Below are 59,387 nucleotides of genomic sequence, written 5' to 3'. Positions count from 1 at the left end.
TTTGGTTACCACACTTTTATTTATTAAAGCCAATTATTTATTAGAATTTCTGTATTTAGTAAGAATGATCTTCCTCACTTTTATTCTTTTTTCATAACTTTATTGTTCCAGAAGAATTCATCATTCTTTACTGATAATTTAAAAAACTTAAAGTGAAATGTGGATACATTTTCTAAATTTTTATGACTATAGACCTGATCTAAGCTTTTTCTTGGTTTATTATGTGTACTTAATATTTTAAATTAGGTTATGCTAACTTTTTTTAATAATGTTTTTTATTTACTTCAATATTTCTAAATACTATTATTTCAACAAGTAACAAATATAAAACATTGAGATATTTACATCTTCATTACTAAATCTTTGACATCTGGGGCATATTTTACACTTGGAGAGCATCCTAATTTAGACCAGTCACCTCTCAAATGCTCAGTAACCACATGTGACTATTATGTTGGACAGTCTAGCTTCAGCAGTTTCTTTAGAGGGTCTGTGACTAACAAGCCTCGTGTGTGTGTGTGTGTGTCTAACACTATAAGCTGGTGTAGCCCGCAGAATCACTTGGCTGCTATGTGGAGCCCTGGACAGACAATTAAAGAGAGCTCAGTGACTACTGTATTAATCCAGATTTGAAAGGAGACTAAATGAAAGGAGATGAAATGATGGAAAGGAAGGGACAAAACCAGAATGGTCTAGTTATCAGCTGGTGAACTTGATCTTCTGTTGCTCTTTCTCCTTAAGCTTTCTAAGATCTGTTATTCACACTCATATTCTTACCATCTGCCTGTCCATGCACTAAGGCAAGCCTCAGAAATGGGGGGAGGGGACTGGTGGGTGGATGACTGTGGGCAATCAAGCCTTCACGAATGGCAGTGGTGGTCTAGTTCTGGTAAGGGCACCACCTCAGTCTCCCAGCCCACTCAAGGGAAACTTAGTTGCCATTTTCATCTATAGAAGTAGTGTTAGTACTAGTGAGACCAGGAGCTACTACTTGTGAGGTGAACATTCTCTACATACAAATCAAACACATTTGGAGACATACTGATTTAGGCAATGGAAATAATAATAGATTTTTACTCTGGTACAATAAGTAGACCTGAAGTTATTTAACTTAATTAATTAACTGGCCTAGGATATTATTATCTTTAAAACTTGTTTCTTATATTCTAGATAATAAATTCACACTGTGTACTAATGCATTAAAAAAGTAATCCAATAGAAGGCAGAAAAATGGAAAAAGAACAGATGGGGAAAACTGAAAACCAATAGCAAAATTATTAATTTAAACCTAAGTATAAAATAGTCCAAATTCCCCATTTAAAAAAGATTTGTCAGATTTGATAAAATTGAAAACCAACTATATACTCCCTATAAAACATATGCTACAAATAGAAATATAATTTAAAAGTAGATGATTGGGGGAATTATATGCTAACACTAATCAATAGTGTTAATACCAGACAAGAGAGATTTCAGAGCAAAGAATAATACCAGGGATAGAAAACGGATGAAATGTGAGGTTATTTGGAGAATTAAGTGAAATAAAACATGTGCCCCCCTAGCACAGATGCTGGTTCAAGAAATGTTAATGAGGCTCAGTGGTTAGAGTGTCAGCCCAGGGACTGAAGGGTCTCGAGTTTGATTCCGGCCAAAGGCACATATCTCAGTTGCAGCCTCCATCCCTGGCACCAGTTTGGGTGCATGCAGGAGGCAACCAATCCATGTGTCTCTTTCACATTGAAGCTTCTCTCTCTCTCTCTCTCTCTCTCTCTCTCTCTCTCTCTCCCTTCCACTCTCTCTGAAAAGCAATGGAAAATATATCCTCGGGTAGGGATTAAAAAAAAAAAGTGAGGATTAAAAAAAAACAGAAGAGACATTTGAGCTCTCTCTTTCCATGAGCTTACAACAAGGAAAGGCCATGTAAGCACACAGGGGGGGGGAAAAAAGTTGTCTACAATCCGGTCAAAGAGCCCTCACCAAGAACTGAATTTGCTGACCCCCTAATCTTGGACTCTAGCTTCTAAAACTGAGAAATAAATGTCTTCTGTTTAAGCCAAAAAAAAAAAAAAAAAAGAAAGAAATGTTAATGATAATTTTTTGTAGTTTAATAAAATGAAAAATGCTAAGCAAAGTATAAAAAGTTTTCAACTTTAATGTAGCCTCATTTCTGGAAATCTTAAGTGCATATTAATAATAGTTGCCATTTATTGACTACCTAGTCAGGTGTGTTTTCTTTCATCCTCACTACAATTCTTGTATTATCTTTATTTTATAGGTGGATAAAACTAAGTTTGAGGGAAGATGGCCTTAGTCTGTTAGACTTGTAGTGACATGTTTTATTTACATGCACACATACACATACAAATGCTGTTCATATAAATCAAGTTTTTCTATATTTTTATTTTTGACATATTTCTGAAAGCTATTGCTATTTCTACATTGACCAGAACACTTATATTAGTTTTAATAGTTGTTTAGTTGGTTTGATTTGAGTGTTCCAGGCATAAATTTTTATCATCTGCAGAAAGCAATGTGTGCTTCGTCATCTTTAGTTTTTATGCTCAACAATGTACTTTAAGATTTTATCAGTTTCTACTACGTTAGTGATGTTAAATGACTATGGTAAAAATATATTTAGCAGGTTTTTTCCTGAATCTAAAAGGATCGCTTCTACACAAATTCTATCCCTTTCTCTGCCCCCAAACACTTTAGGGGTTGACTGCAACCCTGTTGGTAGCAGTGGTTCCCTGAGGCCCAGAGCCTTACTGAGTCTGAGGAGAAGGAGACTGTATTATGCTTGCAAAGAGGAGCGGTCGCTACTATTCTCCTTATAATAAGGGCAAATTCTAGACATTCATAAATACGATGACATAAATAAAGCTCTGAGTTTGAAGTACATACCAATTTTTACACATTAATGAAGTGCATCTTCTTACATGAATGATTTCTGATCAAAAATACACATTGGATTTTATACATGATGTTCAACATTTAAAATGATGATACAGATTTTTTTGGACTTAATAAATTGATCAGTTATTTAATAGATATCTTCCAATACAAATCTTCATTTTTGAGCCACTTGGTTTCAAGTTTTAATTTGTTAATTTTTTATTTAGGATTTAAAAATCTATATTCAAACATGAAACTGGTTTATAACCTGGTTAGTGATATGTTTGAGACATATCACTGCCCAGAGCTGGGGTCTTATTGCTCAGAGATGCCTAGTACTAGAAGAGATGGCCTAGGTTTTAGTTTGCTGTAAAGGTGAAATGTACAAGTGGTGGAAACAGAGACGGGTAATTCAAAACCATCTATGTACTACATAGAATGCAGATGTAAATGACAGAAAGAAGCTTTGAGAAGACTGTAAAGCTTTGATTATTTTAGTGGTTATTTGAGTGGGAGAACAGACACATTTAAATAAACAAAAAAATTTATCTAAATCATTTTGTGGTTTTTAAAAAAATTTATCTTTATTGTTGAAAGTACTACAGATGTCCCCTTTTTTCCCCCATTGATCCCCTCCACACCTTATCTGCACCCCCCACCAGGCCTTCACCACACTACTGTCTGTGTCCATGAGTGATGCATATATGCATGTAAGCTCTTTGATTAATCTCTCCCCACCCACTCCCCCACCTCCACTTTCCCACTGAGATTCATCAGTCCATTCCAGGCTTCAATGTCTCTGGATCTATTTTGCTCCTCAGTCTATTTTGTTTATTAGATTCCACATATGAGTGAGGCCATGTAAAACTGAATCAGGAAGAATCGGAAAACCTGAATAGACTAATAACAACTGATGGAATCCAAGCAGTAATGAAAAAACTCCCAGCAAACAAAAGCCTTGGTCCAGATGGCTTCACAAGGGAGCTTCCTAATTCTTTAAGTTGTAGGGTTAGATAGTTTACTAAAAATTTTTCTTGCTTTTTGAGGTACACTTGTAGCGCTATCAACTTCCTTCTTAGGACTGCTTTCACTGGGTCCCATAGATTTTAAGGTGTCTGTTCATTTTCATTTGTTTCCAAGAAGTTGTGTGTTTTTTTAATATATCTTTATTGATTTCAGAAAGAGGAAAAGAGAGGGAGAGAGAAAGATAGAAACATCAATGATGAGAGGGTCATTGATCAGCTGCCTCCTGCATGCCCCTGACTGGGGATCAAGCCTGCAACCTGGGCATGTGCCCTGACAGGGAATCGAACCCCGATTGCCTGGATCCTAGGTCCACGCTCAAGTGCTGAGCCATGCCTGGCCGGGCTTATTTTCCTTCTTGATCTTATTGGTAACCCATTCATTGTTTAAGAACATGCTATTTAGCCTCCATGTGTTTGAATGTTTTTGAGTGTTTTCACTGTAGTTGATTTCTAATTTCATGCTGTTATGATATGAGATGCTTGATATGATTTCCAACTTCTTGAATTTAGAGACTTGTTTTGTGTCCTAACATGTAGTCTGACTTTGAGAATAACCCATGTGCACTTGAGAAGAATGTATATTCTGCAGCTTTGGGGTGGAATGTTCTGTAAATGTCAGTTAAATCCATCTGATCTAGTGTGACGGTTAGAGTCACTGTTTCTGTGTTGACTTTTTTAGGTCTATCCAGTGGAGTCAGGGGGTTGTTAAAGTCCCTGACTATGACTGTATTGCTGTTGATCTCTCCCTTAAAGTCCTTAAGGTTATTATTAATAGGTTGTTATTTATTGTCACTTTAATTCTTTATGCCTATGTTTCTCATTCTCTCTATTTCTTATTATTACAGCAGTCCCTTTAACATTTCTTGCAGTGCTGGTTTGGTGATGATAAACTCCTTTAGTCTTTTTTTTTTTTTTTTTTTGTCTGGGAAGCTCTTTATTTCACCATCTATTTTGAATGATATCTTTGCTGGATAGAGTAGCCTTGGTTTCAGATCCTTGTTTTGCATTACCTTGAATACTTCATGCCATTCCCTTCTGGCCTTTAGAGTTTCTGATGAGAAGTCAGCTGACACTCTTATGGGAGCTCCGATGTAGGTAACAGATTGCTTTTCTCTTGCTGCCTTTAAGATTCTCTTTGTCTTGAATTTTTGACATTTTAATTATGATGTGTCTGGGTGTGGGCCTGTTTAGGTTCTTCTTGTTTGGGACTCTTGGTGCCTCCTGAACTTGTGTGATTTATTCCTTCACCAGGTTAAGGAAGTTTTCTGCCATTAGTTCCTCAAACAAATTCTGCATCCTTTGTTTGTTCTCTTCCCCTTCTGGCACTCTTATAATGCAAATAATGTTGCATTTCATGTTGTCTCACAGCTCCCTTAAACTGTTCTCCTGTTTTTTAATTATTTTTTCTTTTTGGATCTCTGATTGAGTGATTTTTTTTTTTTACCTTGTCTTCTAATTCACTAATCCAATCCTCAGCTTCCTCTAATCTGCTATTTATTCCTTCAAAAGTAATCTTTATTTCTGCTATGTCATTCCTCATTTCTGACTGGTCATTTTTCATAGTTTGCATATCTTTTCTCATGCTGTTGAACATCCTTACCATCAGTATTCTAAACTTCATATCTGATAGATCACCTATCTCCTCTTCATCTAGCTGTTTTTCTGGAGACTTCTCTTGTTCTTTCATTTAGAGCTTATTTTTTTGTCTCCCCATTTTGGCTGCCTATTTGGGTTGTTTCTATGTATTAGGTGGATCTGCTAGGACACTCAGTCTTTTTGGAGAGTCTCTGGTGCAGGCCAATATTAGACATTCTTTGTGACTGGCCTTGAGTACCCTGTTTGGAGCTATCAACATCCCGCAGCTTGTGGTTCCCTCTGCTGGGATGGCATGTTATTCCTTCTGCTGGGGCTGGGTGCATTTGGACAGGACCAAGATGCATTCCAAAGTCTGCTTTTCCAAGGCCCTGGTCCAGAAGCAGATCAGGCAAAGACTCAAAGCTCCCAGAGGTCTGCCTTTGCCTGCAGGCTGATTGATCTTAGTCTCTTAATGAGCCTCAAGAAATGGGTAAACTCCACAGGGTGAGACAAGAGGTTTTCCAGTGGGTAGGGCAATTGCTTCCCTCCATCCAAAACCTGCCTGACTGGCAAAAGTCTGCCTGATATAGATGTCCTCTGCAGTCTGAGGGAATGACTCAGCACAGAAGTTACCTCTGAGCTCTGTCTCCAGAGCCCCAAAGCCCAGATTCTTCTCACACCTCTCTGGTCCACTCTGCCCTCCCTCTGCTGCAGCTCAATGTGAGTGTCTGCACACAAAACTTTGTACATCGGCCCTTTAAGAGTGTGCCTGCATTTTCAGCCATCTCTCCCTGGCAGACAGAAACCTGGTTCTTTTCTACAGCCAGATGTTATGTGAGCATCTTTCTCAGTTCTGGTGCTCTGGGCTGGGAAGCCCAGCCTGGGATTTAGACCCCAGAGTTCTCAGTGGGAACCCCCTAGAGCTGAGATATCCTTATGGATCTTCAGCTGCTGCTTGTGGGAGCCCAGCCAGCCCTCTCGCACCTCCTCACTTCCTACCAGTCTCTGTGCAGTCTCCACTTTACGTCCTTGGTTATGAGGGTGCTCTCCAGCTCATCTTCAGTTGCAGTTGATTTTTCAGGATGGTTTTTCTATATTTTAGTTGTAATTCCAGTGTGGTCCTGGGAGAGTGTCAGTGGAGTTTCCACTCAATCTGCCGCCATCTTGGAATCTCTTATTTTGTGCTCTAAATGTTTTTGTCTTACTTTGTTAATCTTTGTATTAGTTGTGGTTCTCCAGAGAAACAGAACCAATAATATACATAGAGATATGCAGAAAGAGACTTATTATGAGGGATTGGCTCTAGCAATTATGGAGGTTGAGAAGTCCCAAGAGCATTGGTGTGCAAGCCGGATGCCCAGGTAAGTTGGTGTAGTTCCAGTTCAAATCAAAAGTTGGGAGGAAGTCAATGAATTAAGTCCTAGTCTTAGTCTGAGGGCCCTGGAACCCGGAGCACAGATGTTCAAAGTCAGGAAATTGATGTTCCAGCTCAAGCAAGAGAACACATTATTCTTATCTTTGCTTTATTGTTCTACACAGGCCCTCAGTGGACTGGATGATGCCCACCAGCATTGGTGAGAGCGGTCTTCTTTACTCAGTCCACTGATTCAAATGCTAATCTCTTCTGGAAACACCCTCACAGAAATCACATTTTACTAACTATCTGGTTATCCATTGGCACGATCAAGTTGACACATAATATTTGCTATAACAATCTCCTTGATTAGTGTTCTGGGCTGTTTTCTGCTTTTAACTCTCAGCATTATATTATACTTTTACCCTCATTCTTACATTTTGGGTTGTGGTACATTTATATATTTACTTTTCTCTTTTGAATTTTATTATTTTACACCTTTTGTCTTCATAGATTTTTTCTCTCTAACTTGTTTCTTTTTATTTTCTCTCTTGTGAAATGGTCAGCACTGCTCAAAAAAGTTATTCCAGCAGACAGGAAATGTGTGTATGAAGGTGACTGCTGTGAGGATTCACTGTAGCTGAAAAGGGAGAGTGGCATACTTTATTTTCTCCAGGTAATCCTACTTCAAGAAGTCTTTAAAGAGGTTCTTAGTTTTTATTGTTATTATTGATGAAAGATCAGCCAAATCTATAGAAAAATGTTATAAGAGTTCATTTGAGCCAAAGTTATGAGAACATGCCCACAGAAGCAAGATCTCAATGGATTGAGAAATTGTTTCAGAGAATGGTAATTTTGCAGTTTGTTTTATACATTAGAATAAAAGGAGAAATCATAAAAAAGATTACATGAAATCCATTGGTAGTAGATTAAGAAGGTGAAAGAAAGCAAAGTGGGGAAATCTCTAGGATTAGATAAAAAGCAAAATAGAAAGATACATACTTTTTTTACACTGGTGGGTACACTGTAGTTAATGTTTAACTTCAAGAGTATATGGAGATGATATGCGGGCAACCAAACAATACTGAGGAACTTTGTGGTCTTGTCTTCTGGTGCCGGTGGTTGTGCCTTTAAGGGCCTGAAAATGAAGATTACTCTGAAATTTCTAAGGTATATTATCTTAGATGCATAAGGACAATGAACAGAGCTCAGATAAGGTAAGACTGATCTTTGCTAGGGAAGCTCTTAGCCTGGGAAATGACTACCTGTCATGATCCATTCATCCAGGAATTTATAATCAGACCATCCTGTGGCTACTTATGGTCACTGAGCTTGTCAGGCCTCCAAAGTAGCCCTTGAGTTGGTCATGTTTATTACATAACCCCTTTGTCATTCACACTATTAACTTTGTTTTTTCCTAATTTATCAAACATATGTGTTTATGATCCAGATCATAGGCCTGGTGCCAGGCCTAGAGCAATGAGGAAAACCATTTATACCTACCTTCAAATAATTATTGAAAGTCATCAATAAAACAACTTCTCAAAGAAAGGTGAGATTAGAGCACAGATACATGACAAGATTGAAAATATAGGTGTCCTTTTATACTTTTTTTTTCTCTCCAAAAATGGATGTATAACTGTGACATTAAATACTAATTTTCTTGTTAGGAGGGAAGTTGACTCTCATTTCGCATGTGTCATACTCATTTGTATTTCCTCTCTGTGAACTCTCTGGTCTAATTCTTTCTTAATTTTTGGATGGATTGTCGGTCATTACCTTTGTTGAATTGTAAAGCCCTTTAATAGGAGTTACAAATATTTTCCCCATTTTTTCAATTGTCCTTTGACTTTATTTAGAGACTACTTTGCCTTATAGAGCATCAAAATGTCCATATATTTTCTCTCTTGCTTCCAGATTTTGTATCATACTTTAAAATACACTTCATATCCTGAGATTATTTTTTAGAATTTCTCACACATTCTTCTAGCACTTTTATGAGTTTATTTTCCACATTAAAATGTTTAATTCATCTGGAACTTCTCTGGTATAAAGACAGATATAGGAATATAATTTTTTTTAAATATTACCCAAGTATTCCCCACCATTTATTGAAAAATAATATTTGGGTTAATTTCTGGAGTTTCTCATTAGTTCCATTGATATTATGTCTATTCATTTATAGTATTTTTTTAAAAATATTTTCATTGATTTTTAGAGAGAGAGGAAAGGAGACAGACAGAGAAACATCGATGTGAGAGCACATCAATCAGCTGCCTGCCTCCTGCACACCCCCGACAGGGGATCTAGCACAAAACCCTGGCATGTGCCCTGACTGGAAATTGAACTAGCAACCTTTTGGTGCATGGGATAACGCCCAAAAACTGAGCCACACCAGCCAGGGCAGTACCACTGTATTTTAATGATTGCAGCTTTGTATTTTTAATATCACTACAGCTGGATTGCCAAATATTTTTCTTACTTTTTTTAAAATTTATATTTATTGTGGAAAGTATTACAAATGTCTCCTTTCCTCCACCCCCCATTGACCCCCTTCACTCTACACCCCTCCCCCCAGGCCTTCACCACACTATTGTCTGGGTTATGCATATATGCATATAAATTCTTAGGTTAATCTCTCCCCACCCCCACCCCTACCCCCACCCCCTGCCTTCCCTCTGAGATTTTTCAGTCTGTTCCATGCTTCTATGCCTCTGATTCTATTTTGCTCATTGCTTTATTTTGTTCATTAGATTCCACATATGTTCTTTCATACTTTATAATTATCAGAGAGACTTCCCTAAGGAGATGGTAATAAGACCTCATAATTTGATGATGTAAACATCATGTTTCATGTAAGAGCACACACTTTTTGAATACACTGAAGAAAAGTCTATGTTTGTAGAAATCAGAGACCAAAGAGAAGTTAATCAAGAAAGATGACTAGTGGTTACCCATGAGGGGAACTGTAAAAAGGTTTAAATATGTTCACATCTACTTAAGAGCAATGGTATGCCACAAGATATGTTCATCTAGAAAGTAAGAGGGATTTACAGTCACGTGTCTGATTTCAAAAGATTGTTCTGTTTATGAAAGGAAATTTGAGAGGTTAATGATGAGTGACAGAAACAAGTAAGGCAGTCATTTCGTGAAGCCTAATGGGAGTTGATGGTGACTAAGTGGTGACAGTGGAGGTGGGGAAAGTGGAGAATTTGAAATATTTCAAGGAGACACAGTTTGGATGGATTAGGTATGGGAGGGAGATGAGGGAGAAAGTACGATTGAGAATCTCATCTCCATATCTGGCTTATTTAACTGTGTAGATGCATTTTGGGAACATGGGGAAAGTACAGATTTGTGGAAAATGAGTAAAAATCATAAAATTGCTATTTTGAATCTAATGCCAAGTAAGCAGTTGGGTGTATCAGTCAGGCTTTCATGAGAAAGGCTTATTCTAGAGTAAATATATGTGAATTGTTTGCAAACAGATATTGATTAATGTTCATTTTAGAGCAACAAATATTTATTCATAGCCAGAGCAAAAGTTACTTTATTGCACTGATGGTAGATTAAACTGAGTAAAAAACTGATTAGAGGTGAAGAGATAAAAAAAAGTGAAAGTAGAAAGTGTGTGGGTAAAGTGTGGCTAAAAAAGAGTGAAATAGAAAGAAATGAGGTTGAGGTGGGTAGCTATGTAAATGACTTGAGCATTGAAATTTTTATTTTCTTTAACATTATTTTTAAATAATTTCAGACTTAAAGAAGTTATGCATTAAAACAAAACCCTTGTATTTTTTTATGTAATAAGAGCACTAAGAACTTTTTTGTTCTAACATCTGGACTTTGATGCTGGTTTCTGACGCAGAGTTCCTAAATCCTTTGGGATTTCCTAGGTAATAGGATATTTTGTTTTTATGAGGCCATGCATGGTGGGCACCAGGGTTGGGGCTGGTCACCAGAAAGCCCAAGCCATAATTAAAACTTTGGAACTTTCAACCTTATTTCCTATTTTCCAGGAAGGGAGAGGGCTAGAAACTGAGTTAATGATGGAACATACTCATGTGGTAAAGCCTCCATGAAAATCACAAAGGTATGGGGTTCAGATAGCTTCAGGGTTGGGGAACTTAGGTGTGCTGGGAGAGTGGTTCACCGAGAGAGAGCATGGAAGCTCCATGGCCTTTCCAACGGGCCTTGCCTTATGAATCTCTTCCATCCGGGTGTTCATTTGTATTCTTTACCATGTCTGTTTATGATAAACTGGTGAACAATAAGTAAACTGTTCTCCTATGTCCTGTGAGCCACTGTAGCAAATGAATAAAAACCAAGGAGGGTTTTGTGGGAATCTCAGGTTTATAGCAAATGGGTCTGAAGTAAAGGTAACAACCTGGACTTGTGATTGGCACCTGAAGGGGAGGTGGGGGGAATCTTGTGGGACTGAGACTGTGGGATTTGATACTACCTCTTGGTAGATATTCAGAATTGAGTTAAATTCTAAAATACAGGGTTTGTGTCACAAATTGCTTGGTATGGGGAAAATCCCTACACACCTGGTGTCAGATGTTTTATGAGTATGGTAGTAGTGAGAGAGTAGAGGAGAAACACAAGAGTACTGTAGTTTTTACAATGCAATTAACAACTTGTTCTTCTCTCTAATACATATATATCTATGTGTGATTTAATGTACCTTTACTCCTAAATAATTTGGGGTTTATTTTCTTAAAATAAGAACCTTTTACGTAATCATAATGCCATTGGTCAAATCATAAAATTACTAATAATACAGTACATACTAATGACTAATATCTATCTAATATAATCATTATATTCAAATTTTCCAGTTTCCCACTAGTGTTCATAAATTAAATTTAAATAACAATAATTCTTTGTCCAGGATCTAGTCTGCTTACCAAAAATAATTTTAGAATTTAATAAACAATAAAAAAGAAACAAACATTTATTTGAGCAAAATGAGCTTTACCCCCGCAAACACTGATTTAGGTAGCAGCCCAAATTGTTCCCCACCAAGACAAAGGAGAGACCGACTTTCAAAGCAAAAGCTCCTGCCCAAATTCCCAATTAAGTCATTTTATGTAAATGAGGTATCTAAACTGTGCAGTTGTGAATGAACAAGGCAGGTCTCAGTCCATTGGTAGGAAGACCAAATCTGGTTTTCCCTGCAGACATTGACTCAGCATAAAAACATGAGCATCATGTAGGATGCTAGGAGTTCAGTCTGAGATTCTTTCTACTATACAGAGAACATGAGGAGCCCCTGTCAGCAAACGGCAAATAGACTTTTATTATTTCTCTTTTTTAAATTTGTTTTTATTGTTGAAAGTATTACAGATGTCCTCTTTATTCTCTCTTTACCCCTTCTAGCTCATACCTTCACTCCCTCAGGCTTTCACCACACTACTGTCTGCGTCCATCCACCCACCTCCACCTTCCCTCTGAGATTTGTCAGTCTATTCCATGCTTTTATGTCACTGGATCTATTTTGTTCATCAGTTTACTTTGTTCATTAGATTTCACATATGAGTGAAATCATAGAAGAATCAGAAAACCTGAATAGACCAACAACAACTGATGAAATTGAAGCAGTAATCAAAAAAACTCCCAGCAGAGGGGGGTTGGGTGGGTGGAGGGGAAGAGATTTACCAAAGAATTTATATGCATATGTGCACAACCCAAGGATACAGACAATGGTCTGGTGAGGGACTGGGGAGGGGGATGGGGTGGGGTTGAATAGGTCAATGGGGAGAAAAAGAGACATCTGTAATATTTTGAACAATAAAAATAATTATAAATAAATAAATATAGACCTCCCAGCAATAAAAGTCCTTGTTCGGACAGCTTCACAGGGGAGCCCCACCAAGCATTCTAGTTCTTATTACAGGAGTCCCTTTAACATTTCTTGCAATGCTGATTTGGTGGTGATAAACTCCTTCAGCCTCTTTTTGTCTGGGAAGCTCTTTATTTCACCGTCTATCTTGAATGATAGTCTTGCTGGTTAGAGTAGTCTTGGTTTCAGATCCTTGCTTTGCATTACCTTGAATTATTCATGCCATTCCCTTCTGGCCTTTAGAGTTTCTGATGAGAAGTCAGCTGACAGCCTTATGGGACCTCCCATAAGGGAACAGCTTGCTTTTCTCTTGCTGCCTTTAAGATTCACTTTGTCTTGAATTTTTGACATTTTAATTATGATGTATCTGGGGGTGGGCCTCTTTGGGTTCTTCTTGCTTGGGACTCTCTGTGCCTCCTGAACTTGTGTGACTTTTCCTTCACCAGGTTAGGGAAGTTTTCTGTCATTCTTTCTTCAAACAGGTTCTCTATCCCTTGTTCACTTTCTCTACCTTCTGGGTCTCCTCCTATAATTCAAATATTGATACATTTCATGTTATCTCACAGCTCCCTTAAACTGTCCTTGTGTTTTTTAATAGTTTTTTTCTTTTTGGATCTCTGATTGAGTGATGATTTTTTTTTACCCTGTCTTCTAATTTGCTGATCTGATCCTTAGGTTCCTCTAATCTGCTATTTATTCCTTACAATGTATTCTTTATTTCTACTATGTCATTCTTAATTTTCTTTATAGTTTCCATATCTTTTCTCATGCTGTTGAGCAACCTTCCAATCATTTTTCTGGACTCTATATCTGATAAATTGTTTATCTCCATTTCATTTAGCTCTTCTTCTGGATCTCTTGTTCTTTCATTTAGGGTTTGTTTTTTGTGTCTCCAGTTTGCCTGCCTGTTTGGGTTTGTTTCTATGTATTACGTAGATCTGCTATGACTCCCAGTCTTTTTGAAGGGTCTTTGGTGAGGACAATGTCAGATGTTGTTCATGACTGGCCCTGAGTACCAGGTTTGGAGAGTTCAGCAATCCATATCTTGTGGCTACCTCTTCTGGGGTTAGGCTTGCTTGGAAAGGACCCAGCTGTGGACTAAAATCTACTTTTTCAAGCCTCAGGTCCAGAAGCAGATCAGGCAAAGACTCAAAGCATGCAGAGATCCACCTTTGCCTGCAAGCTGATTGTTATTCTCAGTCTTTTAATGATCCTCAAGCTGTAGACCACAGCAAGGTATAAACTCCACAGGGTGGTGCAAGAGGTTTTCCAACAGTGTAGGGCAATTGATTCCTCCACGTGAGACAAAAGCTGCCTAGATGATAAAGGTCTGACTGAGGAAGATGTCCTCTGCAGTGTGGGGGAATGACTCAGCACAGAAACCTGAGCTCTATCTCCAGAGCTCCCAACCTTGGATTCTCCTCTCACAGCCAGAGCCCAGGGTGAGTGGCTACACAGGAAATTTTGTGCTTTGGCCTTTAAGAGAGTGCCTGTATTTCCAGCCATCTCTCCCTTGCAGACAGAAATCTCACTGCTTTTCACAGCCAGATGTTATGTGGGCACCTTTCTCAGTTCTAGTGCTCTGGGCTGGGGAGCCCAGCTTGGGGTTTAGACCCCAGAGTTCTCAGTTGGAACCTCCCACAGCTGAGATATCCCTTCAGCTGCTCCCTGTGGGAGCCCAACCAGCCCTCTCATGCATCCACACTTCCTACCACTGTCTATGTGATCTCCACTTTTACTCCCTGGTTATGAGGGTGCTCTCCAGCTAGTTTTCAGTTGATTTGTCACGATGGCTTTTCTATATTTTAGTTGTAATACCAGTTTTGTCCTGGGAGAGTGTCCGTGTAGCTTCCACTTAACCCACTGCCATCTTGGAATCTCTATTATTTCTAAAATGTGGGCCCTCAGTTGACTACTGGGAGTCTATTTCAGCAGATAAATTCTTTCTTAGAGTTCACATAAAATGAGTCCTTCTTCTCAAGGTCCACAAGTCCATAATCACATGTCGTGTCTTGTCGTGTCTCTTTAGTCTCCTTTACTAACAAACAGTTCTTTAGTCTCTTTCATTACTTGGATATTTTTAAAGTGAATAAGTCATATACTTTGCAGACTGTACCTCAACTATTTTCTTATAAAAATAAAATTTGTCTTTTTTAAAGATAGTGAAAGGGATTTTAGTAGCTGTATGAAAGCTTGTAATCACCACCTCAATCAAAGTATATGATATTCCACTTCCCCCAAAAGTTTCCTCTTCCTCTTTTAATTGATTTCCTCCCTTCTCTGGTCTCTAACATTCACTATCCATTGATATGTTCTCTGTCACTATGTGTTTGCCTTTTCTAGAATTTCATATAAATGGAATCATAAAGTGTTTAGTCTTTTGTGCTTGACTTTTTTAATTAGTATAATGTTTTAAAATTTATTTATATTGTTTGTATTAATATTTTGTCTTTCCATTTCTGAATAGAATTTTATAACATTGTTCATCCATTCACTTGTTGATGGTCATTTAAGTTTTTTCAGTTTGAGGCTATTATGAATAATGCTTTTATTAAAATGTACTTAAAAGTCTTTGTGAGGATTTTGAAAGTTTAGCTAAACTACTCCATGATATTGCAGCTTTGCTATCCAATTAGTATGTCTAACAGGCCTGCAGGGGTCTTGAACTGACACTGGCCCCTCCCTCCAGTACATGCCCTACATAAAAGTCCCAAGAGTCACAACTAAATATAAGTTCCTGATATCATTCCCCAAATAACGCTTGTGATAAACAGTCTCTTCTGACTTCCCAGGCCTCCCCTTATGGGCCCATTGGAGACAGAGGTTGATTGTACAAGGATAAAAATTTGGAATTGACATTGAGAAAGCCCAGAAATTAAAATCCAAAACAAAAGAGGTATTGGCCTTTGTTGTGACTTTGTTAAATGAATGGCTATTAAGTATAGTTCCATGGTGTTGGATGATAAACCAAGGTTCAACAAAAGACCATAGGAAATTGAAATAGAAAAGTTTATTACTCACAAATCCTGAAGGAGGTCCACTGTATGCCTCCAGGGCCCTTACTGGAAGGTCAAGGCAGGGTGCAGGCAAAGAGAGCAGCAAGACCTGAGACACAAGCCTTTATAGAATTAAAGGGCAAAATACTTTTGGGATCCTAGGCTAAGGCCAGACTTGCTAATTCAAATTAAAAGAGCATGGCTTTGGTAAACTTCAAGGGCATATTATCTAAGTGGCGCACAAAGAAAATACCCATGGAGGCACAGAGACCATTGATCACAAGGGGGTTAGGAAGTAATCTCAGAAACTTACATTTACTTGTGACTCTGTGGGTTGCTATTCAGGGCACATGATGAATGAAAAGGCTGATTTAATCATTATTATTTCTTATTTTCTTCCTTCTGCTAGCTTTGAATTTAGTTCGTTTGGGGGTTTTTTTTGTTCCTTTTTGTACTTCTTTAAGTTGTAAAGTTATGTTGCTCATTTGAGATTTTTTACATAAGCATTTATGGCTACAAATTTTTCCCTTGCCAGTGCTTTTGATGAATCCTGGAAATTTTAGTATGTCATATTTTTCTTTTCATTTACCTCTATTTTAAAATTTCCTTTGTAATTTTTTGATCCATTGGAAGTTTAAGAATTTGCTATTTAATTTCTGCTTATTTCACATATCATTTTCTTGACTTTTACCACATCTTCTTTTAGTTCTTTGAGCATTTTTTTGTGTTTTAGTGATTTTTATTTATTTTTTAAAATCACTTTTAGATTTCAATTACAGTTGACAGACATTATTATATAAATTTTAGGTCTACACCCCAATGATTTCACATTACATAACTTACTAAGTGATCATACTGATTGAATCCTGCATTCATCTGACACCATACGTAGTTTTTAGCACATTACTAAATATATTTCCTATGCTGTACTTTACATCCCCATGACTATTCTGTAACAACTAATTTGTAATTCTTAATCCCTTTATATTTTTCACCCATCCCCTCCAACACCCCTCCCATTTGGCAACTGTCAAAATGTTCTTTGTATCTGAGTCTGTTTCTGTTCTGCTTGTCCATTTATTTTGTTTTTTAGATTCAATCATTGATAGATATGTATTTATTGCTATTTTTGTTCATATTTTTTATCTATTGTTTTTCTTCATAAAGAAGACCCTTTAATATTTCATATAATATTGGATAAACTCCTTTAGCTTTTTCCTGTCTGAGAAGTTCTTTATATGTCCTTCAAATCTAAATGATAGCTTTACTGGGAAGAATAATCTTAGCTGTAGGTCCTTGTTTTTCATCATTTTCAATATTTCTTGCTAGTTGCTTCTCGTTTACAAAGATTCTGTGAGAAACCAGCTGACAGACTTATAGGAGCTCCCTTGTAGGTAACTGACTGCTTTTCTCTTGCTGCTTTTAAGATTCTTTCTTTGACTTCAACCTTTTGCATTTTAATAATGATGTTTCTTGGTGTGGGCCTCTTTAAGTTCATCTTACTTGGGACTCACTATGCTTCCCGGACTTGAATGTCTATTTCCTTCACCAGGTTAGGAAATGTTTCTGTCATTTTTTTTTTCAAATAGGTTTTCAATTTCTTGCTCTCTCTTCTTCTCCTTTCATGACTCCCATGATGCGAATGTTGGTGTACTTGAAGCTGTCCCAGAGGCTTCTTACACTATCCTCATTTTTTGGATTCTTTTCTCTTTGTGCTGTTCTAACTGGGTGTTATTTGCTTTCTTATATTCCAAATACCTGATTTGATTCCTGGCTTCATCTGCTCTGTTGATTCCCTATAAATTATTCCTCATTTAAGTTAATTTATCGTTCATTTTTGTGTGGTCCTTTATTTATGCTGTTGATGTTCTCACTAAGTTTATTGAGCATACTTATAACAGTGTTTTGACCTCTGCATCTGGTAGATTGCTTGTCTTCATTTTATTTATTTCCTTTTTTGGAGTTTTGTTCTATTCTTTCATTTGGGACATGTTTCTTTGCCTTCTCATTTTGGCAGCCTCTGTATTTCATTTCTTTTTTTAATTTTTTAATTTTATTTTTGTTTAAAATATTACAGATGTCCCTTTTTCTCCCCATCCCATTCCCATCCCCAGTCCCTCTCCCTAGCCTTGTCCGTGTCCTTGGGTTGTGCATATATGCATATAAATTCTTTGGTTACTCTCTCCCCCTCCACCCACCCCCCTCCTCCATCCCTCTGACATTCATCAGTCTGATCCATGCTTCCATGTCATTAAATCTATTCTGTTCATCAGCTTATTAAGTTCTTCAGATTCCACGTATAAGCGAGATCATGTAATGTTTGTCTTTCTCTGCCTGGCTTATTTCACTTAGCATAATTTTCTCCATGTCTATCCATACTGTCCCAAAAGGTATGAGATTCTTCTTCTTTACAGCTGTGTAGTATTCCATGGTGTATATATCCCACAGTTTTTTATCCACTCATCTACTGATGGGCACTCAGGCTGTTTCCAGATCTTAGCTATTGTAAACTGTGCTGCTATGAACATAGGGGTACATATATTCTTTCTGATTAATGTTTCAGGATTCTTAGAATACATTCCTAGGAGTGGAATCACTGGGTTAAAGGCAGCTCCATTTTTAATTTTTGAGGAACCTCCATATTGTTTTCCATCGTGGTTGCTCCAGTCTGCATTCCCACCAACAGTGTACTAGATTCCCCTTTCTCCACACCCTCGCCAGCACAAGTCTTTTGTTGATTTGTTGGTGGAGCCATTCTAACAGGTGTGACGTGATACCTCATTGTGGTTTTAATATGCATCTCTCTGATGATTAGTGATGTTGAGCATTTTCTCATGTGTCTCTTGGCCATCTGTATGTCCTCTTTGGAGAGGTGTTTATTCGGGTTCTGTGCTCATTTCTTAATTGGGTTGTTTGTCTTCCTCTTGCTGAGTAGAATGAGTTCTTTGTACACTTTGGAAATTAGCCCCTTATCAGATACATCTTTGGCAAATATGTTTTCCCAGGCCATGGGGTACCTTTGTATTTTGAGGCTGTTTTCTTTTGCTGTGCAGAAGCTTCTCAGTTTGATGTAGTTCTATACGTTTATTTTTTCTTTTGTTTCTCTTGCTCTAGGAGATGAATCAGTGAAAATTCCACTACATGGGATGTCTGTGACTTTACTGCCTATGTTTTCTTCCAGGATCTTTAATGTTTCACAACTTACATTTGAGTCTTTTATCCATTTTGAGTTTATTTTTGTGTATGGTGAAAGTTTGCGGTCTAGTTTCATTTTTTTTGCATGTATCTGTCCAATTTTCTCAACACCACTTATTAAAGAGACTGTCTTTACTCCATTGTATGCTCTTGCCTCCTTTGTCAAATATTAACTGACCATAATGGTGTTGGACTATTTCTGGTGTCTCTGTTCTGTTCCATTGATCTTTATGACTGTTGTACCAATACCAGGCCATTTTGATTACAATGGCTTTGTAATACAGTTTGAAATCTGGTAATGTGATCCCTCCCACTCTGTTCTTTTTTCTCAAGATGGCTGCAGCTATTCAGCATCTTTTTTTGGTTTCATATAAATTTTCAAAATGTTTGTTCTAGGTCTGTGAAATATGCTGCTAGTATTTTAATAGGAATTGCATTGAATTTATAAATTTCTTTGGGTGGTATGGACATTTTAATGATATTAATTCTTCTAATCCATGAGCCTGGTGTATTCTTCCACTTGTTTATATCTTCCTCTATTTCTTTTTTCAGTGTCCCATAGTCTTCCAAGTATAAGTCTTTTACATCCTTGGTTAAGTTTATTCCTAGGTATCTTATTTTTTTAGTTGCAATGGTAAATGGTATTGTTTTTTTAGTTTCTCTCTCTGAAAGTTCATTGTTGGTGTATAAGAATGCCATTGATTTCCAGATGTTGATTTTGTATCCAGCCACCTTGTCAAATTTGTTTATCAAATCTAGTAGTACTTTGGTTGAGTCTTTAGGGTTTTCTATGTACAATATCATGTCATCTGCAAATAATGACAGTTTTACTTCCTCCTTTCCCATTTGGATACCTTTTGTTTTCTTCCTGTCTGATGACTATGGTGAGGACTTCCAGTACTATTTTGAATAAGAGTAGTGAAAGTGGACATCCATGTCTTGTTCATGTTTTTAATAGAAATGGTTTTAATTTTTGCCCATTGAGTATGATGTTGGCTGTAGGTTTGTTACATATGGTCTTTATTATGTTGAGGTATGATCCCTCTATTGCCACTTTGCTGAGAGTTTTTGTCAGAAATGGGTGCTGGATTTTGTCAAATGCCTTTTCTGCATCTATTGATATGATCATCTGATTTTTGTCCTTCATTTTGTTTATGTGATGTATCACATTTATTGATTTGTGGATGCTGTACCAGTCTTGCATCCCTGGAATAAATCCCACTTGGTCATGATGTATGATCTTTTTAATGTATTGCTGGATCCGGTTTGCTAGTATTTTAGTGAGGATTTTACCATCTATGTTCATCAGGGATATTGGCCTGTAATTGTCTTTCTTTGTAGTGTCCTTATCTGATTTTGGGATTAGGATGATGCTGGCCTCATTAAAAGAGTTTGGGAGTTTTCCCTCCTCTTGATTTTTCTGGAATAGTTTGAATAGAATAGGTGTTAATTCTTCTTTGAATGTTTGGTAAAACTCGCCTGTAAATCCATCTGGCCCAGGACTTTTGTTTGCTGGGAGTTTTTTGATTACTGCTTCAATTTAATTAGTTGTTATCAGCCTATTCAGGTTTTCTGCTTCTTCTTGATTCAGCTTTGAAAGGTTGTATGCTTCTATGAATTTGTCCATTTCCCCCACATTGTCCAATTTGTTGGCATATAGTTGCTCATAGTATTTTCTTACAATCCTTTCTACTTCTGTTGGGTCCGTTGTTATATCGCCTCTTTCATTTCTGATTTTATTTGGGTCCTCTCTTTTTCTTAGTGAGTCTGGCTAAAGGTGCATCAATCTTATTTATCTTTGCAGAGAACCAGCTCTTGGTTTCATTGATTTTCTGCATTGTTTTTTAGTCTCTATGTCATTAATTTCTACTCTGATTTTTATTATTTCCTTCTTTCTACTTCCTTGGGGCTTTTTTTGCTGTTCTCATTCTAGTTCTTTTAGTTGTTGTGTTAGATGGTTTATTAGATCTTTTTCTTGTTTCTTGAGATAGGCCTGTAATGCTATGAATTTTCCTCTCAGGACTACTTTCGCCATATGCCATAGATTTGGGGTTGTTGTCTGTTCATTTTTGTTACATTCCAAGAGGTGTTTGATTTCTTTCTTCATCTTATTGGTAACCCATTCATTGTTTAATAACATGCTATTTAGCCTCCATGTGTTTGAATATTTTTGAGTTTTTTTATAGTGGTTGATTTCTAGTTTCATAGCATTGTGATCCGAGAATATGCTTGATATAATTTCAATCTTCTTGAATTTGTAGAGACTTGCCTTGTGCCCTACCATGTGGTCTATTTTTGAAAATGTTCCATGTGCACTTGAGAAGAATGTGTATTCTGCTGCTTTGGGATGAAATGTTTTGTATATGTCAATTAAATCCATTAGGTCTAGTGAGTCATTTAAGGTCTGTGTTTCCCTGTTGATTTTTTGTCTTGATGATCTGTCCAATGCTGACAGTGGGGTGTTAAAGTCGCCCACTATGATTGTGCTGCTGTCAATCTCCCCCTTAAAGTCCCCCAAGAAATTTTTTATATATTTAGATGCTACTATATCAGGTGCATAAATGTTTATAAGGGTTATTCCCTCCTCTTGGATTGATCCCTTTAGTATTATGTAGTGGCCATCTTTGTCTCTTGTTATGGTCTTTATTTTGAAGTCTATTTTGTCAGAAATAAGAATTGCTACTCCAACTTTCTTTTCCTTTCCATTTGCATGGAATATTTTACTTTATCCCTCACTTTTAGCCTGTGTGAGTCTTTTGCTCTCAGGTGGGTCTCTTGTAGACGGCATGTATTTGGGTCCTGTTTTCTTATCCGTTCAGCTACCCTATGCCTTTTGATTGGATCATTTATTCCGTTTACATTTAAGGTTACTATTGATATAAACTTATTTAATGACATTTTTCCACTTATGCTGATGTACCTTCCTCTCAGTATTCCTTCTTTTTCTTAAAGCAGTCCTTTTAGCATTTCTTGCAATGCTGGTTTAGTGGTACTGAACTCCTTTAATCTTTTTTTTTTTTTTTTTTTTTTTTGTCTGGGAAGCTATTTCACCTTCAATTTTAAATGATAGCCTTTCTGGATAAAGCAATCTTGGTTGCATGTTCTTGCTTTTCATTACTCTGAGAACTTCATGCCACTCCCTTCTGGCATAAGAGTTTCTGTTGAGAAATCAGCTGTCAGCCTTATGAGGGTTTCCTTGTAGGTCACTGCTGGTCTCTCTCTTGCAGCCCTTAATATTTTCTCTTTGTCCTTGACATTTGCCATTTTAATTATGATGCGTCTTGGAGTGGGTCTCTTTGGGTCCCTCTTGTTTGGAATCCTCTGTGCTTTTTGAACTTGTGTGGCTTTCTCCCTCGCCAGCCTAGGGAAGTTTTCTATCATTATTTCCTCCACCAAGTTCTCTCTCCCTTGCTCTCTTTCCTCCCCCTCTGGCACTCCTATAATGCAAATGTCATTTCTCTTCATGTTGTCCCAAAGCTCCCTTAGACTGTCCTCATGCTTTTTAAGTGTTTTTCCTTTTTGTTGCTCTGATTGTGTGATTTTTTTCTACCTTGTCTTCTAAGTCACTTATTCTATCCTCTGCTTCACTGAGCCTACTTTTAATTCCTTCCAGTGTAGTCTTGATATCAGATACAGCATTCTTTATTTCTGTCTGATTTTTGTTTATGTTATGTATCTCTTTTTTCGTGTTTTCCCTAAAGTCCTCGATCTTATACTCTATTGCCTTGTTTTTCCTCTTTAAGTTCCTTGAACATCTTCATCATCAATACTCTGAACCGTGTTTCAGATAACTTGCTTAACTCCATCTCATCAAAGACTTCTTCTGGCAATGTTTCTTTTTCTTTAATTTGGGAGTTGTTTCTTTGTCTCCCCATTTTGGTAGGTCTTAGTGTTTGTATCTATATATTAGATATATTTGCTGTCCCCCAGTCTTGTGGGATGGGATTTTGTCTTGTGGGTCCAGTGGAGCCCAGAGGTGTGTTTTCCTTATACTTCTGAGCTCTTTGCTCTAGGCGTGTCCCTCTTGTGGTTGTCCCTTTTGTGGTTTCTTCATGTTCTCCTGTTGTGGTTGGGTCTAGATTGTCACTGATTAGTCCTTCGGAGGACCCTCCTCTCAGGTTGCCTAACTGTGTCTCAACCCCAACCTCATCTTGTAAGCTGTTGTACGGGTGCTGGCAAGGCAGGACAATACACAACTAAACTTCCAGGAAATAAGAGGTATCTTACAAAATATCTTGACAGTCACAATGAAAACAACCCACGTGAAAATAAAACTTGGAGAGTGAAAGGAGAACACACACACACACACCAAAAAAAAGCTTAAAAAAAGAAAGAGAGAAAGAAAAGTAACACTTAGAGAGAGAGATGTATATTGTTGTTAATAGAGGTGAAAATTTAGAAAATAATCATAAACTAAAATGTAAAAAATAGAGAAGCTACTGGGAGATAACAGAAGCAGAGAAAAGATTCTGAAAGAAGGACAAGCAAAAAATTAAGGGAGAGAATAGGAATAGGATAATAGTTGAAAATGAGAAAATAAAAATACAATAAAGAGAATAAGAGAAACTAACAATTGAACAAAAAGACAGGAAGACAGAGGATAGGATAACAAAGAACGAAAGAAAAGAAGAAAAAGTTATGCCAATAGATTGAGAGGAGAGAAAGAGATATAGCCCAGGCAGGGAGGGAATCCGGTAAGAGATTTGGTGGAAACTATAGAGGAAAGCAGTAAACTTGGTTATAATAATAAAGTCCCGGTCGTTAAGCAGGGATATCAAGAAAGTCTTGATAGTAGAAGCAAGGATAAAACCAAACAAAGCAAATAAATGAAACTAAACTAAAAACAAGCTAAGCAAGACAAAATTCTTTTATAAAAAGGAGAAAAAAAATTAGTTAAAAATGTTTTTTAAAAAAATTTAAAAATTATTATAAAATTTAGAAAAGAAAAAACAAATAAATTTGCCCCCCTTTCTCTTCTTCCTAAGGAAAAAAGAGAAAAAAAAACAAACAAACACACAAACAAAAGCAAAAACAGAAGAGAAAAAGACAGTCAATCAGGTGGTTTTTTTCTGGGCAGCTTATGTTGTCTGAGGCTGTTTTGTGGGCTGGTTTCAGTTCTCCTGGGAGGTACTTGTGTATCACCCAATGTTAGGAACCATCTCCGTTTGGCTCTGGTGTCCTTAGGTAGATGGTTGATCTGAGGCTCTCTGTGGACCACCTCCTCTTGTCAGCTATTTTGCAACCTTGTAGTTGCCTGGTCTTACTCCAGAGTCTTCTGTAGAGTCTTTAGGGTGCAGGGTGGCTAGTGTAGCCCAGGGTGTCACTCCCCTTAGAGGTGTCGCTGTCAGGCGTTCACTCTGTGGGAGTTAGTCTCTGCTCCACCGCCAGCTCCTCAGCCCCCACCCTGTCCTCTGATTCTAGTTCCCCAGGCTCTGTCCTGCTGCAGCTTCAGATTGATTTCAGCCTGTTGCCTTTTCTGTCTGGGCCGTTTCAGCAGCCTGGGCTCAGTGGGTTCGATTAGAAACACATTCTGGTGGGCCCTTTGCCTGCCCAGCCCCCAGCAGGGGTTTTCAGCTTTTCCTCCAGCTCCCAAACAACAGTCCCTGAGAGCCTTGTTCTTGTGATGTCCTCCTGTGAGCTGCTCTCCCTTCCCCCTCGGGACTGTGCCCTTCGGGGGTGTCTGGTGTTTCAGTGAGCGGGACCCGCCCCTTTCCTGTTGGGGGCGGTGCTCCCAGCTGCAGGAGAGGCCAGCAGGCTCTGCCCCTCCCTGCTCAGCTCTGGTTGGCTGGTCTCACCAGGCCCGCCCCTCAGACCGTCCACTGGGCAGACCCCAATGGCAGCCTCCGCTGGTCTGTCCGAGCAGTGCATCCCGGGAAGGTGGGAACCAGTTCCACAATCAAACTCGCAAACGCACAAAGCAACACATAGGCCGAGAGTCCGCCCTGCAAGGTTCTGCCACCTGTGCACCAAGGCCCCAAGGCCCCCAGTGGGAGGGGACCCAAAGTCAGCTCCACACAGCGCTCCACACAGCTCCCCATACTGCTGGTCTCAGCAAAGCTGGGGCCGCTCCACGTGCCACCACGGGGCCCCTCAGGGCTGGTCACAGATCCCAGCCTCTCAGCACCAGGAGCTCAGGGCGGGAGGGCTCCTCCCCTCCCCTGTGCCCCACAAATTCAGTGATTTCTGGGGCTCAACATGATGCCCCACAGGGAGGCAGAGGGCCCCTGTGTGCAGCTGCTCAGCACAGTCCTCTGGTCCTTTACCACTTGGGTGCCACACACTTTGGGACAGCCTTTCTTATGGTCAGCACCCTGAGCACTAGACGCTGGTTGCAGCCGCCACTAGAGGCTTTGTTTCCTAGGAAGGCACCGTTCCCTCCTCCGGGACTCACCACTCCCCTGAGTCCCTCTGCGCTGTCCGTGGGGCACTCCTTCCCCTCTAGTCACTCCAGGTGTGGGATCCCCGGTTTTGGATGCGGGTTCACACCCTGAGGGGAGGGAGTTTTGCAGCCTCCAAGCTTCTGGGCTCAGAGCCCAGCACAGGCTTCAGGGGGGATCCCCCTTTCTACACCCCGCCGTTACCGGACTCTGTGATATCTCTTCAGTGCTCCTCACTCGCACTCCATCCACTCAGGTATGTTTCTCTGGTTTTTCCAAGCTGGCTACGTAGGATTTTAGGAGAAAATCGAGTCTGTGGCTGGGAGTGGGGGAGCTCTGCTGCTTCTCACAGGGCTGCCATCTTCCCCTCTACCTGTATTTCTGTGTATTAGGTAGAGCTGCTACAGCTCCCAGGCTTGGCAGAGTGGCATAATTTAGTGGTATTCTTTAAAATCCACTGGCACAACTCCTCGATCACAGAAGCTGGGCACTCAAAGTATACCCCCGTGTGGGCTGTGTACACCCTCTTCTTGTAGTTGAGCCTTGATTGCAGTTGGCACATCAATGGGAGGGATTAATTCTCTGGCTGATCAGCTGCAAGAAATGGCTGCAACTACCAAACACCAACCTCTGAAAACTGTGAAGGATCAGCTATATAGGTTCCCACTCCACAGATCAGGACTTCTATTGGTGGGGGGTCTGGTGCCCACTGATTCCACCCCTTAAGTATTTTGCTTGTGGAAATGATTGGGTGGTGATGTTTTGACATGATCTGAAGCTGTCCACTGGTTGCACCAGCTCTGGGGTCTCCTGGGAGGTACAGGCTAAGGTCAGCCACCACCTGTGTTCTGTCCAGGGTCACCTGGCATGAGCTACAAAACAATCTGCAGATGGCTGCTCTTGTGCTGGGCTTGAAGGTACCTAGGCAAGTCTAACCTGCAAACCAAGCTCAGGTGCTGCTAAGTCAAGCCTCAGGCCACTTAGCAAAATTTACGGGACACACTAAGGGCAAATGCTGCTTGTGTGAGAGATTTTAGGAAAATATGATGCGTGAGCCATGACATGCCATTCATATGGAAAACCACTGGAAACAGCTTATGTGGGCCTGAAAGTTGCAGGTTTGGGGCCTCAGGGAATCATTGGGTGGGGGAGCAGGGGGCACATAGTGTAAACCAGGGTAATGGAGTCTCAGATATGGTACCCACCTGCCAGCTCTGTGAAGGGAGGGCTCATCAGAGGAACAATGGCCTCTGCCAACACTTCTGTCTGGGAGAAAGCTGCCCCCTACATTTTGCCCTGATGCCAGACAATTCCGTTTTTCCCTGTATGCCTCTCTGGTGTCTTTCAAGCTGCTGTCCCAGCACTGAAACTCAGAGAAAGTGAGTCCCAATAAGTGTGTGTGGGCCCTTTAAGAACTGCCTGGGATTTCAACAATCTTTTATCTACCTCAGCCTCAATCACTGCTGGTATTTACAGTGAGAACTTATAGGGAATTTTCTTCCTGGCACTGGAACTCTGGTCTGGGGGCTTTGTGTAGGGCTGAGTCCCCTCACTCCACAGGGTGGACATTTGCAACTGAGACATCCCTCCCAGTTCTTATCCACCACACTTGAGTGAGGGACCAGTCACTCCTGAGTCTCCACTTCTGCAAATCTCAATGCAGCTTCTTCTTTAATTACTTCATTGTAAGACATCCATTCAGCCAGATTACGGGTGGTTCTGAATGAAGGTTATTCCATAGTTTAGTTGTAATTTTGATGTAGTTGTGGGAGGAGGTGAGTACTGTGTTTACCATTCACTGTCTCTTCTCTTTGAGCATCTTAAGAGAAATATTTTTAAGTCTTTTTCTAGTATATCTATCATCTACTTTTCTGGGAAATTATAAGTTTGTTAATTTTTTATGGTGAATGGGCAATATTTCTGTTTCCAGCTGCCTCATGATTTTTTTCTTTGAAAAATGAGCATTTGAAACCCTAGAAAAAATATGCTTCTCCTATTTCAGGTTTGCCATATGTATTTAATTAATTTATTTATTTATAGGCTCTCTCTATGCCAAGAATCACTCTGAGGTTTAAACTTATGATCTTCTTAAGTATTTTCTGAGCTTGTGTTTTTCCCTGGATGTCAACTGTTACTTTTTAATTTCTCCTGTATACGCATTTTCTTTTGAATGTCCTAGTGTTTAATATCTGGCTCCCAAAAGGGAAAATGAGAAAAAAAGTGGTGAGAAGTAAAGTATCAGTCTTTTAAACCTCCTAAAAGACACTTCATTTAAAGAAGAAGGGCTTGTAACAAAGAAAGGAGGTGCCAAAATAATGACTCCACTTACCTTTCTCTGTACCTCTGAGATCAGAAGCAGCAACCAGCAATCAGGGCAGATCCCTCATATTTGGAGGCCGGGGTCCTTTTTGCCTACCTTGGCTCATGCAAAATTCATGCAAGATCTTCCTGGAACATGTGCACTGCTGCCTGCCATAGGGCTGGGGGTCGAATATGAGGAGCTGATACTGTGCTAGGATACAAAATTCACCAAAATTTACTGAAATTTGCTTTCTAAGCCTTCTTGAAGTTGTAATGTTGTCTCCAGTTACACGAGACAGATCCTGACAGTGCAATTGTTTGAGTTGAGACAGATTGCTGATCTTTCCTGCTCCACCATCTTCCCAGAATCCTCCACCTATGTCTTATCTTTTTAAAATTTGTTTCCCCAATACAAATAACATGATACCAGGTATTTCAGTGTGTATTGCTCTTTCCTATAAAATTTGTGTCTAGAATATTCTGTGCTTGGGCACATAAAAGACACTTGATGAATATTCATTGAATAGATGAATAAATGACCCAAATATTCTCACAAACATCACTGGAATTCCTTGGATCTTCATTATAAAGATCTCATTTACTCTTTCCAGCTGAAGTGGGTAGTTCCTCTTTTCAATGTATGGCTGCCATTATCTAGAAAGCTGTCCGGTACTGTCATCAATCTGGTCACAATTTAGTTTAGATTAACTGGGATTACTTAGTGTATGATTCCTGAAGGTTTATTGTAAATAATGCTATATTATTCAAAGGAAAATTGTAAATATATAGAGAGCCATTTGACTCCCTGAACATTTTTGCATCTCAGTAATTAATGTTCATTTACGAGATTGCATCTAAATATTGCTTAGATTTCAACATCTTTTTTCATTTAAAATCCCTTAATTTTTAACACATATAAAATATGGCATAGAGAAGGTAAAAACATCTATGTAAATTTTATTAAATATCAACTTACAGCAGAGTTTTTCTATCTATTTAAGGCTATAAATTTATATTCCTCCCAACTCTTTTTTTTTTTTGGTATGAAATTTTTTTTTCTGACCAGCACAAATATGAGCACAAATTGGTATAGAGTGTGTCTTCAAATATAATGCCTTAAATTTTCAGATCCTAAACCATCCTATATTTTTACCACAAGAGTTTAAGGCATTTAATAACCATAATTGCTAAAATGCACACACAAAAAACAAAACTGAATGCCTAGAATGTCTCAAAAACCTTTAAAGATCCTGGTTTATAAAGAACTTTGGAGAAACAATGGAAAAACCTTAACAGTTTCTAAAAGCTTGGAAATAAAATTACCATAAGCAATAAGGATGCTAAGCAGCTATTTTGCAGAATATTTAATTAGTCACACATTAATTAGTCTTAATGTCTACAAATTACAGTTATTCATTTAAATTATCATTCTCTTTTTAGAAAATCTAAATCAACAAAAAAGAAATATTTACATAGGTAAGATTTTAAGCTCCTAGGGTTTAGGAATGATCAAGGAGATGATTTCATAGGTCTGAGTAACAATTATTTCTGTATATGTATCCATCTTGATTTGTGTGAGTTTGCATATGTACATGTGAGTATTTGTATGTGCATAGGTGTATGCATGCATTTTGAGTTAATTTTGTTTTTGCTTTGAACCTCATGTGAAAAGTTCATAAATGGCCAAAGTAAAACCAATGAATCATGAAAGTAATAATTAGTGATAATTTATTACAACCTGGAAGCACTAAAAAAAACGTAGAATGAGGCTTTAAAAAGTGAGCGAAGCAGGCAGCTTTTATTTTATTTTTTTATTAAATCTATTGAAGTGATATTGGTTATTAGGGTCATATAGGAGTGTACATTACTGCCCGGCCGGGCGTGGCTCTGCAGTTGAGCATTGACCTGGGATCCAGGTGATCAGGGTTCGATTCCCGGTCAGGGCACATGCCCGGGTTGTGGGTTCGATCAATGACTCTCTCATCATTGATGTTTCTGTCTCTCTCTCTCCCTCTCCTTTCCTCTCTCTGAAATCAATAAAGATATATATATATTTTTAAAGTGTACATTACTATGATACACGATTTGTATAATGCATTGTGTACCCACCACCCAAAGTCAAATCACCTTCCATCACCGTATATTTGACCTTCTTTACCCTCTACCACCCCATTCCTTCTGGTAACTACCATACTGTTGTCTTTCTGTGTCTGAGTTTCAGGGGGGTTTTTTGGTTTTTGTTTGTTTTCTTTATTCCTCACCTGACGATATTTTTTCCATTGCTTTTCAGAGAGAGTGGAAGGGAGAGAGAGAGAAAAACACTGATGTGAGAGAGACACACCATTGGTTCTCTCCCAACCAAGGCCAGGGATCCAGCCTGCAACCGAGGTATGCACCCTTCGGCGGAAATCGAACCCGGGACCCTTTAGTCTGCAAGCCAATGCTCTAGCCACTGAGCCAAACTGGCTAGGGCCTGAGTTTCAGTTTTATATCCCACATATGAATGAAATCATATGGTTCTTATCTTTTTCTGACTAATTCATGTTGCTTAACTAAAAATTAGAAATAAAATGATTTAATACATTTATTATCCTATGTAATATTTATTGGAATTATGCATATATTGCAATTTGGGGGAGGGAGACATTTAAACATGAAATGTGGCTCCCTATAAGTCAGAAAAGGATTCAAAAATAAAAATTAAACTTAGATCTTCAGCATCCCTGATTTAGGTGCTTGTATAATAGAAAATATTTTTAAGGTGATTATACTTTAAGAATTTTTGTTATTTGATAGACACCTGCAGACAAAGATAAAGTCATTGTCCACCCCTCATACTTTTCTCAGAATCACTTACAATGCAGGCCTCCTCCCACCACTTTCCTAAGAACTCTAAAGTCTGGGTTTATCTTCCTGACCTATGAGGTTAAACCAAATGATGTTTAGACATCCCGTTTTCTGAAGTCATTTTCCCCAAAATATGTTCTCCCTCCTTGCTTGCCCTGCCTGATCCCTTGCTCTGCAGGATCTCATATATGGACTCTGACCTTTTACCGCAACATCCTCTCTTACCTCGCGCTCACTTCCTACTTCAGTTTCTGTCTCAGCTACCCTTTGAAAGTTATTTCTTCATAAACAAAATGAACAAATACCTTTAAAGTCTTACCACCAAATGATTCTATGTTCAACTCAACCCATGCTTAATTTTCAGCTTTTAAAATTGTATCCTCCTTGGATGCTGATTCATCAGCCTGATACTCAGCTAATTCAGAGCCTGCTGAGCCCCCATCCCTCATTTCCACACACTCAGGTCAGACAGGAGATGGAACCACCGGACACTGGATGGGAGGCGCGAGGGTCTATCCTCTAAATGCCCATTTTTCTGCCTTAGGAGCTTCCCCAGAGGCACATGCTTTGATCTGCATTTCTAATGGTCTCCTCCCCATGCAGGTTTCTGTACAAGCACTACATTCATGTTTTGGCTTTCATTTTTGCCATCGAGGAGATCAACAGGAACCCACTTCTCTTACCCAACGTGTCTCTGGGATATCACATCTACAACTCCTACCACAGTCATCAGAGGACCTTGGCAGGCCCAGTGCTTTGGCTGTCAGGAGGGAGAGAGGAAATTCCTAATTATAACTGTGAGAGTCAGAGCAAATCTGTGGCAGTTGTTGAAGGAATTACATCAGCATTTGTTCTTCAGCTGGGGACATTACTGGAACTCTACAAATTCCCACAGGTGAGATAGGATGGGGAGGGTGGGGTGTCAGAGACATTGCATGTAGAGTTTTTTATGGCTATTATTATAAGGCATGTCAACAGAATGCAGCTCAGAACTGTTTTTGATAACCCCAAATGAGACCAATCAACCTCACGCACACAGAGAAAACCTTTGTGCCGTTAGGGTTCATTTGGAGTAAGGAAGAGGCAGAATGGGAAGAGTAGGCCAACGAAGCATTGCCAGATGACTTAGCCATGCCAGCTCAGGGAAGTCTCTGTCAGAATATTTACTTTTGAGATTGATTTCACCCAAAATTAAGATGATAAATTATAAAGTATTTAATAAGAAAATTCTCCTCACCATTTCCAAAAAAAAAGCATTCTATTCAACTTAAATAAGGCAAAATAATAATTGCTTTATTGTTTAATATCATGCTGTTACTATCTAAGTACTATATCTTTGACGGCTTCCAGCACATCATTTAACTCTTTCAAAAGTTGTGCCCTTGACTGATAATCAGAACTGGACTTTTACAGAAAGACAGTGATAAATCAGGTGCCTCACTGCTTATCAGCCTTCTTAACCCAGAAGTCTAATAACTATTTCCATACTTAAATTATTCATTTCAATTGTGTCAACCATTGAGAGAGGACTTCATACTTGCTGACTCACTAATTCTGTAATGAATTTGTAATGTACATAAAATATGTAAAGTATCTTACAATGCTTTGCTTCACAACTCATAAATTTGGGTTTTTTAACTGGGCATTTTTGACAAAAAGATAAGTGCATTTGTATATTTTAGTCATTGTAACCTAAGGCTGATTAGAGCTAAAGAGGAAAAAAAGGACTTTCCAAATCAAAATAATAATACCCCTTATTTCCCACAACCCTCTCTTACCCCAAAATCTCTTCACCATAAACTTTCTTTAAACTTTAGGGGGGAAAAAAGAAAGAACTGGGTTTTTACTAGCCTTGTAGAATTAGATAATAGTTTATACAAAGATCTTGTAAGCTGGGATTTTATTTTATTTTTTCAGGGAAGTTTGGTAGAGAGGAAAACTCAAAGTTTATAATTGTATTAGTCTATATAATATTAACTAGTTTTGTATTTTGCATAGACATTTTATTTTATCTTATCTTTCTCCCACTGAGTATATGAATCTTTGTTCTATAACTGCTCTTCAAAGCAAGAACTTTCTCTTCATAAACTTTCCTCATTAATGACTTGAGTAAAACCTTCATCAAGAAAAATTGAGAATCTTCTCCTTACACATCTCTCTCACCCTCTAGTAATTTACTTAAAAGCTTTGCTTTTTTTTTTTTTTTTTTTTTTTTTTTTAGGAGTGGAAATTGGCATGCCCAATTCATTGTTTTATTGTACTCTTCTCCGTTAAATCACTTCCAAAGATAAATGGATGATGTTTTTTTCTTTCCCTCTCAGATTAGTTATGGTCTGTTTGATCCTTTACTGAGTGACAAAGAACTACTTCCATCTCTGTATCAGATGTCCCCCAAGGACTCATCTTTGGCTCTTGGTATGGTGAAATTATTGCTGCATTTCAGCTGGACTTGGGTAGGACTGATTGTCTCAGATGACATGAAAGGTGAGCAATTCCTCTGGGAGCTGAAAGAAGACATGGCCAGAGAAGGTATCTGTGCAGCATTTACAGAGAAGGTGTCTACTGCTGAAAGATTTATTCCCTTTTCAAATTGGGTGGCCATGCCCAATATTGATAACCCATCAATAAATGTGACTGTTGTCTATGGTGATACTGACGCACTAATAGCCCTGACCATTCTGATAATGAACAGTTTGGATACTTGGAAAGTGTGGATCACCACCTACCAGTGGGATTTCACCACAAATGGGGAAATTTTCCTGCTTAATCATTTCCATGGGACTCTCATTTTATCGAAGCAGAGCAGAAAGATTCCTGGCTTCAGACAGTTTCTTGAGAAAGTTAACCCTTCTAAATATCCAGAAGACATTTTTCTTAAAAAAATGTGGCGCTTTTCCTTTGATTGCTCTTTGTCTGGTCCTGACTGTGAAACACTAGAAGACTGTCCACTAAATGCTTCAGTGGCTTCTTTGCCTTTGCATTATTTTGACATGAGTACATCTGATTTTATTAAGACTACCTATGATTCTGTGTATTCTGTGGCCCGTGCCCTCCACGAAGTGCTTCTTTTAAAAACACAAGTGGAATCTGAGGAAAATGCAAACCCACTGGTATTTTATCAGTGGCAGGTAATTATGTTCACTAGTGCCCTGTAGACCTTGAAGCCTTTAGATTCTTGAAACACACAGTCATAGATGTGACTTTGTTAAAACTTTAATAATAACTCAGAAAACCACATTGATTTTATATCCTGAATTATATAAATATGTGTACTTTCCTGAGAGATTTCAGTTGTGGTGAGTATACGTAGAAACCGTCATTAAATAGAAGGTGTCTAAGGATAGAGGACATCTTGTTATATTGCTTTTTGAAGGTGAAATATGTGCTTTCATTCCCAGCCCTCTAATTTTCAGTCTTATTCCTGTAGATCTATATATCAATTCTCTAAAATGACCATGGAAAAGAAATTACTTTTCAGTTTTTACTTTTTTTTCGGCCTTCTATATGTTGACTGCATTTTCTCTTTTAATTCAAAATAACCTTACAAGATATGAATTTCTATTCCTATTTCACATATGAGAAAATCTCATTCAGAAAAGTGAAGTAAGTGTCTTAAGACCCACTGCCTCTAAGTGTGTCACCAAGAATTTGAAACCACATTTGTTTTTATCTACACCAAAGAGTAACATGAAATTTGAACATTTTGTCCTCAACAATCAGATAGTAATGAAATTTCTGTTAACATTTCATTATAAGAGCAAATGCAGGTGTACATGCTTTTTGTTAATATTAACCTTTAATTTGATCAGGAGGGGAATAAGTGTGCCTATTTTGCATTTGTTGTTATAGGTGATAAGATAAACCCCAAGGTTTAAAAATAATTTTTTAAATTTTTTGGTTACCAAATGATTTTTTCTGTAGCTGTTTTTTATTCTTTCTTCTTGTTGTTACTCTCTGATGCATTTCTTTTAGCTCCACCAACCACTGAGAGTCATTCAATTTACCAACAGTATTGGAGACCAAGTGACCCTGGATGAAAATAGAAACTCTGTTGCTCAATATGACATTCTGAACTATTGTAATTTGCCTTCTGGTCTCCAACATCTGGTGAAGGTAGGAAAATTCGTCCCCCAGGCTCCACATGGTCAAGAGTTAACTATACACGAGGAAATAATAGACTGGGCCATCGGATTTGAAGAGGTTAGTCATAGTTTTAAAGATGGCATTTTTACTGAATATGGATACCAGACTAGACTTGTTTCATGAAAATAATTTCATCCCACTGGATTCTCTACAGTTTTATGCATATCACACATCTCATGTCTCTTCTTATTTACTATTTCTTATTGATTGTTTATTATACAGAGAAAGAACACATATTAAACTATATAGTAATAACAATAATAACAAACCATTATATAGCATTTACAAAGTACCATGCAGTGTTTTAATGGATTTATGCATATTAATTATGCTATTCAAAACAATTATATGAATGAAGCCCTATAATTTTGTGTTTTTTAGATGAGAGATGTGTTGCACAGAAAGGTTAAGTAACTTACTCATGATTACACAGAAAGTGATAGAGTCACAATTTGAACCAAACTTCTCTCCTGTCATGATCCCTGGTCATTATCCTAATAACTTGAAGGTTCTCAGAGTCTTTGTTAGCTTATTTTCTTTTTATATTTCATCTCAGGTCTATTCTTTTTTTAAAATTTTATTTTTGTTTAAAATATTACAGCTGTCCCTTTTTCTCCCCAATGACCCATTCCACCCCGTCCCATCCCCTCCCCAGTCCCTCTCCCCACCATTGTCCGTGTCCTTGGGTTGTGTATATCTGCATATAAATTCTTGGTTATTCTCTGCCCCTCCACCCACCCGCCCGCCTCCATCCTTCTGACATTCGTCAGTCTCATCTATGCTTCCATGTCATTGAATCTATTCTGTTCATTAGTTTATTAAGTTCTTTAGATTCCACATATAAGCGAGATCATGTGATGTTTGTATTTCTCTGCCTGGCTTATTTCACTTAGCATAATTTTCTCCAGGTCCATCCATACTGTCCCAAAGGGTACGAGATCCTTCTTCTTTACAGCTGTGTAGTATTTCATGGTGTAAATGTCCCACAGATTTTTTATCCACCCGTCTACTGATGGGCACTTGGGCTGTTTCCGGCTTATTTTCATGCTTATCATTTCATTCTAATCATTAAGATCGGTTTGCTTTTTTATAGTCAATGCTATCTCTGATTATAAAAGTTTTAATTTTTATTTAAAGGCCTTATGTTTCTTTAATATTTATGAGTTAACTAGAAATTCTACTTAATGTTGAATATAAGTGCTGATAATGTCATCTTTCTGTAATCATCCCCTGTTTAAATGTAATAATTCTTATATTGCATGTTCTGTATATTGCTGGGAATTCTATTCCATCTTAGGTTACTTAGAAATTCTCTTAAAACTACAAGTTTTGTATCTATGAAAACACTTTATGTGATTTTCTTCAAAGACTTGTTAATATGGCTTATTAAATATATACATACATATATACCTCTCTGTGCTTTCCTGGAATGAACTAAAATTGATAAGATGTGTTTTTTATTAATAGAATTTATTTTTAGAACAGTTTTAGTTTAAAATATATTGAGCAGAAAGGACAGAGCTCAAGTATACCTCCTCTCTTCTCCCCTATCCTATCATTTCATTAACATATATATATATATATATATATATATATATATATATATATATATATATATATTATTAACTGAAGCTCATAATTTACATAGGGCTCCTTCTTTATGTTGTACAGTTTTATGAATGTTGACAAATTTATAATGGTATGTATTCACCATTACAGTATCATACAGAATAGTTTCACTGCCCTAAAAATACCCTATGTTCCATCTGTTTATTCTTCCCTCCATACCATGATGTATTTTTAAAACTTTCTAATATACAGTCAACATTTATTTAGGGTATTTACATCCATATACTTACGTGGAAATGAATTCAAATTTTTCTTTTCTATTATTTGTTTTCTTATCAAAGATCTACTAGCTTCTTAAATTTAGTGGGACATATCCCTAAAGCTATTTCTTAAACATTTTTATTATTAGGGCATAATCCACATGGTTCTCCTGGGTATTTGGGGGTTCGATTGTTAACAACTAACTTTATTTTAAATTGTTTACTTTTAAATTTTGCATTTCTTCTCAGATTTATTTATATGTGTTCCCAGTTTTTATATAGGTTTAAATATTTTGTTTTAAATTTTTATTTTTTAACACATGAATTATTTAGACATGTTTTTAAATTTATGGATTTTGATTTTTGTTATTGGTGACTAATTTAATTACATCGTAAATAAAAGAGTCTTGCTTTTTGGCCAGTAAATGGTCAGTTTCCATAAATAATCCATGTGTTCTTCAGAGGAAAAAGTAAGCCCTAAATTGGGGAATCAGAACATCAATCTCATTTATTATGTTGCTTAAATTACTAATATATTTTTGTTTTGACATTAATTTTTTTTATTACAGTTGATATTCAATATTATATTAGTTTCAGGTGTGCCACCCAGGGATTACACATTATATAACTTACTAAGTGATCATCCAGATAAATCTCATACCCATCTGACACCTTATAGTTATTAGAATATTACTGACTATATCTCCTATGCTGAGCTTCACATTCCCATGACTATTCTGTAACTACCAGTTTGTACTTAATCCCTTCACCTCTTTCACCCATCCCCCCAACCTTCTTCCTATCGGGCAACCTTCAAAATGTTCTTTGTATCTATGAGTCTGTTTTTGTTCTGTTTGTCCACTTATTTTGCTTTTTAGATTCAATTGTTGATAGATATGTGTTTATTGCCATTTTATTATTCATCATTTTTATCTTTTTTCTTCTTTTTCTTCTTAAAGAAGACCCTTTAATATTTCTTATAATACTAGTTTGGTGGCGATGAACTCCTTCAGCTTTTTCTTGTCTGGGAAGCTCTTTAGCTGTCTTTCGATTCTAAATGATAGCTTTGTTGTGTAATCTTGGTGTTAAGCCTTTGTTTTTCACCACTTTGAATATTCCTTGCCACTCCCTTCTGGCCTGCAAAGTTTCTGTTGAGAAAGCAGCTGACAGCCTTATGGGAGCCCCCTTGTAGGTAACTAACTGCTTTTTTCTTGCTGCTTCTAAGAGTCTCTCTTTGTCCTTAACCTTTGTCATTTTAATTATGATGTGTTTTAGTGCAATTCTCTTTGGGTTCATCTTGCTTGGTACTCTCTGTGCTTCCTGAACTTATATGTCTATTTCCTTCACCAGGTTAGAGAAGTTTTCTATTATTATTTTTTCACATAGGTTTTTTTTGTTTCCATGTTCTCTCGCTTTTCCTTCTGGCACCCCTAAGATGCTAATGTTGGTACACTTGAAGTTGTCCCAGAGGCTCCTTATATTATCTTCGTTTTTGTATACTTCTTTCTTTTTAGTGTTCTGATTGGGTGTTTTATTTAGCCTTTTTCTAAAGTTTGTTCTGTTCTTTCACTTGGGATATATTTCTTTGCCTCCTCATTTGGCAGCCTCCTTGTGTTTGTTTCTATGTATTAGGTAATACTATGCTACATCTCCAAGGCTTGGTAGAATGACCTTATGTAGTAGATGTCCTGTAGAATACAGTAGCAGAGCTTCCCATTCACCCAACCTGGGCATTCCATGTGTTTACCCCAACCACCATATAAGCTGTGTACACCCTCCTGTTTTAGTTGAGACTTGACTGCTATTGGCATGTCAATGGGTGGGATTTACCTCCAGTCCAATTGGTTGCAAGACTGGCTGAGACCACCATGGAGGATCAGTTGTGCAGGGGCCCACACCTCAAAGCAGGACTTACTTTAGCAGTGCTCTGGTGCCTGTCATTTGAGTCCCCCCCTTTAGTGTATCACTTGTGAAGATGGTAGGGTTGTGCTTCATTGTGGTCTGAAGCTGTCCACTGGGTACACTGGCTCTGGGGCCTCCTGGGGGGTGCAGGCCAAGGTCAGCTGCTACCTGTGTTGTGCCTGGGGCCACCCAGAATGAGCTACAAAGCGTCTTGTATATGGCTATTACCTGTGCTTGGGCTTGGAGGGGCTCAGGAGAGGCCAAGCTGTAAACTGAGGCTTGTTGTCTCTAATGCCAGGCCTGGGACCACTTATTGAGATGTATGAGGTACACCAAGGCCAGATGATGCTTGTTTGAGAGATTTAAGGAAAGCGTGAAGCATAAGCCAAGACAGACCTTTAGTATGGAAAGGCCACTGGAAACAACTAGGGTGTGCCCACTAGTTGGGTGAATCAGGGTCTCAGGTACTCACCAGGGTGGGGCACACAGTGTGAGCCAAGTTGATGGAATCTCAGATATGGTGCTTGCCTGCCAGCACTCTGGGAGAAAGCTGCCCTCCAGCTCTTGCTCAGGTGCCAGAAAATGCAATTCTTCCACATACATCCCTGCTTCCTTTTGAGCTGCTGCCCCAGCACTGAAGCTCAGAGTGTGTGAGTCTGAGTAAGTCTGTGTACAGGCCATTTATTGAAATGCCTGCGACTTCAGCAGTCCTTCAGCTCACTTGGCCCCAACCCCAGCTGGTTTTTACACCCAGAAGTTATGGGGCCTTCTCTTCCTTGCACCAGAAACCTGGGCTGGGGAATTGGTGTGAGCCTGGGACCCTTGGCTTTTCAGGGGGCACCTCTGCATCCCAGATACCCTTCTCGATTTTTTTCTGCCACACGTGGGTGTGGGACTGACCAGGTCAGTGCCTCTGCCCCTTTTATTACTCTCAGTGTTGCTTCTTCTTTATATTTTTTAGCTGTAGGACTTCTGTTCAGCTAGGTTTCAAGTAGTTCTGAATAATGGTTATCCTGTGGTTTAGTTGTAATGTTGATGTGATGTGGTGTGAAAGTATTGCTACCGCTATGCAGCCATTTTGACCTGATATGCCATTAACGTTTATCATACATTTACCATTTCTCTGTATTTCTATATAATCTATCTAAATTATACCCCCCAAAAAAATCATGTCACTATTTATTATTTATTTATTTATTTATTTATTTATTTTATTATTGAGAGTATTACAGATGTCCTTGATTATCCCCCCTTACCCCTTTCCACCCATCTCCCACCCCACCCTATGCCTTCACCTGTCTATTGTCTGTGTCCATGGGTTATGCATAAAAACTTGTAAGAATTTTAATTAATCTCTTCCTGCCTTCCTTCACAACTTCCCTCTAGTTCTATCAGTCTGTTTCATGCTTGCATGTCTCTGGATCTATTTTGTTTGTCAGTTTATTTTGTTCATTATATTCCACATTTAAGTGATATCAGGTGATATTCGTCTTTCTCTGCCTAGCTTATTTCAGTTAGCATAATACTCTCCAGGTCCACCCATACTGTCCCAAAGAGTAAGGGATCCTTCTTCTTTACAGCTGCATAGTATTCCATGGTATATATGTCCCACAGCTTTTTATCCACTCATCTACTGATGAGCACTTGGGCTGTTTCTAGATCTTAGCTATTGTAAATAATATTGCTATGAACATAGGGATGAGTATATTCTTTTTGATTGGTGGTTGGGTATTCTAAGGATATATTCCTATACTTAAGATCACTGGGTCAAATGGCAGTTCTATTTTTAATTTTTTGAGGAAATGCACACTGTTTTCCATAGTGGCTACACCAGTCTGCATTCCCACCAGCAGTGTATTAGGGTTCCCCTTTCTCCACACTTTTGCCAGCACTTGTTGTTTGTTGATTTGTTGATGGAGCCATTCTGGCAGGTGTGAGGTGATACCTCATTGTAGTTTTAACTTGCATCTCTCTGATGATTAGTGACACTTAACATTTCTTCATATGTCTCTTAGCCATTTCTATGTCCTCTTTGGAGAAGTGTTTATTTAATTCCTCTGCCCATTTTTTAATTGGATTGTTTATCTTCCTTTTATTGAGTTGTATGAGTACTTTATATATTTTGGAAATTAACCCCTTATCAGATATATCATTGGCAAATATGTTTTCCCATACAATGGGTTCCCTTTCCAGTTTGATGCTGGTTTCTTTAGCTGTGCAGAAGTTTTTAAGCTTGATGTAGTCCCATTTGTTTATTTTCTCTTTGTTTCTCTTACCTAAAGAGATGTATCAGTGAAAACAGTGCTATATGAGATGTTTAAGATTTCACTGCCTGCGTTTTCTTCCAGGATTTTTATGGTTTCACAACTTTCATTTAAGTCTTTTATACATTTTGAATTTATTCTTGTGTATGGTGTAAGTTGGTGGTCTTTTTCATTTTTTGCACATACCTGTTCAATGTTCCCAGCACCATTTATAGAAGAGATTATCTCTACTCCATTGTATGCTCTTGCCTCCTTTGTCAAATATTAATTGAGCACAATGGCTTGGCTTGATATCTGGGTTCTCTATTCTGTTCCATTATTTATATGCTTGTTCTTATGCCAGCATCAGGCTGTTTTGATTATAGTGGCTTTGTAGTATAGCTTGACATCCAGTATTGTGATCCCATTTGATCTTTCTTCTCAAGATTTCTGAAGCTATTCAGGGTCTTTTATGTTCCATATAAATAATTTCTGCTCATAATTTTGATGTCTTGTTTTGTTTTCTTTAAAGATTTTTATCTTACATATTTATATTCCATATCTGAACATTACAAGGCCTAAACTGCCTATTGGTCTTATTTTGTTGTTTATTTCTTCTGTTTCTTGATTATAGTCTGCTATTTGATTGTGTGGGATATATATGTTTGACCTCAGTTCAGTGTTACTTCATTGGTGATTACATCATATTTTTATGGCTAATGCCTTCCATGGATTTGCCTATGTTTCAACCAGGCAACTGGGATGCTAATAATAAAAAACATTCAATTTATGCATTTAAGGTGTTTCTTGCCTATGCAAATGGATTTAAAATTGAATTTACCACCAGTTAAAAAGCAACTTTGTGAATAAAATTTCTCAGAAGAGACATTTTTTCTTTTGCTACCCAGATTTCAACATTAGGCTGTAAAAATAACTTGCCATCTCCCTTTATTGGCAGGATAATTTCATTCCTAAAATATTATTTTCCCAGAAGAGTAGTGTCTTATAGTTTTAGATCTATAAATTATGAGTTTTACCTCCATTTTAATCAAGTGCAAACCCTTGTTTTCTGTCCCATCAGTTTTGTTCATTAAAACCTGAAGTCTCCTGATTACCTTAACTGACAAATGTTGTTTATGGATAGCTTATGGATCAGCTTTCCTGTGCTTAGATTCTGTTTCTTAATATTTTAGTCCTGGGGCTCCTCTTATATTATTGGAGAGAAGCTATGATCTTTTAAGCTCTTTTTGTATTTATCTATCACTTCTCAGTGTTTCATATTCTGCATACATAATCTACTTATTGCCAGTTGAAGTCTAGGTTAGTTTTTAAAACAAAATGTCTTGAGATGAGCAAGGTGACTTCTGACTTCAGAAAAAGATGGACTAGCAAATATCCACAGACAAGATGCCTTTGTGGAAACCTTAGAGCCCAGGAGTAAGGCTGGAGCACCCTTTTGGACACCAAAATCTGAGAAAAATCACATTAGAAGAGTAAGCTAAGCTGATTTGGTTTGGCTGTATCCTGCCTTCCCCAAGATAGCACAGTACTGCACCAAGAGGGCCCCCCTGGGTCTACAGTCCCGCCAGTGAAAAAGGGAGAACAAGGTAGGAGTGCAGCTTTCTCTGAATTCCAGCTGTCTTCGGGAGGCTGCCTTTTTTCTCATGGAGATCCTTGGAGAGACTGGCTAGACGTACAGAAGGATGGGGCTTTTAGCAACCCATGTGCGAATCTAACAGACCACATTCCTGCTGGCAGTTCTGGAAGAAAACATAAAGAAAAACTTTTTGACAGCAATGATATTTTTTTATATTTATTGTTGGAAGTATTACAGTGGTCCCCTTTGGCAATGATATTTTGGATTTGACACATAAAGCACAAGCAACAACACAACAACAACAAAATTGTAACTAAACAAAAGTGAAAAGCTTCCATAAAGCAAAAGAAATAATCAATGAATTGAAAGGGGAACCTATGGAATGAGAGAAAATATTTACAAACTGCATATCTAATAAAGAATTAATATTTAAAATATATAAAGAACTCATACAACTTATTAACAAAATCTGATTTAATAATATTAATAATGGGAAAAGGACCTAAATAGATATTTTTTCAAAGGAGACATACAAACAGCCATGAGGTACATGAAAAGGTGCCCAACATTACTAATCACCAGGGAAATGCTAATCAAAATCAGAAAAAGATATCACCTCACACCTGTTACTATGGCTATCACAAAGAAGACCAGAGATAACAGTGTTGGTGAGTACATGGAGAAAAGAGAATTCTTGTGCACTGTTTGTGGGAATGTAAACCGGATCAGACCCTATTGCAAGCAGTGTGAAGGTTTCTCCAGAAAATAAAAATGCAACTACCATATCATCCAGCATTCCCACTTCTGAGATATATATCTGAAAGATATAAAACCAATATTTTGAAGAGATATGTTCACCCCATGTTCATTGCAAAAATATTTACAACAGCCAAGACACAGAAACGCCCTAAATATTGTTGATGAATGAATGGATAGAGTAAATGTTTTATAAATAAATATATAAATAAATATATGTGAATATTATTTAGTCATGAAGAGGAAGAAAGTCATGCTATTTATGACAACATGGATTAAACTTGAGGGTATTACACTACGTGAAATTAGTCAAAGAAAGACAAATATTGTATGATCTCACTTATATATGGAATTTAAACTGTGAAACTCATAGAAACAAAGTGTAAATTGGTGATTGCCAAAAGCCACAGAGTAGGAGATATGGAGGAATGTTGGCCAAAGTGTTAAAATTCAGTTATGAGACAAGTTCTTGGGATCTAATGTATGTAGTCTAATGTCTATAGTTAATATTATGTTGTAAAGTTCACTAAGAGTATATATAGATCTTAAATATTCTCATCACCAAAAGCATGATACCTATGAGGTAAAAAAATTAAACCACACACTAAGATGTTATGAACCCAGTGATAATGCTGTTGTAGTAGAGATAACATCATCATAAATTTATTGTGAAATTAATTAACATGTTGCTTTTAATCACCTGGCTCATTAATTTTGTGAAGACATAATTTAAATTACTTAGGTGTATGCCTTTTATACAGAAATGAGATTTTGTATTATTTTTATCCAAAACATTTTTTGTGTATACTTAATTTTAATTTCCACTATGCATGCTTTAGGTAGTTCTAAAATATATTATGCCTTATTAAAATATTTCAGCTAAAACAATATTATTAATACAGAAATTATATAATTCACCTATTTTAAATTTATTAGCAGCACCTATCCTTAATTTATTTTCTTCAGGCTCCCCTCTCTGTGTGTAGCCCAAGCTGTGGTCCAGGATTTTGGAAAACCACACAGGAAGGAAAAGCTATATGTTGTTTTAACTGTACCATGTGCCCAGAGGGTGAGATTTCCAATAAGACAGGTAAGAGTCAACAACAGATTCCTCTCAATCTGCTCTTCATTCTCCTCACTAATGTGAAAGTTGGTTAGAGTTTGGATTTGACTCACAAAGCAGCATTCCTTCCTTCATATATTATTTATTTGATCACTCACATAACACACTTTAATATTATAATTAGTATAAACCTTTCCTCTCAGAGCCAGGATGTGATGGAATTGTGTGACAGAGAAAGCTGCCTAATAGGCAACATGGGGCTGAGGGTATGAACTTTTGCTAATCCTTCACTAAAGTGGGCAGGCAAATGAGTCATGTTATATTTTGAGGAGAGAATTCAAGATGGAAGCAGAAGTACAAAGGGCCTGGGCGGGAGTTTGTGTAGTTGAAAGTAAATCAAGTCAGTTAGTGTGGGTGGTTGAAAGAAGCAGTTCAGAGCTATTGTGGTAGGAGGTGGAGTCTGAGGTTTAGAAAGATGGTGCAGGCTTTGATTTGATTTTAAGTGTAGTTAGAAGCAATTGGAAGGCTTCGTATGTGGCAGTTAAGTGATCAGACTTGACTGTTAAACAATGACTTCTTGCTTTCTGCAAAACAGGCTGAAGGAGAAGAGATTTACAAGCAGGGAAGTCAGTTGAGTGTGTTACAATAATCCAGTTAAAGATACAAAGGATCAAAGTGGCTAAGTGAAGTGAGGCTAAATAATTGGTATCAGGAAATATTTTGATGGTAGAGTCAAGATAATTTACTGGTAGATTTGTTTTTTTTGAGAAAATGTCATGGGTAACACCCAAGTATTGAGTGAGTGCTACTTAATAACTCATGGCCAATCAAAGGAGAGTTTGAGATGTTTATATAAAAATGCAATTATGCCCTGGCCAGGGTGGATCAGTGGTTAGAACATCAACCTGCAGATGAAAGGGCCACAGGTTTGATTCCCAGGCAAGGGCACGTACCTGGGTGGCAGGTTCCTTTGGTGGCCCCTGTCGGGGTGTGTGCAGGAGGCAACCAATTTGATGTCTCTCTCTCACATAGATGTTTTTCTCTTTTTTCCCCTCCCTCCCTCCCACACTCTCTAAAAATTATTAGAAAAAATATCCTCGGGTGAGGATTAATAAAAAATTTAATTTTAATTTTAAAAAAGGCAATTATATCTTGCTCATCACAATATTTCCAGATTTCAACTAAAAACAGATAAAAACTTCTTGCAAAATAAATACACTTAAGGTATAGCCTGAAAATAGATATTGAAATGTCTTAAAGATTGTACTGGTTTCACTTTAAAAAAAATAAGGTAAGTACATACTTCTATGTGGAAGATGAGAAGAAATGATATTTCACTATAAAAATGAGAAAGGTATGGACACTGATATACTGGAATTAGTGGCTTTAACTGACAAAAGTGATCATTTTTCAGTTCTGTGCAAAAAGGAAGCACTGCAGATCCTTAGGCAATGAGTCTCTGCTCTTTTTCCCCCCAGATTCTGATGATTGTACAAAATGCCCAGATGACCAGTATCCAAACAGTGGGAGGAATCACTGCCTCCCAAAGGCTGTAACCTTCCTGGCTTATGAAGATCCACTGGGGACAGCACTGGCCAGCGTAGCTCTTTGCTTTTCTGTCCTCACAGTTGTGGTTCTTGGGGTCTTTGTGAAGCACAGACACACCCCCATAGTTAAGGCCAATAACAGGACTCTCAGCTACATTCTCCTCATCTCCCTCTTCCTGTGTTTCCTCTGCTCCTTACTCTTCATTGGCCGACCCAACACAGCCACCTGTATCCTCCGACAGATAATATTTGGAATCATGTTCACTGTGGTTGTTTCAACCATATTAGCAAAAACTATCATTGTACTTTTGGCCTTCAAAGCCACAACACCAGGGAGAAAGACTAGGTGGTTTTTGGGATCAGGAATATCTAGCTCAGTCATTTTCATCTGCTTCTTTATCCAAGCAACTCTCTCTGGAATTTGGCTTGGAATCGCCCCTCCATTCATTGATATTGATGCGCACTCTGAGTATGGACACCTCATCATCGAGTGCAATAAAGGCTCTGTCATTGCCTTCTACTGTGCCCTGGGATTCATGGGCTCTTTGGCCCTAGTGAGCTTCATCTTGGCTTTCCTGGCCAGGAACCTGCCTGACACCTTCAATGAAGCCAAGTTTTTGACCTTCAGCATGCTGATGTTCTGTAGTGTTTGGATTACCTTCCTACCTGTGTACCATAGCTCCAAGGGGAAGGTCATGGTGGCTGTGGAGATATTCTCCATCCTGACTTCCAGTGCTGGGATACTAGGCTGTATCTTTGCTCCCAAATGTTATATTATTTTAATAAGGCCAGATAGGAATACCCTGCAAGGCTTAAAGAAAAGCACCAAGTTTTTGCATCAATGAATATTGATCTTCTGTCTCTGAAAAAAAGAAGAAACTTAAGAAATAAATCACACCTTTTGCATGCAGGTGATACATAGTCATTTGTTGTCAAATTTAAATCTGACTTAACATTGCCATCATAATCTAATTGTGTGGAATATATAAAACCTTGAATCAAGTTTTATGACTATAAATATTAACTTTAATGTGAGTTATTTTGTTCAACTTAAATCTGTTGTTAAATCCTATATCTTTTTCTTCATTATATGTATAGTCACCCCTTTTTTCTCTATCTTTAGCTACCATACAGTCCTAAATATTCATCTTAAGCAGAAAGAACTGAAGCAATCCTCTATTTAATATTCTATTTCATTTTTTTTTTGGACTTTTTTCTATTCAGTGAGATTTCTACTCTCTAGATTACCAATTAATAAAAAGATATAAAATCAACAAACAGATGGAGAACATAGGGCAAAGTCCCTAATAAAGAAGCTTGTGTCTTTGTGGAGTTTGGGGCCCAGAATTGTGGCAGTAGGAGCATTTTGGCTCCCTACTCTGAAAGTTCCCCATACTGCATTCTTTGGGTTTTTACAGAGGCTTCATTCCATTGGCACTGCTGATTAAATCATTGACCATTGGTGATGGATTCAACCTCCAGTTCCTCTTCCCTCTGCTCTTGGAAAACAGGGTTTAAGACTAAAAGCTCCAACTCCCTATTTTTGGTTGGTACCTTTGGCAACCAACCCCCAGCCCTAGGTGTATTCCAAAAGTCACTTCATTAACATTATCTAGTTGTAGTGGAAAAGGGCTTGTTATGATTAACAAAACACCCATTTTACTCTATGGCTTTGAAGTGATTTCAGAAACTGAGGACAAGAAACCAAGTATTATAACAAAAAATGCTCTGATTGCTTTATCACTAAGGGAATTCCAAGTGTGTTGGAAACTACCAGCTAGAAAATGGGGACAAAGACCAAATAGATATGAGAAATATAATTCTTATAAATCACAATATAACACATACCCAGAACAGAGGTTACATTTTGATATGATAATATTAAAGTCATGATTTCCACATAAGAAGAATAATTGCAAGGGTATGTATTTTAGAGAATAAGCATATTGGTGTAGACAAAAAAAAGAGCTACAATTTGACAGGGTTAGGGGAGGTTTGCATGGTGGGCTTTACACACTCAAAGACTGAAAGTAACTACATAGGATGGTCTGAACATAAAAATTCCTAACTAAAAGTGAGTCATGGCAGGTAGTCAAATCCTAGGCCTGTGACATCCCTGACAAAGGTCAATCTGTACCTTAAGCAAGCCTGTCTATTTTCTTTTTGCACCAAAGTTAACACACCTTTGAAATGTGAGAGTGATCTTTTCTAAACCCCTCAGGGCACAACCACCACACCAGAGCACAGACTATAGAACCCCTCATTGTTATCTTTTTTTCTCAAACACCATCTCTATGTGCTGGAAATATTCATTATTAACTACATTTTACCTACCAATATGAAAGAAGTATGTGTCTCTCTGTTTTAATTTTTATCCAGTCCCAGAGATTTCCTCACTTTGCTTTCTCCTACCCCCTAAATCTACCACCAACAGATTTTATGTAACCCTCTTTTTGTCTTCTTTTATTCTAATATACTGTAAAGCTACCATTCTTCAGAGCCTTTTCTCAATACTGAGATTTTACTTTCCAGCAACTGTCATCATTTTGGAGCTAGATATTAGGAAGAAAGTAACTGAGCCTGTTTTCTTCACCAGGAAGCTACAGCTTCACATTCCCCCCCAGGGAACCACAAGTCCATTCTCGCAGAACTCTGGGGGAAAGGATAGAACAAAAGGGGAAGGTAAGCACATGTGCAGTAAAAGTAAAAATGGCAGGGGTTGAGAGGTGCTTGACCATAGAGGCCTGTCAGTCTAACCTGAGATAAAGATCATTCACTAGGTATTGGACCCAATGCAAGCCCCTGAAATCTTGGGAAGCTGATTGGTTATTTTGAAAAGGCTTCTGGTTAAAGCCCTAGGTGAACAAAGAGCTCTCTCTCTCTCACATTTGGTGACCTGCACTCACTTCATTTTTTCACATTCTCTCCCACTTGGGAACACACGACCAAGTGGGTCTAGCCGCAACTGGGGCCCACAGACTGTGTGGGCTCCAAAAGACTAAGATTTAATATGAAACAGAAACTCTGGACACTGGCCTTTGTCTTGGCCTTGCTGAAGATAAGATTGGACTTTTTCATGGCAGAATGGAGGGAGATGGGACATTGAAAACCCAGGCCTGGAACTCCCTTGATTTTGCATCACAAATAAATCACCCTGAGACTATCTCCCATGCACTGATTCTTGAAATGCTTTTCTCATGATCAGAAGAGCCTAATTTCCACCCACAATAGAATGAGTTCTAAGGTTTGGCAGAAAAAAGTTGTTGAGAAAAGGAGAAAAAGTATTAGGATTTTATTTTCACAATCTAACATCTTGAATAAATACAGAAGGAAAATAATGAGAAAAAGAGGAGTATACAAATAATATCAAAAGCAAAGTGTAATCGTGTTATCCTAATCATGGATCTATACTTGAAATAACTTGAGTGAAAACTACATGTGCCTCTACACACACACACACACATACTGAATATACTTTATGTTATTTTATTGATCTGTAAGATGTTGGGAAGGAGTTGTTCTACCCCTGGAAACTATTTGCCCCATCATTAGATTTTACATGAGTCTGGATATTGTCAGGGAGAAAAAATTATTCTCTACCCTTCAAGGTTCTCTTGTCTGGGCTTCTGTTAATTAAATTGACATAAGACAGATCAGCAGGAGAAAAGTAAATTTAAGTTTAATAATATGTTTACCTCCTGTAGAGATGGGAGAGACCCAGGAACACTGAATAACTCATCAAAATGTAAGAAGCCATCAGCCTAAATACCACATTCATTTAAAAACTAAAGGAGATGTTGGGGCTGTAGAGTCAGTTATGGGAGGTTACCAGGAAAAGCACAGTGAACAAGGCTAAGGTTGTTACGCATTTAAGTTCATGCCTTCTCCACTGATAGTGGAGACAGGCCTGGTAGAGTGAGAAAAATAGCCTTACAGATGGAGATTTCCCTTACAAATGCAAATGTCTTTTGTAAAGGGTAATTTCTGCTTGGTTTTCAGAACTTCTCCCATGTCTGCTTAAAATTTACCAGGCTAAAATAATCAATATCCCCAGAGAGGCATATTTTGAGTGGCAAACTCCTCTTCCCTTCAATGTCCAGGTAACAAGATCCTAATCATTTCTACCCTTGGAATCATGTCCTCACTAGTATTTGTCATTGTTAACTGGGAATGGCACCTGAGGTTAGACTTCAGTTTAGCAACCTCAGTACTTGAATTTGGCAAAGATCTCAGAGCCAAGGAACTCAAATTACAAGAGAAAGTTTATTTTAAAAGTCACAGAGATATAAAATGTGAGCCAGCTGGGCTACGTGGATGCAAGAAATGAGTTATGGAGGCAAAAGAAGGGGCCTTGGAGCTTAGGAAAAAGAAAGGTGGAGAAAACATACCTGGAGGGAGGAGAGGTGGAAAGGCACAGGCATGCTCCATAGAGCTAGAGCTTTCCCTGGGGAAATAAGTGGGTGGGGAAGGGCACCGGCATGCTCAAGAGAGAAAAAGAGCTCTCGCTGGGTCTTTCATCTTGATGCCTTTATCTGGGTGTCTCAGGAGAGGATCTCAATAGACTATTAATCAGCTTTCCATATGTGTGTCCTCAGGGTCATGGTCTCTACTGATTGGTTAGCACCAAAGTAGGGGTCGTTAGCCTTCCCAGCTGCTCCTGATATCAGCCATGGTGTTGCCTCACCTGGCCTTGCTGCTTTTCTGGGCCTGAAGATAAAACACAACTGAGGTCTAGATGTTCTTTCTAGGGCTTAATGCTTAAAGGAGTGGTCATGTAAGGGCTTGTGTGGAAGTCATATTAGACTATTCTCCAGCCCCTCCTTGTTCCTCTTTTAAGGGGATCTACCACATGGCTGCTGATATGCCAGGAGAGGACAGGTAAAGGGAGGATCAGAACGACGTGAACAGGGAGACAAAAGGTCAGGGGGATTAAATCGCATGGCCAGTGATATGGAAGGGGAGGAAAGGTCACCCTGTGGTGAGGTCCCTCTATAGTTTTGCCCGCTGTTAGGTATCTGGAGATTTTCACCCTGGTGACCTTCCATACCTGGCCTATCATTCCTACACTGCTTATGTCTGTCTAACTGCTTACTACATGGAGCTTAAAAAGATTCTTTGTGACTAAAATAAATGGTCTTTTACAGCATAGTTCTGGGTTTGATGGTGTTTATTCCAATAAATGTAGCATCCTGGAGGGATGCATCCAATCACATTCCTTTGAAAATGCACTTTGTATTGTACATAAGCTGTGAACTCAATGATATGGAATCTGCCAGATGAATTAAGCCAAGCTTCATGTATCTTTTTGTCATATTTATCTATGAGTAGAACTTTAGATCATATATAAGCTTCAATAAAATAATTTCTTTTTCTCTGCAAAATTATTTTAATATCCTTAATTTGGTAACTGAGTAAAATGTTATTGTAAATATTTAAATGACTCTTAAGGCAACAATTTCAAACTTTACCTATTTTTAAAATTTTTCCTGTGTTATGTTAAGTATAATTAAGGTACATTTTTCGTTATCCATTAAGCATTTGACACTGAACTAAAAAGGTCTGTTCACTGGTGGTCATCAAAGCTCAATAAATTGTGAACAGAAGTTTGCAGCAAAGAAAGTAAAATTTTATTCATAAGAAAATGGTGCCAAACCAGAAGTCATGGTAAATAATTGGTCTAAAACTTACCAGAAAGGGAACCTGGTCCTTGGAAGATTTGCCTAAGGCCAGCCAGTAGTGTGTGGATTCTTGACTTTGTGCAGGAAAAATTTCACAAGTCCAGATGACTATCAGGGAACATTTATTAAAGCTGGTGACAATAAAGAAAGGGCTTAGTATAGAAGAATCAACAGGAGAGCCTTGGCTGGGCCACCCTGGCTCTCTGGGAAGTCAGTGAAAAGGAGGCCTTGGGGTCAGGTTCAGGGGACTAGCCTTCAACAAGCTGCCACTGCCCCCATTTCTTCCCTAGTTGTGAGTCTCATGGGGTCCCTTAGAGTTTAGTATATGCATGCTTGTGTGAGAAGAAAAGGGATAAGTAATGGTGGGGGGATGCTCCCCAAAGGGAGATCACGTGCCGGGTCCTTTGTCTTGGGACTTTACTTCTCTTTTGCAGGCAGGGATCTTAAGGGAGGTCTCAGGGGAGGGTTTCAACAGAATATTCATCGGTTTACTAGGTGTGCTCCTTCAGGGTTGTGGTCTTCACTGATTGGTCAGTGTCAGGGCAGGGGGTCCTCAGTCACTACAGCTGGTCCTGGTGTTGCCTGTTATGTCCAAGAATCAGATCCCCTATGCAGTGGAAAGACAATCACTCCAGAGCTGATAATGTAACAGCAAAAGGGACTTTTATTCCAGCTAGCTGGGGTTCAGTCGTATCCAACGCAGTGGAATTCTGACTCGAACCCTGATCTAAATTTACAACAAGCTTATATAGGGCTACAGTGAGCAAGCAATCATTGTCCTTACAAGGGTTATAAATTCTTTAGGAAGGGTGGGCTCAGGATGTTTCTCAACCACAGGCGCCTGAAGCTTGAGTGCACCTGGTATTTGTCAAACCCACCGACTTAAGTTAATTTCTGGAACTGCCTCCACCCTCTGCAGTTTACTGAGTCACTCATGTATGCCTTTTGTCCTGCCCCGGGTCCTAGGGGCCTGCCTCTGTCTTGGTGGGTCTTCACATTGCCCACCAGGTTTTGCTGCTTTTCTGGGTCTGGAGCTGAAATATAACTGAAACCTAGATGTTATTTCTAAGGAGGTGACCTGTATCTACTGTAAATTGCTATCAATTTGTTCAGCTATCTGCCTCAGTTTCCCTATTCCACTTATCCTGGCTTACTGGCCCATCTCAGTACCAGGCTCCCCAATTAATCATAGCAACTGAAGGAGTTAGGGCCATTGTCTCTACTGATTGGTCAGAGCCAGGATATCGGGTAGTTTATCATTGTATCTGTTTCTGATGTCAGCCATAGCATTGTTCTGTCTGGTTGTGCAAAGGTGTGGCTAATTGGGATCCTTTCTGAGTTTGGAGCTGAAACACATCTGAGGCCTAAATGTTATCTTTAGTTGGATTAAAACTCTGTCTGTGATCAACATGTCACCAGAAAGGGATCAGGACTGAGGAGAGGCTGCCCCAGCACAGTCTGTAATGTGTGGGTTCTTGAAATTCTGCAGGAAAGATTTCACAACATGATTCCAGGTGATTTTGAGAGTATTTTTTTAAATCTGGAGACAAAGAAACAAAGGACAGTCTTAAGATTGGGGGGGGCAAGATCACAGCAACAGGAGTGAGCATAGGCAGAGCTGCTTTTTGTCTCACTCAAAAGTTAGGCAAAAGAAGGGCCCTTGGAGACATGTTGGGGGTTAGCGCAAGAGAAGCTGCCTCTGTCTGCTGCTCCCCTGGTTGCAAGTCTCTTCAGGACCCTTAGAGATTAGAGGAAAGAGAACAAAGATGTATGACTGAGGAAGAGCCAAAAAGGCATGTACATGCTCCAGGAAAAGCACACACTGGGTCCTTTGTCTTAAAAGTTTTCAAAATAAATGAACAAGGAATCTAATGAACAAAATAAACATGAATAAAATGGAACCAGAGGCATGGAAACATGGAACATACCGGAGAATCTCAGAGGGAAGGGTGAAGGGGGTGGGAAGAGAATAACCAAAGAACTAATATGCATATATGCATGACACATGGGAACAGACAATAGGATGATGAAGGCCTGGGGTGGGGAGGGATCCAGGTGGAGGGGGGCCAGTGGGAGGAGAAAGGGGGACACCTGTAATACTCTCAATAATAAAGTTTTTATTTTTAAATTTTTATCTGTTTCCTAAAAGTGAAAATTTTAGAAGAGGTTGCAGGATATCAATAGAATATTTATAAGCTTTCCAGGTGTGTCCTTGAATATGCTGATTCTTTAAAATGTGCATATAGGTTCATTCTCTGATCAGTTTCACCTTCAAAGAAAGTCACTGAAGAGAGACCAGACCAAGGCAAGTCTGCCCTGTCAATGTCTGGAATGTGTAAACCATTTGCTCCTAAGTGTCCTTGGCTGAGGAAGATAAGATTTTGTGATTTATTATCTAGCTGTAAAATGCTTGGCCATTTAGCAATCTGTCTGTTTTCCCATTTTACTTGCCAAGAAACTTTCCTAGCTTCTGCTATCTTGCCTCAAACAGACACAATGCTTTCTTCACAAGATAATTTGAGTGCTCCCTTTGGCAGAACATATACTAAAATTGGAACAATACATGGAATATTAGCATGGCCCCTGCACAAGGATGACACACAAATTCGTTAAGTGTTACATATTTTTACCTGCAGCACTTCCATCAAGGGGCCTCCTGGATTTGCATTCCCAAAATCTTGCCACAACACCAGCCAAGTGCAGACAGAAAGGGAGGAGGAATTACAGGTCAAAACTGGGGCATCTGGAACCACCCCCTTGGAGGTCTATATCAGGGCCTCTGGCAGTGAGCTGCAAGGAAAGAGAGGGATGACAAACTCTCTCTCACCCCCCACAAGAATAGGTGTTACCCCAAGTGGAGGGGGCAGTCTTGAACTATTGCTCCAAGCCCCGCCTGCATTGTCCTGCAGGTGCAGCCTCACAGCGTAAAGGGGTCACAAATCGGAACTGTGAAATCTGGTATGCCCCCCTAGGATCTTCCCTTCTAGAGCTCTGGCATGGAGCTTAAAGGAGAGCACCTACCTCTTCTCTTGAGGACTAAGGACCCTCGAACCTCAAAAGGTGGATTAGACTAGCATCACAAGATTCTGCTGGCAATGCCCTGCTAACCTCATATCCACTGGGGGAAGGGGGGTGTAAAGCAGAGTTTGGACAATGGACATGACTCAATAGGAGCACTCCAACAGGGCCTCTGGAAGAGCACTGCAGAGACAGAGGAAGTGAGCAGTTCTCTCTCTCTCCTCCCAAGGGAAGGTGACACCCCAAGTGGAGAGGAAAAGCCTTGTCTTCTTCCTCCAAGCTCTGTCTGCACATTCCTGCTGGGGAAGCCACAGAAGGGAAAGGGGACATATCCCAGAGCTGGAGCATCTGGAGTGGCCCCCTCAGAGCCTCTACTCAGAGTTTCTGACAGGGCAACACTGAGCTAGAAGGCAAGCAGCTAGCTCCCCTCTCGAGGTGTGAGGACCTGTGTCACCCCATTCAAAGGGAGGATAGGATTTGCATTCCAATTGTCAGCTAGCTGCATCCTGCTAAGCTCAATTCTGTGGGCTGAAAGTCTATCTCACCCAAAAACGGGCCAACAACAATCAGCTCCCAATTACAACAGGAGGATCCACATAACCCACACAAGGGACATTACTAGAGCATTCAGGAGTTCAAGGAGACTTTACCACCATGTAACACAGGACATTTACTACATAAGGTCACGCCACAGAGACTGAGTATCATAGTAGCTCTATCTTATACATAGCAACAAAAGCAAAGAGAAAACTAAAAAGAGGAGACAAAGAAACAACCCCCAAATGAAAGAAAAGGAAAAATCTCCTGAAACAGAACTAAATGAAATGGGACTATTCAATTTATCAGATATAGAGTTAAAAATAATGTTTATAAGGATACCCAAACAACTTAGTGAGTACCACAAAGAATTCAATGACAACTACATCAACGTGAAGAAGGAGACACAAATTCTAAATAAAAACCAGTTGGAAATAAAGAATACCATATTTGATATCAAGAACACACTGGAAGGAATTAAAAGTAGGCTGGAAAAGCAGAGGATAAACTCAGTATTTGGAGGACAAGTAGAAAAACAGACAAACAGAGCAACAAAAAGGAAAAAGAATTAAAATGAATGAGGATAGTTTAAAGGGACTCTGGGACAGCATGAAATGTAACAACATCTGCACCATAGTGGTACTAGAAGGAGAAGAAAGTAAGCAAGGGATAGAAAAACTGTTTGAAGAAAAAATCACAGAAAACTTCGCTAGCTTGGTAAAAGAAAAAGCTACACAAGTTCAGGAAGCACAGAGAGTGCCAATCAAGATGAACCCAAAGAGATCCACAGCAAGACACATCATAATTAAAATGGCAAATGTTAAGGACAAAGAGAGAATCCTAAGGGCCACAAGGGAGAGACAATCAGTGACCTACAAGGGAGTCCCTATAAGGCTGTCAGTGGGTTTCTCAACAGAAACACTTCAGGCCAGAAGGGAGTGGCATGAAGTTCTCAAAGTAATGAAAGAAAGAACCTGCAGCCAAGACTGCTCTATCCAGCAAGGCTATCATTCAGAATTGATGGTGAAATAAAGAGCTTCCCACACAAAAGAAGGCTAACGGTACCACCAAATCAGCATTACAAGAAATGCTAAAAGGACTGCTCTAAGAAAAAGAAGAAATAAAAAGAGAAAGTCACATTGACATAATGGTGGAAAATGGCATTAAACAAGTACATATGAATAATAACTTTAAATGTAAATAGATTAAATGTTCCAATCAAAAGGCATGGGGTAGCTTAATGGATAAAAAACAAGACCTGTGTGTATGCTGTCTACAAGAGACTCACCTCAGAACAAAAGACTCACACAGGATGAGAGTGAAGCGATGGGGAAAAAACATTCCATGCAAATGGAAACAAAACAAAAAAGCTAAAGTACCAATACTTATTTCTGACAAAATAGACTTCAAAATAAAGACCATAACAAGAGACAAAGAAGGTCACTACATAAATACTAAAAAAACAGATCCAACAGGAAGATATAACTTTTATAAACATATATACACCCAATATAAGAGCACATAAATATGTAAAAAAAAATGGTGGACTTTAAGGGAGAGATCGACAGCAACACAATCATACTAGGGAACTTTAACACCCCACTGTCATCACTGAGTAGATCATCCAGACAAAAAAATCAACAAGGAAACAGAGACCTTAAATGACACACTAGACCTAATGGATTTATTTGACATATACAGGACATTTCATCACCAAGCAGCAGAATATACATTCTTCTCAAATGTACATGGAAAATTCTCAAAAATAGACCACATGTTAGAACACAAAACAAGTCTACAAGTTCAAGAAGACTGAAATCATATCAAGCATCTTCTTGGATCACAACTGCACAAAACTAGAAATCAACCATTATAAAAAAACTCAAAAATATTTAAACACATGGAGGTTAAATAGCATGTTATTAAACAATGAATGAGCTACCAGTGAGATCAAGGAAGAAATCAAACACTTCCTGGAAAAAATCAAAAATGAACAGAAAACAACCCAAAACCTATAGGACCTGGCAAAAGTAGTTTTGAGAATAAAGTTCATAGCATTACAGGCATACTTCAAGAAAGAAGAAACAGCTCTAATAAACCATCTAACACAACAACTAAAAGAATTAGAAAGAGAACAGCAAGAAAAGCCCTGGGGAAGTAGAAGGGAGGAAATAATGAAGACCAGAGCAGAAATCAATGACCTAGAGACTAAAAAAAATACAAAAGATCAATGAAACCAAGAGCTGTTTCTTTGAAAAGGTAAACCAGATTGATGAAACTTTAGCCAGACTCACCAAGAAACAAAGAGAAAGGACCCAAATAAATAAAATCATAAAGGAAAGAGGTGATACAAAAACTGACCCAAGAGAAACACAAGGGATTGTAAGAAAATACTGTGAGCAAGCATATGCAAACAAAGTGGACAACCTGGGTGAAATGGGAAAATTCCTAAAAACATACAACCTTCCAAAGCTGAATCAGGAAGAATCAGAAAACCTGAATAGGCTGACAACAACTAATGAAATTGAAGCAGTAATCAAAAACAGCCAGCAAATGAAATTCCAGGACCAGATGAATTTGCAGGAAAGTTTTACCAAACATTCAAATGAGAATTAACACCTATTTTCAAACTATTCCAGAAAATTCAAGAGGAAGGAAGACTCCAAAGCTCTTTTTATGAGGCCAGCATCATCCTAATCCCAAAACCAGATAAAGACGCTACAGAGAAAATTACAGGCCAATATCCCTGATGAACATAGATACTAAAATCCTCAACAAAATATTAGCAAACCAGATTCAGCAGCACAATAAAAATCTCATACACCATGACCAAGTGGGATTTATTCTGTGGATACAAGGCTGGTATAATATTCATAAATCAATGTGATACATCACATAAACAAAATAAAGGACAAAAACCCATATGATCATATCAATAGATGCAGAAAAAGCATTCGACAAACTCCAGCACCCATTTTTGATAAAAACTCTCAGCAAAATGGGAATAGAGGGATCATACCTCAAAATAATAAAGGCCATATATAACAAACCTACAGCCAACATCATACTCAGTGGGCAAAAATTAAAACCATTTCCCCTAAAAACAGGAGCCAGACAGGGTTATCCACTTTCACCACTCTTATTCAACATAGTACTAAAAGTCATTGCCACAGCGATCAGACAAGACAAAAACATAAAAGGCATCCAAATTGGAAAGGAGGAAGTAAAAACTATTTATAAACTGTCAATATTATGTCATTAGATAACATAATATTGTACATAAAAAACCCTAAAGACTCAACCAAAGTACTACTAGATTTGAAAAATGAATTCAGCAAGGTTGCTGGATATAAAATTAACATCCAAAAATCGATGGCATTTTTATACACCAACAATGAACTCCCAGAAAGAGAAACTAAAAAACCAACACCATTTACCATTGCAACTAAAAAAATAAGATGCCTAGAAATAAACTTAAACAAGGATGTAAAAGACCTGTACTCGGAAAACTACAGGACACTAAAAAAAGAAAAAAAGGAAGATGTAAACAACTGCGAGAATATACCATGTTCATGGATTAGAAGAATTAATATCATTAAAATGTCCATATAACCTAAAGCAATCTATAGGTTCGATGCAATTCCTATTAAAATACCAGCAACGTATTTCACAAAGCTAGAACAAATATTCCAAAAATTTATATGGAACCAAAAAGACCCCGAATAACCCCATCAATCTTGAGAAAGAAGATCAAAGTTGGAGGGATCACTTTACTGGATATCAAAGTATACTACAAAGCCACTGTAATCAAAATAGCCTAGTATTGGTACAATAACAGGCATATAGATCAATGGAACAGAACAGAGACCCCAGAAATCGACCCACGCCATTATGGTCAGTTAATATTTGACAAAGGAGGCAAGAGCATACAATGGAGTAAAGCCAGTTTCTCCAATAAATGGTGTTGGGAAAATTGGACAGCTACATGCAAAAAAAAATTAAACTAGATCACCAACTTTCACCATACACAAAAATAAATTCAAAATACATTAAAGACTTAAATGTAAGTTGTGAAACCATAAAAATCCTGGAAGAAAACATAGGCAGTAAAGTCACAGACATCTCACATAGTAGAATTTTCACTGATACATCTCCTAGGGCAAGAGAAAGGAAAAAATAAACAAATGGGACTACATCAAAAAGCTTCTGCACAGCAAAATAAATCAGCCTCAAAGTAATAAAGACATCCCACAGTATGGTAGAACACATTTGCCAAGGATGCATCTGATAAGGGGCTAATTTCCAAAGTCTACAAAGAATTCATGCAACTCAATCATAAGAAGATAAACAATCCAATTAAAACTGGGCAAAGAACCTAAATAGACACTTCTCCAAAGAGGACATACAGACGGCCAAGAGACATGAAAAAATGCTCAACATCAATAATCATCAGAGAGACGAAAATTAAAACCACAATGAGCTATCACTTCACACTTGTCAGAATGGCTCCATCAACAAATCAACAAATGGCATGTGCTGGAGAGGGTGTGAAGAAAGGAGAACTCTGGTACACTGCTGGTGAGAACACAGACTGGTGCAACCACTATGGAAAACATTATGGAGGTTTCTCAAAAAATTAAAAATAAACTGCCTTTTGACCCAGTGATCCC

General features: G+C 38.4%; 1 protein-coding gene across 1 annotated transcript; it reads left to right on the top strand.

The window, feature by feature from the left end:
• Window positions 1–6,803: 6,803 nt before the first annotated feature.
• LOC308563590 (vomeronasal type-2 receptor 116-like) lies at window positions 6,804–46,329 on the top strand (the record flags this gene model as incomplete). Its single annotated transcript, XM_081150796.1, has 6 exons — window positions 6,804–6,853; window positions 31,008–31,299; window positions 32,726–33,532; window positions 34,377–34,604; window positions 43,841–43,964; window positions 45,416–46,329. The coding sequence occupies 6 exons, from the start codon at window positions 6,804–6,806 to the stop codon at window positions 46,327–46,329; spliced, it is 2,415 nt and encodes an 804-aa protein (XP_081006922.1).
• Between the last annotated feature and the right edge of the window lie 13,058 nt (window positions 46,330–59,387).

The sequence above is a fragment of the Miniopterus schreibersii genome, assembly GCF_964146895.1.
Source record: "Miniopterus schreibersii genome assembly, chromosome: 11".
Taxonomy (NCBI): Eukaryota; Metazoa; Chordata; class Mammalia; order Chiroptera; family Miniopteridae; genus Miniopterus; species Miniopterus schreibersii.
This window is presented reverse-complemented; position numbering and strand designations above follow the sequence as displayed.